Below are 72,089 nucleotides of genomic sequence, written 5' to 3'. Positions count from 1 at the left end.
TTCCCATGTAATCTACGGTGGGGTGATGGGTGATGAGATTGAGGACAGGACAGGTCAGGATCCGTGTATCTGTTCCCATGTAATCTACGGTGGGGTGGTGGGTGATGAGATTGAGGACAGGACAGGTCAGGATCCGTGTATCTGTTCCCATGTAATCTACGGTGGGGTGGTGGGTGATGAGATTGAGGACAGGACAGGTCAGGATCCGTGTATCTGTTCCCATGTAATCTACGGTGGGGTGGTGGGTGATGAGATTGAGGACAGGACAGGTCAGGATCCGTGTATCTGTTCCCATGTAATCTACGGTGGGGTGGTGGGTGATGAGATTGAGGACAGGTCAGGATCCGTGTATCTGTTCCCATGTAATCTACGGTGGGGTGGTGGGTGATGAGAATGAGGACAGGACAGGTCAGGATCCGTGTATCTGTTCCCATGTAATCTACGGTGGGGTGGTGGGTGATGAGATTGAGGACAGGTCAGGATCCGTGTATCTGTTCCCATGTAATCTACGGTGGGGTGGTGGGTGATGAGATTGAGGACAGGACAGGTCAGGATCTGTGTATCTGTTCCCATGTAATCTACGGTGGGGTGGTGGGTGATGAGATTGAGGACAGGTCAGGATCCGTGTATCTGTTCCCATGTAATCTACGGTGGGGTGGTGGGTGATGAGATCGAGGACAGGTCAGGATCCGTGTATCTGTTCCCATGTAATCTACGGTGGGGTGGTGGGTGATGAGATTGAGGACAAGACAGGTCAGGATCCGTGTATCTGTTCCCATGTAATCTACGGTGGGGTGGTGGGTGATGAGATTGAGGACAGGACAGGTCAGGATCCGTGTATCTGTTCCCATGTAATCTACGGTGGGGTGGTGGGTGATGAGATTGAGGACAGGACAGGTCAGGATCCGTGTATCTGTTCCCATGTAATCTACGGTGGGGTGGTGGGTGATGAGATTGAGGACAGGACAGGTCAGGATCCGTGTATCTGTTCCCATGTAATCTACGGTGGGGTGGTGGGTGATGAGATTGAGGACAGGACAGGACAGGATCCGTGTATCTGTTCCCATGTAATCTACGGTGGGGTGGTGGGTGATGAGATTGAGGACAGGTCAGGATCCGTGTATCTGTTCCCATGTAATCTACGGTGGGGTGGTGGGTGATGAGATTGAGGACAGGACAGGTCAGGATCCGTGTATCTGTTCCCATGTAATCTACGATGGGGTGGTGGGTGATGAGATTGAGGACAGGTCAGGATCCGTGTATCTGTTCCCATGTAATCTACGGTGGGGTGGTGGGTGATGAGATTGAGGACAGGACAGGTCAGGATCCGTGTATCTGTTCCCATGTAATCTACGGTGGGGTGGTGGGTGATGAGATTGAGGACAGGACAGGTCAGGATCCGTGTATCTGTTCCCATGTAATCTACGGTGGGGTGGTGGGTGATGAGATTGAGGACAGGACAGGTCAGGATCCGTGTATCTGTTCCCATGTAATCTACGGTGGGGTGGTGGGTGATGAGATTGAGGACAGGACAGGTCAGGATCCGTGTATCTGTTCCCATGTAATCTACGGTGGGGTGGTGGGTGATGAGATTGAGGACAGGACAGGTCAGGATCCGTGTATCTGTTCCCATGTAATCTACGGTGGGGTGGTGGGTGATGAGATTGAGGACAGGTCAGGATCCGTGTATCTGTTCCCATGTAATCTACGGTGGGGTGGTGGGTGATGAGATTGAGGACAGGACAGGTCAGGATCCGTGTATCTGTTCCCATGTAATCTACGGTGGGGTGGTGGGTGATGAGATTGAGGACAGGTCAGGATCCGTGTATCTGTTCCCATGTAATCTACGGTGGGGTGGTGGGTGATGAGATTGAGGACAGGTCAGGATCCGTGTATCTGTTCCCATGTAATCTACGGTGGGGTGGTGGGTGATGAGATTGAGGACAGGACAGGTCAGAATCCGTGTATCTGTTCCCATGTAATCTACGGTGGGGTGGTGGGTGATGAGATTGAGGACAGGTCAGGATCCGTGTATCTGTTCCCATGTAATCTACGGTGGGGTGGTGGGTGATGAGATTGAGGACAGGACAGGTCAGGATCCGTGTATCTGTTCCCATGTAATCTACGGTGGGGTGGTGGGTGATGAGATTGAGGACAGGACAGGTCAGAATCCATGTATCTGTTCCCATGTAATCTACGGTGGGGTGGTGTGTGATGAAATTGAGGACAGGTCAGGATCCGTGTATCTGTTCCCATGTAATCTACGGTGGGGTGGTGGGTGATGAGATTGAGGACAGGTCAGGATCCGTGTATCTGTTCCCATGTAATCTACGGTGGGGTGGTGGGTGATGAGATTGAGGACAGGACAGGTCAGGATCTGTGTATCTGTTCCCATGTAATCTACGATGGGGTGGTGGGTGATGAGATTGAGGACAGGACAGGTCAGAATCCGTGTATCTGTTCCCATGTAATCTACGGTGGGGTGGTGGGTGATGAGATTGAGGACAGGACAGGTCAGAATCCGTGTATCTGTTCCCATGTAATCTACGGTGGGGTGGTGGGTGATGAGATTGAGGACAGGTCAGGATCCGTGTATCTGTTCCAATGTAATCTACGGTGGGGTGGTGGGTGATGAGATTGAGGACAGGACAGGTCAGGATCCGTGTATCTGTTCCCATGTAATCTACGGTGGGGTGGTGGGTGATGAGATTGAGGACAGGTCAGGATCCGTGTATCTGTTCCCATGTAATCTACGGTGGGGTGGTGGGTGATGAGATTGAGGACAGGTCAGGATCCGTGTATCTGTTCCCATGTAATCTACGGTGGGGTGGTGGGTGATGAGATTGAGGACAGGACAGGTCAGGATCTGTGTATCTGTTCCCATGTAATCTACGATGGGGTGGTGGGTGATGAGATTGAGGACAGGACAGGTCAGAATCCGTGTATCTGTTCCCATGTAATCTACGGTGGGGTGGTGGGTGATGAGATTGAGGACAGGGCAGGCCAGCGGATGCTTTAGCTCAATGCAGCTGCCATGCAAAACCAGCTGGAATATTTTGGAGCACAGTTGGGACAACTCAGCAGTTGCACATTCAGATATTTAATTACAAATTGATTACAATTAACTGTGAATTCAAATTCCCCAAGCTGCTGTGGTGGGATTCCAACTCCAGGCCTCTAAATTCGTGACATCAGCCTGAATTTTCCACTGGTGTCCATTACTGTTGGCCTTTTCTTTGACCAGCTCCTTCTGGAGTTTGCTCTCAAACAATTCTCATCATAGAGTTTAAACTAGAATTGCTGGGAGGGGTGGTGATGTGAACTCCACCTTGAATCTCCTTGGAGCGACGGAGGATGAGAGGTGACCTGATAGAAGTGTATCAGATGATGAGAGGCATTGATCGTGTGGATAGTCAGAGGCTTTTCCCCAGGGCTGAAATGGCTAGCATGAGAGGGCACAGTTTGAATGTGCTTGGAAGTAGGTACAGAGGAGATGTCAGGGGTAAGTTTTTCACACAGAGAGTGGTGAGTGCATGGAATGGGCTGTCGGCGACGGTGGTGGAGGTGGATACGATAGGGTCTTTTATGAGACTCCTGGACAGGTACATGGAGCTCAGAAAAATAGAGGGCTATGGGTAACCCTTTGTAATTTCTAAATTACGTACATGTTCAGCACAGCATTGTGGGCTGAAGGGCCTGTATTATGCTGTAGGTTTTCTATGTTTCTATATAGCTTTTAAGGCAGCTACTGTACTAATTTACTTCAGTAATTACTGTGAAGCATTTGTTGTATTTTACCACCACAAGCAGATGACATTCATGGGTGGAGGGGCAGGCAGTTTTGAGGAAGTAGAGAGGCTACAGAAGGATTTAGACAGACGAGGAGAATAGGCAAAGAAATGGCGGATGGAATACAGTGTTGGGAAGTGTTTGGTCATCCGCTTTGGTAGAAGAAATAAAAACAAAGACCATTTTCTAAATAGAGAGAAAATTCAAAAATCTGAGGTGCAAAGGGACATGGGAGCCCTTGTGCAGGATTCCCTAAATATAATTTCCAGGTTGAGTCTGTGGTGAGGAAGGCAAATGTGATGTTAGCATTCATTTCAAGAGGACGAGAATATGAAAACAAAGATGTTATAAAGCACTGGTGAGGCCTCACCTGGAGTACTGTGAGCAGTTTTGGGTTCTTATCTAGGAAAGATGGTGGGAAAGATGCTAGAGTCCATTATTAAGGATGAAATAGTGGCATATCTAGATAGCAGTGATAGGATTGGGCCGAGCCAGCATGGATTTACCAAGGGTAAATCATGCTTGACTAATCTGTTGGAATTTTTCAAGGATGTAACCAGGAAGTTAGACGGGGGAGATCCAGTGGATGTAGTGTACCTCGATTTTCAGAAGGCATTTGATAAGGTCCCACATAGGAGATTGGTGGGTAAAATTAGAGCTCATGACATTGGGGGGAAGGCATTGACATGGATAGAAAACAGGTTGGCAGATAGAAAGCAAAGGGTAGCGGTGAATGGGTGTTTCTCGGAATGGCAGGTGGTGACTAGTGGGGTGCCACAGGGCGCGGTATTGGGACCACAGCTGTTTACTATTTACGTTAACGATTTGGATGAAGGCAGAGAAAATAACATCAGCAAATTTGCTGATGATACTAAGCTGGGTGGCAGTGTGACATGTGATGAGGATGTTAGGAGAATTCAGGGTGACTTGGATAGGCTAGCTGAGTGGGCAGATACTTGGCAGATGGCGTTTAATGTGAGTAAGTGTGAGGTTATCCACTTTGGGAGTAAGAACAGGAAGGCAAATTATTATCTGAATGGTGTAGAGTTGGGTAAGGGAGAAATACAAAGAGATCTCGGAGTCTTTGTTCATCAGTCACTGAAGGTGAATGAGCAAGTGCAGCAGGCAGTGAAGAAGGCTAATGGAATGTTGGCCTTTATTACAAAGGGAATTGAGTACAAGAGCAAGGAAATCCTCTTGCATTTGTACAGAGCCCTGGTGAGACCACACCTGGAGTATTGTGTACAGTTTTGGTCTCCAGGGTTAAGGAAGGACATCCTGGCTGTAGAGGAAGTGCAGCGTAGATTCACGTGGTTAATTCCTGGGATGTCTGGACTGTCTTACGCAGAGAGGTTAGAGAGACTGGGCTTGTACACGCTGGAATTAAGGAGATTGAGAGGGGATCTGATTGAAACATATAAGATTATTAAGGGATTGGACAAGATAGAGGCAGGAAATATGTTCCAGATGCTGGGAGAGTCCAGTACCAGAGGGCATGGTTTGAGAGTAAGGGGTAGGTCATTTAGGACAGAGTTAAGGAAAAACTTCTTCTCCCAGAGAGTTGTAGGGGTCTGGAATGCACTGCCTCGGAAGGTAGTGGAGGCCAATTCTCTGGATGATTTCAAGAAGGAGCTAGATAGGTATCTTATGGATAGGGGAATCAAGGGATATGGGAACAAGGCAGGAACCGGGTATTGATAGTAGATGATCAGCCATGATCTCAAAATGGCAGTGCAGGCTCGAAGGGCCGAATGGTCTACTTCTGCACCTATTGTCTATTGTCTATTGAAAGGATGTGCTGACATTGGAGGTTCAAAGGAGGCTCACAAAAGTGATTTCAGAATTGAAAGGCTCGTCATATGAAGAACGTTTAAAGGCTCTGGGCCAGAATTCAGGAGAATGAGGGGATCTCATTCAAACCCATCAAATGTTGAAAGTCCTTGATAGAGTGGATGTGGAGAGGATGTTTCCTATAGTGGGGGAGTCTAGGACCAGAGGACACAGACAGAGTGGATGTGGAGAGGATGTTTCCTATAGTGGGGGAGTCTAGGACCAGAGGACACAGATAGAGTGGATGTGGAGAGGATGTTTCCTATAGTGGGAGAGTCTAGGACCAGAGGGCACAGATAGAGTGGATGTGGAGAGGATGTTTCCTATAGTGGGGGAGTCTAGGACCAGAGGACACAGATAGAGTGGATGTGGAGAGGATGTTTCCTATAGTGGGAGAGTCTAGGACCAGAGGGCACAGATAGAGTGGATGTGGAGAGGATGTTTCCTATAGTGGGGGAGTCTAGGACCAGAGGACACAGATAGAATGGATGTGGAGAGGATGTTTCCTATAGTGGGAGAGTCTAGGACCAGAGGGCACAGATAGAGTGGATGTGGAGAGGATGTTTCCTATAGTGAGGGAGTCTAGGACCAGAGGACACAGATAGAGTGGATGTGGAGAGGATGTTTCCTAGTGGAGGAGTCTAGGACCAGAGGGCACAGATAGAGTGGATGTGGAGAGGATGTTTCCTATAGTGAGGGAGTCTAGGACCAGAGGGCACAGATAGAGTGGATGTGGAGAAGATGTTTCCTATAGTGGGGGAGTCTAGGACCAGAGGACACAGATAGAATGGATGTGGAGAGGATGTTTCCTATAGTGGGGGAGTCTAGGACCAGAGGACACAGATAGAGTGGATGTGGAGAGGATGTTTCCTATAGTGGGGGAGTCTAGGACCAGAGGACACAGATAGAGTGAGTGTGGAGAGGATGTTTCCTATAGTGGGGGAGTCTAGGACCAGAGGACACTGATAGAGTGGATGTGGAGAGGATGTTTCCTATAGTGGGGGAGTCTAGGACCAGAGGACACAGATAGAGTGGATGTGGAGAGGATGTTTCCTATAGTGGGGGAGTCTAGGACCAGAGGACACAGATAGAGTGGATGTGGAGAGGATGTTTCCTATAGTGGGGGAGTCTAGGACCAGAGGGCACAGATAGAGTGAGTGTGGAGAGGATGTTTCCTATAGTGGGGGAGTCTAGGACCAGAGGACACAGATAGAGTGGATGTGGAGAGGATGTTTCCTATAGTGGGGGAGTCTAGGACCAGAGGGCACAGCCTCAGAATAGAGGGACGTCCATTTAGAACAGAGATGGAGAGGGATTTCTTTAGTCAGAGAGTGGTGAATCTGTGGAACTGGGTATATTTAAGGCAGAAATTGATAGATTCTTGATTGTTCAGGGAGAAGGCAGGTGATAGGGGCTGAGAGGGAAATGGATCAGCCATGATGAAATGGCAGAGCAGACTTGATCGGCCAAATGGACTAATTCTGCTCCTATATCTTACGGTCTTATGGTCAAACTATGGAGAGCACAGCCCCAGCTCAATGTACCTGACCTCCATACGCACCAAATAGCCAAAGGCCCTGGATGGTGACTGAGCTCATTTCAACCCCCCACCCCCCACCCCAGCCCAGTAACATAAAGACAGCCATAGACCATAAACTATCATAATAACTAAAACAGATTTACCAGACTGAAACTTGAGAGGTTTCAGAACAAAAGCTAAACTCCAAGAGAGTAACAATTCCAATCTTTTCGAGGTAGTAAGGGAAATGCAGAGAAACTATTTCAATTGGTTGGGGAGTCTAGAATCAGGGAGCAGGGTCGAAACATTACAGCTATACTTTTGGTTAGTGAAATCTGATAACACATTTGCACAAACACAGAGGTGTAGAACGTGTCAGGGGTTCCCAATCTGGGGTCCACAGACCCCTCGGCTAATGGTAGGCATCCAAGGCATAAAAAAAGTCAGGAACCCCTGTTCGAGGAATTCAGCAGATCAGGCTGCATCTATTTGGAATAAGCAGTTGATGTTTCAGGTCAAGACATTTAATCAGGACTGGAAAGTAAGGGGGCAGAAATCAGAATATGAAGGTGGAGGGGCAGGGGTGGAAATCAAGCTGGCAAGTGATAGGTGAGACCAGGTGAGGGGGGGAAGGTGAGTGGGTGGGGGAGAGGTAAAGGTCTGAAGAAGGAATCTGATAGGAGAGAAGAGTGGACCATGGGAGAAAGGGGAGGAGGAGGGGCACCAGGGGCAGTTGAGAAGAAAAAGAGGGCAAGAGGGGAATGGGGAATGGAAAAAGAGAGAAGGGGAAGAGGAGAGAAATTGTTGTAAGCTGGAGAAATCGATGTAAGGCTGCCCGGACAGAATATGAGGTGTTGCTCCTCCAACCGGAGGGTGGTCTCATCATGGTAGTAGAGGAGGCCATGGTCCAACATGTCAGAAAGGGAATGGGGAGTGGAATTAAAATCATTGGAATACTCATCCACAAAAGGCAATTAATGCTGGATCAGTTGTTAAAACTTAATCCAGATTATTAGATGTTGGTTAACCAAAAATATTAACATGTATGGAGTAATGGTAGATAGTAAACGCTCTATGCTCTGTGCTGGTTCCTGTGCATACCTGTCCTCTCTGACTCTGTTTGTCCTTCCTTTCAGGAGATGAAACGTACAACGATATTTTCCGGGATTTCTCACAAATGGCCTCCAACAACCCAGAGAAGTTAAAACGCAAGAGCCATGAGCTGAGAACCTCAACACTTTAGAGTTGCTGTGTGCTGGACACTGCTGAGAATGGCTGTAAAATAGCTCCTTCTCCTAAGCTCAATCCTTCAGCTCGGTAGAGTGACAGAAGGGCCACAGCGGGTTGATGTCCCAAAGGGAAACCCAATTCCTTTCCCAACAATGAGGGAGCATTTTCCTGCCCTGCCCTTAATTCCCCCAAGCCTCTGGACCACGGAACTTCTCATCCCCAGATAAAAACCCAACCCCGCTCCCACTACTTTCCAGACATCACAATCTGCAGATGCAAATAGACTCTGATTCAGAATTAAGATGCGTTCCTTTTCACGCTGAGCCTCTCTGTCCTTCCCTCCCGTTCTCCAACTCAAAGCAGGATCCAGTAGCCTCAGGAATACAGGTCTAGATTGAGAAGAAGCATCTTAATTCTGAGACATTGTTATATAGTTGATTTATAATTTTAAAAGAAATCTTTTTATTACATTAGTCTGTAATATATTTATATTAAGATAGAGCTTGGCTTGAGAGTTTGAAAATAAATAAATCTCTTTTTAATATATAACACTGGTTTCCATGTTTGTTTCAGTTGAAATGTTTTGTGGTTACCTAGTTAATGAGTCAGGATAGAAAGCTTTTACATATACTTATTAATGCCCAGTATGTTTAGTGCAGTGAGCGTAGAAGGTTGAGGGGGGACTTGATAGAGGTATTTAAAATTATGAGGGAGGTAGACAGTTGACGTGGATAGGCTTTTTCCATTGAGAGTAGGGGAGATTCAAACAAGAGGCCATGAGTTAAGAGTTAAGGGGCAGAAGTTTAGGGGTAACACGAGGGGGAACTTCTTTACTCAGAGAGTGGTAGCTGTGTGGAACGAGCTTCCAGTAGAAGTGGTAGAGGCAGGTTCGGTATTGTCATTTAAAGTAAAGTTGGATAGGTATATGGACAGGAAAGGAATGGAGGGTTCTGGGCTGAGTGTGGGTCAGTGGGACTAGGTGAGAATAAGCGTTCAGCATGGACTAGAAGGGCCGAGATGGCCTGTTTCCGTGCTGTAATTGTTATATGGTGATATGAAGCTCCTCCATCTCCGGCAAGGTTCAGGCTTCCTTCATTGTGTCAGTAGCTTCCTCGCAGTTTTCCCTCCTTCATCCTTGAGTGGCCCTAGCTATTCTCCTGCTCTTGAACCATTTGCTGTACCTGCATATGTATTGAATGCTCTTTGATCCCACTAGCTTTTCATGGTGCTCCGTTTCCAGTTCTTTTCTGGTTTCTTCATAATCTTCTAGGGCTCTGTTTGATTTTAGCTTCCTAAACCTTAGATACACTTCCTTTATCTTCTCGACTGAATTCACCATCTCTCTCACCATCCATAGTTTCTCACTTTGCCCTCCTTGTCCTTCCTTTGCACTGGAGCGGACAGTACCCGTCGTGTAGTCTGAGTTAGTCTTTAAACACACTCCACATGTCAGACATGCGCAAAAGGGGCCATTCCCAACTGAAGACACAAGAGATTCTGCAGATGCTGGACATCTTGAGCAACTCACACAGAATGGTGTCATTCTGGAGAAACAGAATGAGTCAGGCAGCATCTATGAAGGGGAAGAAACAACCAGTGTGTTGGGCTGAGGTCCGTCTCCAGGACTGTAAAGGCAGAGGTCAGAATGAATAGGTAGGGGAGAGGAAGGAGTACAAGCTGGCAGATAAAAGACCGTGGGGCAACATAATAGTGTAGTGGTTAGCACAACGCTTTACAGCACCAGCGACCAGGGTTCAACGTGCACCGCGGTCTGTAAATTCTCGCCGTGACCACGTGGGTTTCCTCCCACAGTCCAGTTGGTAGGTTAATTCACCATTGTATATTGATTAGGCTGGGATTACATTGGGGGATTGCTGGACGGTGCAGCTCAAAGGGCTGGAAGGGTTTGTTCTGCGCTCGGTAGATTCATAGAAAGAAAGAAAGGCTGGTGGGGAGGAGTGGATGACGTCAGAAACTGGGAGGTGACGGTTGGAGAGATAAAGGGCTGACAGAAGGAATCTGATAGGCAAGGACAAAGGACTATTGAACAAAGGGAAGGAGGTGGGTAGGATATGAGGGCAGGGAAGGGAAGACAGGGCCTCAAGAATGAGGGAAAACAAAAAGGGAGGGGGGGTTGAAAACAGAGAGGAGAGGCTACCAAAAGCTAAAGAAATCAATGTTCATGTCATCATGTTGGACAGCCCAGATGGAATATTGGACTGCCAAAGGACTCCTCCTTTGACGTACGGTGTGTTTCTAGTATTAAACCCAGTCAGAAAGCTGAGGAACACAACACAGAATGGGGTTTAGAGTGATCTGCTGTCATGTCAGGGGCGGGGTGGACCAGGCTGCTCAACTGCCAAGGGATATTTGAAGCTCCCGGTGCATCCGTTGGGCCGTCTATTGCATCCGGCGTTCCCAATGCGGCCTCCTCTATGCTGGTGAAACCTGACGTAAATGGGAGACCCCTCGTCGAGCACCTCCGTACCATTCACCACAATCCATACGTCCCAGTGGCCAAACATTTTAATTCTGATTCCCATTCGGAAGGGGCCACCTTCGGGGTGGAGGAGCAACAGCTTATATTCCATCTGGGTAGCCTCCGACCTGACAGCAAGAACTTCGATTTCTCCTTCTGGTAAACAAATTTCACCCCTCCCACCCCCATTCCTCACTCTGACCTTCTATCTCTTCTCTCCTGCGGATTACTTCCCCCGGGTCCCCTCTTCCTTTGGTCCACTCTCCTCTCCTATCAGTTTCCTTCTTCTCCAGCCTTTGACCTCTCCCCCCCCCCCCCCCCCCCCCCCCAGACCAGGCTTCATCTATCACCTTCCGGCTAGCAGCCTTCCCCTCCCCCCACTTTTTAAAATTCTGGTGGCATCTTCCCCCTTCCTTTCCAGGCCTGAGGAAGAGTCTCGGCCCAAAACATCGACTGATTATTCATTTCCATAGATGCTGCCCGACCTGCTGAGCTCCTCCAGCAATTCGTGTGTGTTGCCCTGGATTTCCAGCATCTGCAGACTTGCTCAAGTTTATGATATTTAGAGGTATTTGCCAATCGGAGGATTATATCCAGAGTTGTGAGGGACAGGGCTGTGCTTTGTGGCGTAGTCAGGAGCGGACATGAGAAACACCGGCTGCTGATCCAGCTCATGGAGGAGAGGAGGTTGTAGGAATGGGCCTCCAGGGGTCAGGGGATGAGACCAGCGTGCCGGGAAGCTGATACCTTGAAGGACTCAAACAGGCGGTAACTATGGACCCTACGTAAGTGGTGTCCCAATCCGGGTGCCCAGGTGTAAGCATGGTTGACTGGAAACTCAGCAAAAACAATCATTCTTGAACAATTTCCTCAATGGGCTCCTAAAGTCAGTTAGCCCTTTTAAACAATTATTGAGATGGCCTCACAGACTTTATGAAGCTCCACCCTCTTTTTATCTACCTTGTGTAAGACTGCTGAATGTTAATCCAACAATTAATTCTACAAGTTACCCTTTTTCAGTTGTTTGGACAGGGTGCCTGACAAGAAGAAACCATAAGATTTCTCCATTCTATTTGTACAATGCGTCTTCTTCTCTCTTGTTTCTCTGTCGTTCTCTTTTAATGGCTCTGTATTGCATTTGAGCTAAAATATTGAACCAAATTAAGTCAAATTAGAAGTTGTCGGCTTGGTTTGGATCAGAGTTCTGTGTGGGCAGGAGGAACGAGGACCCCTAGATACGTGTATTGAGGAGACCAGTATTCACGGCCTAGTGCTGGGTGATTAGCGAGTTCTGGGGTTGACACTACAGATCAAAGCCCAAAGGTGAATCAGCAGCCCAGCGGTTGAGGCTCGATGGCCGGAGCCCTGAATCTGCGAATCTCCACGGGTCCGCTGGAGAGATAGAAGGTCTGCTGGAGACCGTCTTGAATTGGGAAGACTGTGGGTGGGAGGAGCGGGGTTTGTTTTGCTGTCATTGCTGTGTCCTCCGTTGTTCTACCGAGCATTGTGGGCACGACGTGACGGTGGCGGAATGTGTGGCGACTCCTGCGGGCTGACCCCAGGAAGCAGATTGTACTGGGGGCAGCCCACAGGAGTTTCCACACTTCTAACTCACCCACAACTCTCTAGTCATAACCGCGTGCCTTTGGGTTGAAAGAAAGCTGGAGCACCACGTCTGCATTCTCAGGAAGAACGTACAAGCTCCTTGCAGACAGCAGCAAGAGTTAAAACCCAGTCTTACGACTGGCGCTGTGACAATGACAACCTGGCAAAGACAACCAGGTCCAGGCCTCTGGCACTAAGTCTCACCCGCTGGCTCAGAACGGAAGGGGGAGAGCAGTGTTGATAGGGGATTCAATAGTTAGGGAAGCAGACAAGAGATTCTGTGAATGTAAAAGAGACACCTGAATGATCCTGAGGAAGGTCTCCATCCGAAATGTCGACTGTTTACTCTAATTTCCAGAGATGCTGCCTGGCCTGCCGAGTTCCACCAGAATCCTGTGTGTGTTGCTCTGGATCTCCAGCACCTGCAGATTTCCTTGTGTTTGTCACCTGGATGGTAAGTTGCCTCCCAGGTGCCAGAGTCAGGGACGTCTCAGATCAGGTCCACGGCATTCTAAGGAGAGGGCGAGCAGCTGGAAGTCACGGTACTGTACACATTGCTACCAACAGCACAGAGAATTTACAGAGCTAAGTGGGAAGCTGAAAAGCAGGACCTCCGGGGTAGTGACCTCTAGATCGCTGCCTGAGCCATGTGCCAGTGAGGGTAAGAATAGGATGACTTGGCAGATGAACGTGCAGCTGAGGAAATGATGCAGGGAGCAGGGCTTCAGATTTGTGAGTCATTAGGATCTCTTCTGTGGAAGCTATGACCTGTACAAAATGGGCGGGTTACACTGGAACTTGAGGGGGGCCAATATCCTTGCAGGGATATTGTTTCACCACTCAGGGCCATTCGCCCTGAGCTGAGCCCCCAGACCTGGAGGAGCTTGAAATTCCAAAGGGACAGGGAGGGAAGAGAAAGAAATGGTGACGTGACATTGCCTGGAGCTGCTTGAAATTCCAAAGGGACAGGGAGGGAAGAGAAAGAGGCAGGGACGTGACATTGCCTGGAGCTGCTTGAAATTCCAAAGGGACAGGGAGGGAAGAGAAAGAAGTGGTGACGTGACATTGGCTGGAGCTGCTTGAAATTCCAAAGGGACAGGGAGGGAAGGGAAAGAGGCGGGGACGTGACATTGCTGATCAGGGGTAGTGTTACTGCTGCAGTGAACATTGTGGAGGATTGCCTGCAGAATCTGTTTGGACGCAAGTCAGAAACAGCAAGAGAACAGTCACTCAGCTGCATAGCAACAGAGACGCTGAGGAGCAGATCGGGAGACAGATTGTGCAAAGATGCAAAATAACAGGGTGTTGTCATGAGTGACTTCAACTTCCTTAACATTGACTGGCAAAAGGTCTGGATGGGGTGGAACTTGTTATGTGTGTCCAGACAGGATTCCTGACACAATATGTAAACAGGCCGACAAGAGGAGAGACCGTACTGGATCTAGTTCTGGGGAATGAACTGGGTCAGGTGTTAGATCTCTCAGTGGGTGAGCATTTCACAGACAGTGACCACAACTCCCTGACTTTTACCATGGCCTTGGAGAGTGATAGGAATAGACTGTATGGGGAAAGTATTTAATTGGGAAAGGTAAATTATGATGCTATTAGGCAGGAACTTGGAGCATAAAATGGGAATGGATATACTGAGGGAAATGTACAACAGAAATGTGGAGGTTGTTTAGGAAACACACACGGGATTCTGGATGGGTTTGACCCACTGAAGCAGGGAAAGGATGGTAGAGTGAATTAGAGATGTGGAACATCTCATCAAGAGGAGGAAAGAAGCATATTTAAGGTTTAGGAACCAAGTATCAGACAGGGTTCTTGAGAGTTACAGGAAGAAACTTAAGAATTAATTTAAGAGAGCTAGAAGAGGACATGAGAAATCCTTGGTGAATGGGATTAAGGAAAACCCCAACGTGTTCTAGACATACGTGAAGAATAGGGAGATTACTAGAGTAAGGGTAGGATTGACCAGGGTTAAACGAGGAAATGTGTCTGGAAAGGAAGGAACAAAAGGTCGAGTATGGTGGGTCTAATGTTCTGAGCTGCATATATTTCACTGCCAGGAGTATTATAGGAAAGGCTGGTGAACTGAGGGCATGGGTGAATATGGAATTATGACATTGTAGCATTGGTGAGACTTGAAAGCAGGAGATGCAGGAATGTCACCCCAATATTCCACATTTCTATTATTTTAAACATGATAGAACTGGGGAGGGAGGGTAACTAAAAGAGGAGGGGTGGCATTACTCGTCTTGGCAGAGCTTATCTAGTGAGGTTATAAGGGTAGAACTGAGGAATAAGAAAGGTATGACCTTGTTAATGGGTTTATATCACAGACCACGAGATTTAGAGGAGCAAATGTGTAGAGAGATTGCAGATTGTTGCAAAAAACATAAGGATGTTATAATGTTATTTTAACTTTCCACATATTGACTGGGACTCCCATATTGTAAAAGGGCTGGATGGGAAAGAGTTTGTCAAATGTGTTCAGGAAAATGTCCTTAATCAATACATTGATGTCCCAACTAGAGAAAGTGTGATAACATCTAGTGATAAATAATGCCATTAGTTCCAAAGTAACTATGGAAAAGGTTAGGTTTGTTGACCATTCATCTAAAGCTTTCTCCTTTTCTCTCGGTAATCGTTCACTCTGAGCCCAAAACTGACTCATGTGGATCAAGTTCGCCCGACCCTGCTCTCTCAGAATTTCACTTCCTTTTCTCTCTCTCCCTCTCCCTCTAACTCTGATCTACACTTGCACAATTCCTCTGCCTGTTTCCGTGTGCAACCCTCTCACCAGGGGTTTCTATACAAACTCGGCTTGGAATACTTTGCTTCAGTATTCACTACGGAAAAGGATCTTGGCGATTGTACAGATGACTTGTGATGGACTGAAAAGCTTGAGAATGTAGATATTAAGAAAGAGGATGTGCTGGAGCTTTTGGAAAGCATCAAGTTGGATAAGTCACCGGGACCAGATGGGATGTACCCCAGGCTACTGTGGGAAGCGAGGGAGGAGATTGCTGAGCCTCTGGCAATGATCTTTGCATCATCAATGGGGACAGGGAGGTTCTGGAGGATTGGAGGGTGGCGGCTGTTGTTCCTTTATTCAAGAAAGGGTGTAGAGATAGCCCAGGAAATTATAGACCAGTGAGTCTTACTTCAGTGGTTGGTAAGTTGATGGAATAGATCCTGAGAGGCAGGATTTATGAACATTTGGAGAGGCATAATATGATTAGGAATAGTCAGCATGGCTTTGTCAAAGGCAGGTCGTGCCTTACAAGCCTGATTGATTTTTTTGAGGATGTGACTAAACACATTGATGAATGTAGAGCCGTAGATGTAGTGTATATGGATTTCAGCAAGGCATTTGTTAAGGTACCCCATGCAAGGCTTATTGAGAAAGTAAGGAGGCATGGGATCCAAGGGGACATTGCTTTGTGGATCCAGAACTGGCTTGCCCACAGAAGGCAAAGAGTGGTTGTAGACGGGTCATATTCTGCATGGAGGTCGGTGACCAGTGGTGTGCCTCAGGGATCTGTTCTGGGACCCCTACTCTTAGTAATTTTTATAAATGACCTGGATAAGGAAGTGGAGGGTTGGGTTGGTAAATTTGCTGATGACACAAAGGTTGGGTGTGTTGTGGATAGTGTGGAGGGCTGTCAGAGGTTACAACGGGACATTGATAGGATGCAAAACTGGGCTGAGAAATGGCAGATAAATGTGAGGTGGTTCATTTTGGTAGGTCAAATATGATGGCAGAATATAGTATTAATGGTAAGACTCTTGGCAGTGTGGAGGATCAGAGGGATCTTGAGGTCTGAGTCCATAGGACACTCAAAGCTGCTACGCAGGTTGACTGTGGTTAAGAAGGCATGCGGTGCATTGGCCTTCATCAACCATGGGATTGAGTTTAGGAGCCGAGAGGTAATGCTGCAGCTATATAGTACCCTGGTCAGACCCCATTTGGAGTACTGTGCTCATATCTGGTCGCCTCACTAGAAGAAGGACGTGGAAACCATAGAAAGGGTGCAGAGGAGATTTACAAGGATGTTGCCTGGATTCCTGGATTGCCTTATGAGAATAGGTTGAGTGAACTCGGCCTTTTCTCCCTGGAGTGATGGAGGATGAGAGGTGACCTGATAGAGGTGTACAAGATAATGAGAGGCATTGATCGTGTGGATAATTAGAGGCTTTTCCCCAGGTCTGAAATGGCTAACATGAGAGGACATAGTTTTAAGGTGCTTGGAAAGAGGTACAGAGGAGATGTCGGGGTAAGTTTTTCACACAGAGAGTGGTGAGTGCGTGGAATGGGCTGCTGGCGACGGTGGTGGAGGCGGATATGATAGGGTCTTTTAAGAGACTCCAGGATGGCTACATGGAGCTTAGAAAAACAGAGGGCTATGGGTAAAGCCGAGGTAGTTCTAAGGTAGGGACATGTTCGGCACAGCTTTGTGGGCTGAAGGGCCTGTATTGTGCTGTAGGCTTTCTATGTTTCTATGATTCAGAATTGGCTAGCCCATAGAAGGCAGAGGGTGCAGCAGATGAAGTTTATACTACCTGGAAGTCAGTGACCAGTGCTGTTCCACAGGGATCTGTTCTGGGACCCCTGCTCTTTGTGAATTTTATAAATGTCTTGGATGAAGAAGTGGAAGGGAGGGTTAGTAAATTTGCAGATGACATGTGGAGGGTTGTCAAACAATAGGTTACAACGGGACACTGATAGACTGCAGAGTGGCAGATGGAGTTCAATCCAGAAAAGTGTGCAGTGATTCACTTTGAGAAGTCAAACTTACAGGATTAATAGAAGGATTCTTAACAGTGTGGAGGAAGAGAGGGATGGATCTTGGAGGCCACATCCATGGATCCCTCAAAGTTGCAAGACAAGTAGATAGGGATGTGGTGTGTTGCCCTTTATTAGTCAGGGATTGTGCTAAAGAGCTGTGAGTTAATTTTATAGATCTACAAAACTCCAGTTAGACCACACATGGAGTATTCTGTCCAGTTCTGGTCTCCTCATTATAGCTTTAGAGAGGGTGCAGAGGAGATTCACCAGGATGCTGCTTGGATTAGAGAGCGTGCAGAGGAGATTCACCAGGATGCTGCCTGGATTAGAGAGCGTGCAGAGGAGATTCACCAGGATGCTGCTTGGATTAGAGAGCGTGCAGAGGAGATTCACCAGGATGCTGCCTGGATTAGAGAGCGTGCAGAGGAGATTCACCAGGATGCTGCCTGGATTAGAGAGCGTGCAGAGGAGATTCACCAGGATGCTGCCTGGATTAGAGAGCGTGCAGAGGAGATTCACCAGGATGCTGCCTGGATTAGAGAGCGTGCAGAGGAGATTCACCAGGATGCTGCCTGGATTAGAGAGCGTGCAGAGGAGATTCACCAGGATGCTGCCTGGATTAGAGAGCGTGCAGAGGAGATTCACCAGGATGCTGCCTGGATTAGAGAGCGTGCAGAGGAGATTCACCAGGATGCTGCTTGGATTAGAGAGCGTGCAGAGGAGATTCACCAGGATGCTGCCTGGATTAGAGAGCGTGCAGAGGAGATTCACCAGGATGCTGCCTGGATTAGAGAGCGTGCAGAGGAGATTCACCAGGATGCTGCCTGGATTAGAGAGCGTGCAGAGGAGATTCACCAGGATGCTGCCTGGATTAGAGAGCGTGCAGAGGAGATTCACCAGGATGCTGCCTGGATTAGAGAGCGTGCAGAGGAGATTCACCAGGATGCTGCTTGGATTAGAGAGCGTGCAGAGGAGATTCACCAGGATGCTGCCTGGATTAGAGAGCGTGCAGAGGAGATTCACCAGGATGCTGCCTGGATTAGAGAGCGTGCAGAGGAGATTCACCAGGATGCTGCCTGGATTAGAGAGCGTGCAGAGGAGATTCACCAGGATGCTGCCTGGATTAGAGAGCGTGCAGAGGAGATTCACCAGGATGCTGCCTGGATTAGAGAGCGTGCAGAGGAGATTCACCAGGATGCTGCTTGGATTAGAGAGCGTGCAGAGGAGATTCACCAGGATGCTGCCTGGATTAGAGAGCGTGCAGAGGAGATTCACCAGGATGCTGCCTGGATTAGAGACCGTGCAGAGGAGATTCACCAGGATGCTGCCTGGATTAGAGAGTGTGCAGAGGAGATTCACCAGGATGCTGCTTGGATTAGAGAGCGTGCAGAGGAGATTGACCAGGATGCTGCCTGGATTAGAGAGCGTGCAGAGGAGATTCACCAGGATGCTGCTTGGATTAGAGAGCGTGCAGAGGAGATTCACCAGGATGCTGCCTGGATTAGAGAGCGTGCAGAGGAGATTCACCAGGATGCTGCTTGGATTAGAGAGCGTGCAGAGGAGATTCACCAGGATGCTGCCTGGATTAGAGAGCGTGCAGAGGAGATTCACCAGGATGCTGCCTGGATTAGAGAGCGTGCAGAGGAGATTCACCAGGATGCTGCTTGGATTAGAGAGCGTGCAGAGGAGATTTACCAGGATGCTGCCTGGATTAGAGAGCGTGCAGAGGAGATTCACCTGGATGCTGCCTGGATTAGAGAGCGTGCAGAGGAGATTCACCAGGATGCTGCCTGGATTAGAGAACGTGCAGAGGAGATTCACCAGGATGCTGCCTGGATTAGAAAGCGTGCAGAGGAGATTCACCAGGATGCTGCCTGGATTAGAAAGCGTGCAGAGGAGATTTACCAGGATGCTGCCTGGATTAGAGAGCGTGCAGAGGAGATTCACCAGGATGCTGCCTGGATTAGAAAGCATGCAGAGGAGATTCACCAGGATGCTGCCTGGATTAGAGACTGTGCAGAGGAGATTCACCTGGATGCTGCCTGGATTAGAGAGTGTGCAGAGGAGATTGACCAGGATGCTGCTTGGATTAGAGAGCGTGCAGAGGAGATTCACCAGGATGCTGCTTGGATTAGAGAGCATGTCTTATGAGGCTAGGCTGAGTGAGCTAGGACTTCTCTCTTTGGAGAAAAGGACAACAGGCGACTGGATAGAGGGGTACAAAATGATACGAGGCACAGATTGAGTGAATAGCCAGAGTTGTTCTTCCAGGGTGGAAGTGGCTAATACAAGGGGGCATAATCTAAAAGTGGTAGGAGGAAAGCATAGAGGGGATATCAGAGGCAAGTTCTTTACACAGAGAGTAGTGAGTGCATGGAATGCATTGGCAGGGGTGGCGGTAGAGACAGATACATTAGGGACATTCAAAAGACTTTTAGACAGGCATGTGGCTGAAGGGCCTGTTTCTGTGCTGTACTTCGTTATGACTCTTTGACATATGATGAAAGAAAAATGGAGGGCAATGTGGGAGGGAAGGGTTAGACTGAGTTTAGAGTAGGTTAAAGGGTTGGCCTGTACTGAGCTTTATTGCTCTGTGTTCTATATAAAATAGTGGATTGCACAATTTACTTCTGTCGTTTACACAATTTGCATCCTAAGGTCACCGAGAGATTGGAAACCCTTTCGGTCTATATACAAGATAAAGTCAACGTGCATCGACCACAGTACAACAGGGCAAATATTCACTTGCCCTGAAAAGACTTGCTTCCAGCACCTTGACGGGGCTCATCAGGTCATAGGGATTGCCCCTGTGCTGGCCTCCATGATGGATTGCTATTCTTGCGATTTCTTCGTTTCCTGGTTTACTAGTCTCATTCTCCAGAGGTCCCACCCACACCTCAGCAGCCTTCTTCCTATTGATACATCCACAGAAACTCTTCCTGCTTCAGTGCAAGTTCTGGGATCCAGGACACCTTCAAGGAGCGATGCCTCAAAAAGGCGACGTCTATCATGGAGGACCCCTATCACCCAGGACATGCCCTCTTCTCACTGTTACCATCAGGGAGGAGGTACAGGAGCCTGAAGGTACACGCTCAGCGATTCAGGAACAGCTTCTTCCCCTCTGCTAACTGATTCCTGAATGGACATTGAACCCTTGGACACTATTTATTTGTACTACCTATTTAATTTAACCCTTATATGTATCTGTGCATATCAAAGTATATATATATATATATATACTGTCCACAGTTTTTTTCCTCTATTATATATTGCACTGTACTGCTGCCGTAAAGATGACGAATTTCACGACCTGTGCCGGTGACATTAAACCTGATTCTGATTCTGAAGTTTCTCTCAGACTCAATATTCTCATCTTTCTTGCCTTCCGCTGTTGAACTCTAATGCGCTAACACGAGAGACTGACAAACTCGGCTTGCTTTCTCTGAGCAGCGGAGGCTGAGCGGAGATCTGACAGAGGTTTATAAGATTAGGAGAGGCATAGACAGAGCAGACAGGGAGGATCTGTTTCCCGGGGTTGAAATGTCTAACACTGGAGGGCATGCATTGAAGGTGAGGGGGGCGGCAAGTTTTTTACTCAGTGGTGGATGCCTGGAATGCGCTGCCTGGTGTGGTAGTGGAGGCAAATACATTGGAGGCTACATAGGATCCACAAAGATGGGAGGGAGTGTAATGAGTGCGGAGGACATTGAAACCCTGCAGGGGGACATAGATAGGCTGAGTAATTGGGCAGACATTTGGCAGATGAAGTATAATACTGACAAGTGTGAGGTCTTGCACTTTGGCAGGAAGAATAATAGAGCAAGTTATTATCTAAATGGAGAGAAACTGGAAAGTGCTTCTGTGCAAAGGGATCTGGGGGTCCTGGTGCAGGAAACACAAAAAGTTAGTATGCAAGTGCAGCAGGTGGTCAAGAAGGCCAATGGAATGCTGGCTTTTATTGCTAGGGGGATGGAGTATAAGAACAGGGAGGTCTTACTGCAGTTGTACCGGGTATTGGTGAGACCACACCTGGAGTACTGCGTGCAGTTCTGGTGTCCATATTTAAGAAAGGACATACTGGCTCTCGAGGCAGTGCAGAGAAGGTTCACTAGGTTAATTCTGGGGATGGGTGGGTTGATGTATGATGAGAGGTTGAGTAGATTGGGACTCTACTCATTGGAGTTCCGAAGAATGAGAGGCGATCTTATTGAAACATATAAGATTGTGAAGGGGCTTGATCGGGTGGATGCGGGGAGAATGTTCCCAATGATGGGTGAAACTAGGACTAGGGGACATAATCTTAAAATAAGGGGATGCCATTCCAGGACTGAGATACGGAGAAATTTCTTCACTCAGAGGGTAGTGGGGCTGTGGAATTTACTGCCCCAGAGAGCTGTGGAAGCTACTACACTCAATAAATTCAAAACGGAGATAGACATTTTCCTGGATAAAAATGGCATTAGGGGATACGGTGAGCGAGCAGGTAAGTGGACATGAGGCTAGGTTTAAATCAGCCATGTGATCTCCTGGACCAGTTTTCGATAGCCTGGATGGGTCGGAGAGGAATTTTCCAGATTTTTTCTCCTCAATTGGCAACTCGGTTTTTTTTCTCCGGGTGATCACATGGGTTTGGGCGGGATGAATAATAAAATAAAATGGGCGGCATGGTGCCCTGTTGGTTGGCACTGTTGCCTTGTGGGATTCGGTGAAAACTAGTGTTAAGATTGGATCAGCCATGATCTTGTTGAATGGCGGAGCAGGCTTGAGGGGCCGATTGGCCTACTCCTGCTCCTATCTCTTATGTTCTTATGTTTATGTTTAAGAGACGTTTGATAGGCACACAAATATAAGGAAGATGGAGGGATATGGACATTGTGTAGCTAGGAGGGATTAGTGTTTTTGACTGTTTTTCAGCCATTTCAGCACAATGTTGTGGGCCAAAGGGCCTGTTCTTGAGCTGTACTGTTGTATGATCTATGACCTAATTCCCCTTAACCGTGTGTACTTAGACAGCTAGGGTGTTGTCCCTGACCGATGGAGGCCTCACTCATCCCTTGCTACTTTCTCAGTTTTCCATTACCCTTGACCTCCACTGTGCGTGATTTTCATGGCATCCCTCTTCCTCATTTCGATAGTTTCTTGTTCAGTGCTGTGGATCAGCCACCATTCCTCTACGGACCAGCTTATTTTCCCAGTCCACCTTGAACAAATTTGTCGTGGCACGGTAGCGTAACGCTATCACGGCGCCAGGGGCCCGGGTTCGAATCCCGCTGCTGTCTGTAAGGAGTTTGTACTCGTTCCCATGACTGTGTGTGTTTCCTCCCCCATTCCACACATACGTAGGTTAATGGGTGACCGGGGTGTAATTGGGTGGCAGGGGCTCGATGGGCCAGTAGGACCTGTTATCGTGCTAGATCTTTAATATAAAACCTTCATACAATTATAATTTCCCTTATTTAAGTTGAAAACGGTGGTTTCGGTTCTGTGGTATTTACCCTCTAACTACATCATGAATTCTGTCAGATTGTGGTCACTGGCTCCTTGTAAATCTTTAACCACAAGGCTTCTTATTAACCCTTGCTCATTACTCATAGGCAAAATCAGGGATATCCTCTTCCAGAGTAAGCTGCATTACTCACTGTTCTAAGAAGCAGTCAATGACACAAATTCTTCCTCTGCGCGTCCTCCTGTCAGTTTGGCTCATTCAATTAATGAAATCTTCAATAGTAATTGCAATTCTCGTTAAACAAGGGTGGGGTGGGGGGGAGGAGAGCTGGCCAGAGGTAGCTGAATCCAGTTGGGGATCGGGGGGGAGGGGGGGATAGGGAAGTGGTGGAGGGGGGAGTGTAATTGATCCGAGAGCCTGGGAGATGACAAGTGGAAGAATCAAAGCAACGCACACAGAAACTGGAGGAGCTGAGCAGGCCAGGCAGCATCTAGGGAAATGAATAAACAGTCAACGTATTGGGCCGAGACCCTTCTTCAGGACTGGAAAGGAAGGAGGAAGATGCCAGAGTAAAAAGGTGGGGGGAGGTGAAAGATAGCTGGAAGGTGAGTGGGAAAGGTACAGGGCTGGAGAGGAAGGAATCTGACAGGTGAGGAGAGTGGACCATAGGAGAAAGGGAAGGAGGTGGTGACCCAGGGGGAGGTGATAGGCAGGTGAGAAGAGGTAAAAAGGTCTGCATGGGGAATAGAAGAAGAGGGAAGGGGGAGGGAAATATTTTTTTTACTGGAATGTGAAATAGATATGCAGGGCATCTGGTTGGAGGCTAGCCAAACATGATAGGGATATCAAGAGTTGCTCCTCCACCCTGACGATGGCCTCGTCTTGGCACAAGAGGAAGCCATGGACGGGAACGGGGATGGGAATCAGAATTAAAATGTTTGGCCATTAAGAAATTCTGCTTTTGGCGGTTGGAGTGGCGGTGCCGAACGAAGCGACGGGTCCCACCAATGTAGAGGCGGCCGCATGGGAGTACCGGGTACAATAGACAACCGACCCCAGCCGATCCACAGGTGAAGTGTTGCCTCACCCGGATGGACTGTTTGAGGCCCTGAGTGGAGGTGAGTGAGGAGGTAAATGAACGGGTGTAGCATTTAGGCCACTTGTGGGGATAAATGATGGGAGAGAGATGGGTGGGGAGGGATAAATGGACAAGGGATCCCTGTGGAAAGCGGAGAGTCGCGGGAGGAGATAAAGATATGTTTGGTGGTAGGATCCCTCTGGAGATGGAGGAAGTTGCGCAGTGTGATACATTAGATGCGGAGGCTCATAGGGTGGATGAGAGAAACTTTAGCACTGTTAGGGCGGTGGGAAGATGGGGTGACGAAGGACACAGATTCCATGACAAAAATGGAATCCGATAGGAGAGGGCAGTGGACCGTGAAGTGAGCAGGGGAACCGAGGAAGGAACGTGTGGGTGATAAGCGGATTGAAAGGGCAGGGAAGGGGAAAGGAGATGAATCCAGAGTAAAAAGGAAAAACTAAAGGGAGGACAGAAGGGAGAAGTGACCGGAGATTGGAGAAATCAATGTTTATACCAACGTGCTGGAGATTGCCAGGAGGGGGTTATGTAGTGCTGTCCCTCTAAACCAGGGCTCCCCTTGGTTAATGGTAGGGGTCCATGGCGTAAAAAAAGGTCAAACCCCCTGATCTGGCCTCACCATGGCAGTGGAGGAGGCCGTGGACAGATATGTGAGTGTAAGAATGGGGACTGGGACTGGCCACTGCGAGATCCTGGCTTTTATGGCAGACAGAGTGAAGGTACTCAATAAAGTGATCCCCCCAATCTGCCTTGGGTCTTACCAATGTACAGGAGCAGCACTGGGAGCACCAGATGCAATAAGTGACCTCATTGGAACCTATCGAATGTTGAAAGGCCTCGATAGAGTGGATGCGGAGAGGGTATTTCTTGTGGTGGGGATCTAAAACCAGAGGACACCGCCTCAGAATAGAGGGGCATCCTTCTAGAACAGAGATGAGGAGGAATTCCCTTAGCCAGAGGGTGGTGAATCTGTGGAATTTGTTGCCACAGGCAGCAGTGCAGACCAAGTCATTGGGTACATTTAAGCCAGAGGTAAATAAATTCTTGATTAGTCGGGGCTAGAATGAATACAGGGAGAAGGCAGGAGATTGGGGCCAGGAGGGAAAATGGATCAGCCATGATGAAATGGCGAACAGACTTGATGGGCCAAATGGCCTAATTCTGATCCAATATCTTCTGGTCTTATGACACCGATGGTTTCACAAGTGAAGGACTGACTCAACTGGAAAGACTTAGCGAAGGTGCGATGGATATTCATTTTCCAAGGCCCATGGGGATTATTGCTAAATGCTGCTTTCAGGCACAGCAGCGTGGTCCTTCCAAGCAAAAGAGCTGTTTTTAACGAAGTTTCTAAGCGACGTTACTTGCTCTCAGCATCTTATCGTAAACAAGGGAAGAGTGAGGTTTTCGTTGGCCCATGGTTCAATCAAGAGTAAAACAATGGGGTGTCCATGCTGGCCAAATTAAACATTGCTTTCACCTGGCATGACAATTAGGACTGGAAAACATTACCTGCAAATGACGTCAACTAGTAGAATATCAGAAAACAGGAGTGTTAGGAAAGACAGACAGAAGATCTAGAATAAATCCTCCGTTTCTGTGCCAGACAACTCCATCCTCTGCAACTTGTCAGTATGAATTTCAAGGCTGTAAGAATTGTACCTGTGTTTGGATATCCTTCATAGTTTAGAAATCTTTTGTAATTGGCACATCTTTTTATTACTCATTTAGAGGTAGAGTGTGGAACTGGATCTTCCAGCCCAACCCACCTATTTAACCACAGCCCAATCACAGGACAATTTACAATGTCTTTGGGTTGTGGGAGGGAACTGGAATACCTGGAAGAATTCCACATGGTCATGGGGAGAATGTGCCAACTTTCTTCTAGAGGACACAGGAAATGAACTCGGAACTCCGACTGTAATAACACTATGCTGCTGTGGTGCCCCATTATTAATTAAAAATCATCCGTGCATTTTAAATTTATATCAAGAATCATTCATTTAAATTAAATATACATCATTAAAAATAAATATTGTTCAGACTACTTTGTTTGCTGGAGGTACCTCCTGCTTGATAGTGAGGGGGGACCCAGCACTCAAATACTGATTATTGACAGCAAGATCTCACTGTGAAGATTAAACAGTGAAGTGAACTAGTCCTCAAACAGTAGGTTAATTCTGTATAATCTCCTTAAAGTGAGGACAGAAATAGGTACTTACAATTTGTCAATAGCGGACTTATTATGATCACAAGGGAGGAGCCGTAACTCTTAGGCCTGGGTGCAGGGATAAGAGATCACCAGGCAACTTGTTTTCAGAAATATATTTGAGGTAAAGGTATTGAGTTCTAATCACTGCAACAATGCTGTATCAGGGATAAGAGTGCGGCCAACATATCATAACTGATAATAAAAGATAGGCGACTGTTTCAGGAGTCCTTCAAGTCCTTTGTGAAGCCGGTTGGCTGGTTAAACATCAACTGGGGCAATAATTTACACACCATTCGGAATAAAACGGTGAGCAGACAATTCCACAGAGGGCACCGAGCCTCTGAGGCTTCACTCCGACATCAGGACAGACAAAAATGACATTTTTCACGGCAAGCTGAGCTCAGTTGGAGGACATTGCCATCTAGTGGGCAGATCATATAATTGCTGAGCGGTGCATTCGACATCTAGAACTTAGCACAGGAAGAGGCTCTTTGGCTCATAGTGTCAATGGCAAACACGACACCAATTTAAACTAAATCTCTTCTGCCTGCACATGGTCCACGTCCCTCAATTGCCCTGTATATTCACGTATCTATCTAAAACCCTCTTAAATGGCACTATCCTACAAAAGATAGTGGATTCGAACCAGTCCATCCCGGGTAAAGCCCTCCCAATCATTGAGCACGACATGAAACACTGTCGTAGAAAAGCAGCACTCGTCATCAGCTCTTTTCTCATTGCTGCCATCAGGTAGGAGGTATGAGGGCCTCAGGACTCGAACCACCAGGTTCAGGAATGGTGATTATCTCTCAACCATCAGGCTCTTGAACTAAAGTGGATAACTTCATTCACTTGCCCATCCATTGAGATGTTCCCACAAACAGTGATCTCCGTTTAAAAACTCTTTATCTTGTTATCTTGTGTTCTCATTATTTATTGCTATTTATTTATATTTGCATTTCCTAATCAGAATGAATATCACTAGCCTCTGTCAGGAAATTTGTTAACTCTGTAGTACAATGATAAATTTAGAAAATAAACTGAATTATAGCAAGTATATATAAAATAGTTACCGTAAGTTAAAATTAATAATGTAAAAACAGAAATAATTTTTTTTTAAAGTGGTGAGGTGGTGTTCATGGGTTCAGTGTCCATTCAGAAATGGGATGGCAGAGGGGGAGGAAGCTGTTTCTGAGTCGCTGAGTGTGTGCCTTCGGGCTTCTGTACCTCCTCCCTGACAGTGACAGTGAGAAAAGGGCATGCCTCGGAGCTGCAGGTCCTTAATAATGGATGCCGTCTTTCTGAGGCTTTGCTCCTTGAAGATGTCCTGAATGCGACAGTGTCCAGTACCATGATGGAACTGACCGAGTTTACAACTCTCTGCAGCTTATTTCGACCCTGTGCAGTAGCCCCCACCCCCACCCCTTACCACACAGCGATACAGCCGGTCAGAATGCTCTCCATGGTACATCTGTAGAAATTTGCCAGTGTTTTTGGTTTCAAACCAAGTCTCCTCAAACTCTCGTTGCTACAGTGAAGAGGCCCCATGGGCCATAATATCTGTGCCAAAAACTAAATCTTTTCTGCCTGCACAAATTCCCTCAACTGCCCTGCACATTCATGTATCTATCTAAAAGCTTCTTAAATGGCACTATCCTTTCTAATTCCATCATCACTCACGGCAGCCCAACTTAGGTACCCAACACCCGCGGTGGAAAAAAACTGGCCCCGCACATCCTCCCCCTCTGAAAATGGTTCGGTACGGACCAGGGCCTGGTTCTGTGCTATACTTTCCTATGACTCTATGAGGTTATTTCCCCCAGTATTTGACATTTCTATCCTGGGTGAAAGATTCTGACTGGCTACCGTCCCTAGTGATTTTATTAACTTCTATCAGCTATCCTTTCAGGCCTTCGATGCTCTAGAGAAAACAATCCAACTCTGTCAAATCTCTCCATGTAGCTCATACCCTCTAATCCAGGCTGCATCCTGGTAAATCTCCTCTGTACCCTTTCCAAAGCACTGGCATTCTTCCTGTAATGGAGTGATGAGAACTGTACACAAAACTGTTAGTGTGTGCTCACCCAAGTTTTATGGAGTTGCATGGACTTGGACACCTTGTACATCAATGCCCGCCATTAACGCTATACTTCCCCTCCCTAATGCGACAATTAACCGAATTAAACTCCATCTGACATGACTCCGTCCATATCTGTACCTATATTCTGAAACTTTGACAAACTTCGATCAATGTGCGGTTGAGAGTATATTGACTGGCTGTATCACAGCATGGTACGGTAACACTACTGCCCTTAAACAGAAAACCCTACAAAAAGTAGTGGATATGGCCCAGTTCATCGTGGGTAAGGCCCTCCCCACCATTGAGCACATCTACACAAAGTGGAAAGTAGCATCCATCTTCAGAGACCCCCACCATCCACCGTCTTCTCACTGCTGCCATCAGGTAGAAGGTACAGGAGCCTCAGGACTCACACCACCAGGTTCAGAAACAGTTATTAACCCTCGAACATCAGGCTCCTCACCCCAAAGGAATAACTTCACTCATCTTCATTTGCCCCATCACTGAAATGTTCCCACCACCTATGGACTCACTTTCAAGGACTCTTCAACTCATGTTCTCGATATTTATCATTTATTTATTTACTATAATTATTTCTTTCTTTTTGTATTTGCACAGCTTGTTGTCTTCTGCACTCCGGCTGCACGTCCTAGTCGGGCAGTCTTTCATTGACTCTGTTATGGTTATTATTCTATAGATTTATGGAGTATGCTCACAAGGAAATTGATCTCAGGATTGTAAATGATACTTTACAGTTGATGAATTTACTGTGAACTTTGTATTCTACCTCATTACATATATTTACAACATAGTTCAATTTTTTGCTTTGCAGAGGTTATATAACCATATAACAATTACAGCACAGAAACAGGCCATCTCAGCCCTTCTAGTCCGTGCCGAACGCTAACTCTCACCTAGTCCCACCTACCCGCACTCAGTCCATAACCCTCCATTCCTTTCCTGTCCATACACCTATCCAATTTTTTTTGTATGGAGAAAAGGAGCTGAGTCCTTGGCCAGATCAGCCATTAGTGAACGACAGAGAAGGCTCGTCAGGCCAGATGGCCAACACCTACTCATTGTTCATACTTCCTTTTGTATTCATTCTCAACTTCTTCATTGTCCACAATTCCACCAATGTTTGTGCTGTCCACACCTATCTACAGTACCGTGCAGAACCTTCAGGCACATAGTGTATTTAGCCAGGGTGCCTAAGACCTTTGCAGAGTAGTATTATGTATTGCATTGTGCTGCTGCTGCTGCTGAAAAATTATTGATGGCACCTGTGAGTGATGATAAACCCGATTCTGATCTGGGTCTCTGTTGTGGACTGAGAGTGGGAAGGGGGCAGGGAGAGGGGAATCATGGTTGGGAAAAGGGGAAGGGAGAGGGGAGCGAGCAGGAAGCACCAGAGAGACATTCTGTAATGATCAATAAACCACTTGTTTGGAATCGAATGACCTTGCCTGGTGTCTCAGGGCTGGGTGTGTCTGCACCTGTCCCCAACTCTCCTCTGCCACCTGCCCTAGACCCTCCCATGGCAGTCCACCCTCGCCATTCCCAACACTCTTTGCTCCCTCCGGATCCACAAACTGGCTCTCCGCTCCACGTTGACAGAACAGTACTGTGCAACAGTCTTACGAATCCTGGCTCTATATATGTGCCTAAGGCTCTTGCACAGTACATTTTCATCCAGTTCATTTGTACCAATCATAAAAAGAGGCTGTAGCACTGATCCCCACAGAATACACCGACCATGGACCTCCAGCTCGAATAACAACCCTCCACCAGTAACTACCCTCTGTCTGCTATGGACAAGCATTTCTGAATCAAAACTCCCAGGTCACTGTGCATCTTAATCTCCTGGATCAGTCGACCATGAGGGATGTTGTCAAAAGGCTTACTAAAGACCATGCACCTACTGTCCTACACTCATCAACCACCTTCATCACAACCGCAAAAAAACCGTGCTCAGAACCAATTTACATTAAAAATTGAGTTCTGTTCAACAACACTTAGTATGCAAAGAAACCTACAGACAACAAAGCACTTACTAAAGTGAAATCCTCCTTGTAATATGAATATGCTGATTTTTGCACAGACACAAGGTGATAGCTTACCAGCGGTGATGGCTGGAAGTAAAGCACATGGGATAAGCACCAGGACCTCTGCAAGGGGTGTGAGGGTCCCTGCAAAAGTTAATGTCTTCTACCCATCCCCAAGGACAGACAGGAGTTACACAAGTCTGGCTCAGTAACAACGAATAAGCAGCAATTTATTTCCAAATCGGGGTGGTTTGCAGTTTGGAGAGGGAACCGGAACCGGATGGTTTCGCCTGGAACCTGGTGCGCCCATCCTTTTGGTCAAAAATTCAGTAACTATTCCCTTAATTTACTTTTGATCCATACACTGAGAAGGGTGGTGACCTTTAATGGCCATCTACAACAGTACATCTCCATGAGGACCATAACCTTATCGTAGGGTTTGGAGGCTTGCCTGTCGCAGTGACCTGGAGAGCTGTGTTGGCTGGAGTCAGGGCTTTGTGCTTTGGCTCTCGGTAGGGTCACCCAGGCCAAACAGGTCAAAGGGCAGAAGCCAGACTAAGTGTGACCCACCGGTCCTCCAGGTTCGGGGGTTCAGCTCAGGGCCGACAACCCTGACTGGTCAAACAGAATTGTTACGGAAACAGCAATGAAGAATGAGTGAGAATGAACAGCGATGAGTGAGACGGTATTCCTGAGTCTCCACTCAGGACTTGTGTGACTGTCAGCAATGAAAGCCAAGCGGAAGCTACTGAACACCACCAGGGATGGAAAACCTTCATTGCCGTCCTAAGTGCCAGTGGGATAACTAGACAATAAGTACAACAGTACGAGTGTAGCAAGGCTTCAGAAAATGCACTCTCCAGAGCAGGCGAAAGGTGGCTGTTGAAGATCTCACAGCTCTGAAAGAAAAAGAAGAGTGAGGTGTTTTCCATGTTTTTTCAGTATATGTGGACTGTCAATATTTCATGACCAGACCCTTCATCAGTCCAAATGGTCTCAATCGAAAATGGCGACTGTCCGTTTCCCTCCACAGATGCTGCCTGGCCCACTGGGTTTTTCCAACATTATTTTTTACTCCAGATTCCATCGTCAGCCTGTAGTATAGCGGTTAGCATAACGCTATAGTGGTGTCAGCAACCTGGGTTCAATTCCCACCATACTCTGTACGGAGTTTCTACGTTCTCCCCGTGCTCCAGTTCCCTTCCACAGTCCAAACACGTATGGGTTAGTAAGTTGATTGGTCACATTGGGCATCGTGGGTTCATTGGGCAGGAAGGGCCTGTTACTGTGTCATATTGCTAAATAAATAAATCATCTAATCTGCAGTCTCATGCTTCTCCAAAAGTGAACGATTCATCATCACCATTATGTGCCGTGTCATATGACGTAGGTGATTATGGTCCCATGAGCATGATTGTTCTTGGCAAATTTTACTACAGAAGTGATTTTCCATTGCCTTCTTCTGGGCAGTGTCTTTACAAGATGGGGGACCCCAGCCATTATCAACACCCTTCAGAGATTGTCTGCCTGGTGTCAGTGGTCGCATAACCAGGACTTGTGATGTGCACCAGATGCTCGTACGGCCATCCACCACCTGTTCCCGTGGATTCAGGCGACCCTGGTCGGAGGCTAAGCAGGTGCTACACTTTGCCCAAGGGTGTCCAGCAGGCTAGTAGAGGGAAGGAGCACACAGCATCTCCTTTGGTAGTGATGTATCTCACCCCGCCACCCAAAACCTGCCTGAAGGACTACCTGAACTTAAAAGTGCAGGGCCACCTGGTGTTAAACTGAGAGGCAGCAATCTCCTCTGTGACATCAAACTTTCTAAAGGTATCCAGGCATTTGATTCCATTCATATTACCTGATTGACAAAGTCATCACATTCCCTTTATTTGTAAATTAACAACAATAACAAACTTCCTAGGCTTAAACCCGTTGGACATCAGATCGCAAGCACCATTATATAGAGTTACTGATGTACCCTTCATATCTCCAGCTGTCAAAAACCTTCATATGTTCAAATAAAGATCACTCCTTCTGTCCTTGCGTCTGTTTTTTTTAATTTCACACAACAAAGGACATCATGGGCTTTGCCAAAAATGGTGCTGTTAGACTGACTGTATAAACTAGGTTTTCCAATAGCAAGTACAATAGCAGATTATAAAAGATTGGGTGTGTATGGCCCGTGGATCCGGTCTCTGGGCGTGAACAAACCACGATCTGCTGGGAAAGCTCCCGGGATTCGAGGTCCGGGTATGGGACGCTCCCGGGATTCAGTCTCCGGTTGTGGGATGGCCCCGGGATTTGGTCTCTGGGTGCGGGTCGGAGCGAGGAGACATTGTGATTGGAGGATAGAAAACGCTGTGACGTCCCGGTGCTCTGTGATTGGAAGAGGGCAGATGGGCGGGCAGCGCGGGCGGAGTTCCCGGTAAGTAATTGGCGGGCCCTCTTGAAATTCAAACCTCAACAGTCGAGCGCATGAGAAGGAGGGAGTGGAAGATTACTGACCAGCTACCGGCTCTCACACCTTCTGTATCGGTCATTTCCCAGCCCGGTCACTGCCCTCCTGGCCGTTCGCTTCTCCTCAACCTCGCAACTACAGATAAGTCATTGAACCACATCCAGCACGTCATTCCTTCCCCTGAATGGGTTTGGAGTCGTGACTTGCGCTTGACTTGGATTAAAGTGAGGGAGATTTGAGCAAATCGCCAGCCTCACTCTCTGGTCTCCTCTGCGTAGTCTGCCGAATTCAGTCTGAGGGGTGTATGGGGTGTCAGGGAGAGGTAGTACCTCTGACGGGGAACACGTTGTACTCTTCGGAGTAGTTTGGCCACATTGCTCCTCACCTGACACTCAGCTCTCACCAGTGGTTCCTTGTCGCTGTTTGCATGCAACAGCGGCCACACCCCGGGCAACGGCTTCGACTGGCCGGCAAAACCTGGTGAGGGTAGCCGATGGGCCTCAAACCCTCGGTGAGTTAGGGCTTGTCTACCTACACATGCGAAGACTGAATTCGGCGGACTAGGCGGAGGAGACCACCACTTGGCGGTCCAACGAGTAGAAAGGCGGACCCAGCAAAGCGTTGTGGAGCGCAATCAGGGCACAGTGAGACACGTAGGACACTGCTGGCCATCCACTGCATCCCAACTTATCTCTAGCCATCTCGACTCCGTCTTGCAACTGGATACAGATAGGTCGGGACGAGAGAGTGAGGCTGATGATTTGCGCAACTCTCCCTCACTTTAATCCAAGTCAAGCGCAAGTCACGACTCCAAACCCATTCCGCTAAAAAACTTCAAGTCCTGTGGCGATGGGCGAGTGGTGAAGCAGCAGATGTGGATACACTGGAAGCTGTAGTCACAAACCTGCACACAGGCGGCCAAGGGCATTGGGTCGTTCTCCGCGGGAATGAAGCAGCAGTGGAGCTCGGCAGCCCCCTGGGTGTCTGAGCAGTCCTCTTTAGGAATCGCTCTGCTCACCTCCATGGAGGAAGGGGCTAGAAAAGGTGCCTCAAACATAGCCTGCTTCATCTTACCCTGGCCAGCACACCGTGGCTGGTGGGGATCCCACTCAGCGGTCGAACTACAAAGAAGATGAAAGTGAAGGTGCTCAACCTTAGCATGTGGAACGTGCGAACTCTGCTTGACATCACCAAGGCTGTCAGACCAGAAAGAAGAACAGCACTGGTCGCCAAAGAATTAGCCCGCTATAATGTGGACGTTGCAGCACTCAGCGGAACACACCTAGCAGACAAGGCCCAGCTTACAGAACATGGTGGTGGGTACACCTTCTTCTGGAGCGGTCGCAGCAGCACTGAAGGACGAGAGGCTGGCGTTGGATTTGCCATCCGATCCCACCTCGCTCATAAACTTGCCAAGCTTCCAGAGGGCATCAACGATCGCCTGATGACGCTTCGGCTCCCACTTGGCAATAAGAGGAGTGCAACGCTGATCAGTGCATATGCCCCAACAATGACCAACCCAGATGACATCAAAGATAAGTTCTATGAAGTACTTGACGCCCTCATAGCAGAAGTCCCATGGTCAGACAAGCTCATTGTCCTCGGGGACTTTAACGCCAGAGTGGGGACAGATTACCAGACCTGGGAAGGGATTCTTGGAAGACATGGTATTGGCAAGTGTAACAGCAATGGCCTGCTGCTCCTTAAGACATGCGCTACGCATGACCTTGTCATCACCAACACCCTATTCCAACTCCCTACCCGTAACAAGACATCTTGGATGCATCCACGCTCCAGGCACTGGCATTTGATCAACTATGTCATCACCAGAAAGAGGGACTGGCAAGACGTGAGAGTGACAAAGGCCATGTGTGGTGCCGACTGCTGGACGGATCATCGACTCATAGTGTCCAAGTTTAAACTTCGCATCCTGCCTGTGAGAAGACCCCAAGGTCAGAAGACTGCAAAGAGGCTCAATGTCTCCAAGCTGAAGAGCAGCATAGTTGCAGAAGAATTTCGTGAAGACCTAGATAGCAGGCTGCTTGACACATCCCAGGATGACCACACCAGCATTGAAGAGCAGTGGACGGCTTTCAGAGATGCAGTCTACTCTACCACTCTCGAACACCTCGGACCAGCAATCCGAAGACATCAAGACTGGTTCGATGAGAATGACGAGGAGATACAGGCACTGTTGTCAGAGAAACGCCAACTGTTCAGAGCGCACCAGAACGATCCCACATCACAAGCAAAGATAGATGCTTTCGCCAGTGTAAGACGGAAAGTGCAGAAGAAACTCCGTGAGATGCAGGATGTCTGGTTCAGCAATAAGGCCGATGAGATCCAGGGCTACGCAGACAGTCACAACACCAAACGTTTCTATGACGCTTTGAAGGCTATGTATGGACCTCAGTCCTCTGGCTCCTCCCCCCTCCTCAGTGCAGATGGGACTCGGCTGCTGACAGAGAAAAAGCAGATTCTGGAGAGATGGGCTGAACACTTCAACCAGGTCCTCAACCGCCCTGTCAAAATCAATGATGAGGCCATTGCTCGCCTACCTCAGGTGGAGATCAACCTGGACCTTGACAACCTCCCCACAGAAGAAGAAGTCAGAAAAGCCATCGGGCAGCTTTCTTGTAGCAAAGCACCAGGATCAGATGCAATCCCTGCTGAAGTCTACAAAGCAGGAGGCCCATTCATGATGCAGAAGCTGACTGAACTCTTCCAGTCTATGTGGAACGAAGGAAAGGTCCCGCAACAGCTGAAAGATGCCAGCATAGTCCACATCTACAAGAGGAAAGGCAATCGCCAGTCTTGTGACAATCACCGAGGCAGCTCCCTCCTGTCCATAGCTGGGAAGATCTTGGCTTGCGTCCTGCTTAATCGCCTTCTCCAACACCTTGAGCAAGGTCTCCTCCCAGAAAGCCAGTGTGGCTTCCGTGCAGAGCGTGGAACTGTCAACATGATATTTACTGCACGCCAACTCCAGGAAAATGTCAAGAGCAGCACAGTGACCTCTTTATGACCTTTGTCGATCTGACCAAGGCATTTGATACGGTCAGCAGAGATGGCTTATGGAAGATAATGGAGAAGTTTGGCTGCCCTAGCAGGTTCATCACGATTGTTCGGCAGTTCCACGATGGCATGATGGTGAAAGTTTTGGATGATGGTGACGAGTCAGAAGCCTTCTCAGTGACGAACGGTGTGAAGCAAGGATGCGTTCTCGCCGCTACACTCTTTAGCATGGTCTTCTCTGCTATGCTGAATGACGCCTTCTGCAATTGTCAGGATGGTATACACGTCAGATACAGGAATGGCGGTGGGCTATTCAACCTCCGGCGTCTACAGGCTGTTACAAAGTTAAAGGAGACCGTCGTCAGAGACCTCTTATTCGCTGATGATTGCGCCCTCAATGCCAGCACAGAGCAGAAGATGCAACAAGAAATGGACTGCTTCTCACGAGCCTGTGACAACTTTGGACTTACAATCAGCGCCAAAAAGACCGAAGTTATGTACCAGCCCGCACCCGGAAAGCCCTATCAGGAACCACACATCACAGTAAAGGGGCAGAAGCTACTGGCAGTCAACAGCTTTACTTATCTGGGCAGTACTCTATCACGAGCGGTGAACATAGATGCAGAGGTCAGCAACAGAATTGCCAAAGCCAGTGCCGCCTTTGGGAGACTCCGTGAGAATGTATGGGAGCGGAGAGGACTCAGCCTTACCACCAAGCTGAAGGTCTACCGAGCAGTGGTTCTCACCACCCTCCTCTATGCCAGCGAGACCTGGACTGTCTACAGCAGACACGCTAAACAGCTCAACCACTTCCATTTGAGCTGCCTCCGGGGACTTCTCCACGTACGATGGCAGGACAAAGTCCCAGACACAGAGGTCCTGGAGCGGGCTAGCACCCACAGCGTCTACACCCTCCTACAGAAAGCCCAAGCCAGATGGGCTGGCCACCGCAGAGGCTCAGAGGAAACGCGCTGCGCGCAAGGCTCGAACTACCTCCACTTCCACTGCAGCACCTACCCTCATGTGTCCCACATGTGGGCGAGCTTTCAGGGCCCGGAGTGGCCTCACCAGTCACCTCCGGACCCACTGTCACCAACCCTCCGTCTGACAGAAGTCGTGGTCATCTTCGACTCCAAAGGACGAACAACAACAACCTTCCCCTGAAGAAGTCCCTCCCATTGACCTACCCCACTCTCTTGGGCATTGCCCTTGGCCACTGACACAATTTGGCCATTGCCACCCCACCACAATCTCTACGTTTTGCCTGAGGTATATAAGAAAAAGGGCAGGTTACATGCAAGCCCTTGTCAGCACCCCCTACAGTGGTCTCTTGGTGGTGCACACCAGCTGACTGGAAAATACACTACTGGTCTTTACCTGCTGCTGAGTCTAAACACTGACAATGGTTCATGACTGTCCTGTGACTGTTAGAAGAGGAAGGCAGTCCTGTTAACAGATTGATAGTGGAGCGGCAGGTTCACATCACACCAGGATTTTCAGTGTTGTTTGTTCAAGTCAGAGGCTATCCTGAGAGATTATGAAGTAGAAACATAGAAAACATACAGTACAATACAGGCCCTTCAGCCCACAATGCTGTGCTGAACACGTACTTACTTTCGAAATTACCCAGGGTTACCCAGATCCCTCTATTTTTCTGAGCTCCATATACCTGTCCAGAAGTCTCTTAAAAGACCCTATCGTATCTGCCTCCACCACTGCCGCCGGCAGCCCATTCCACGCACTCACCACTCTCTGCATAAAAAACTTACCCCTGACATCTCCTCTGTACCTACTTCTAAGCACCTTAAAACAGTGCCCTCTCGTGCTAGCTATTTCAGCTCTGGGAAAAAGCCCCTGACTATTCACACGACTAATGCCTCTCATTATGTTGTACACTTCTATCAGGTCACCTCTCATTCTCCGTCGCTCAAAGAAGAAAAGGGCGAGTTCACTCAACCTATTCTCATAAGGCATGCTCCCTAATCCAGGCAACATCCTTGTAAATCACCTCTGCACCCTTTCTATGGCTTCCACATCCTTCCTGTATGACCAGAACTGAGCACAGTACTCCAAGCGGGGTCTGACCAGGGTCCTATATAGCTGTAACATTACCTCTCAACTCCTAAACTCAATCCCATGGTTGTTGAAGGCCAATGAACCATACGCCTTCTAAACCACAGTCAACCTGCGCAGCAGCTTTGAGCATCCTATGGACTCAGACCCCAAGATCCCTCTGATCCTCCATGCTGCCAAGAGTCTTACCATTAATACTATATTCTGCCATCATATTTGACCTACCAAAATGAATCAATCTGGGTTGAACTTCATCTGCCACTTCTCAGCCCAGTTTTGCATCCTATCAGTAACCTCTGACAGCCCTCCACACTATCCACAACACCTCCAACCTTTGTGTCATCAGCAAACTCACTAACCCATCCCTTCACTTCCTTATCCAGGTCATTTATAAAAATTACTAAGAGTAGGGGTCCCAGAACAAATCCCTGAGGCACACCACTGGTCACCGAGCTCCATGCAGAATATAACCCATCTACAACCACTCTTTGCCTTCTCATTTCATTTTAAAATCTTTTTATTAATTATTATTGAAGATCAACAGAAAAAGATACATTAAGTCAATATGTCATTATATACAACAAGGAATTAAATTAGCAAATATCTGATTAACAAAGCTGAGCAATATATAAATAATAATAAGAGAAATAAAGTGTTAAGAATATTTTTTGAAAGAAAAAGGGAAAAAAAGAACCCCACTAACTAAAAAAAACAAACAAAAAATACCCATTGGAGCACAACCTCGGAGCTATACATCATACAAGCTTCCATAAAAATACATCAATCCGCCGACTCAAATGCACTTAAAGAAAAATCAGAAGGAGACCATATTAATTAACTCAAATCAAATGATAGTAGCGGGCGAACGAACCCCACCTTTACTCAAAATCAAATCGAGGATCGAAAGTTCCTCTTCTGATTTTCTCCAAACTAAGACATAACATCACCTTAGAAAATCTTTGCCTTCTGTGGGAAAGCCAGTTCTGGATCCACAAAGCAATGTCCCCTTGGATCCCATGCCTCCTTACTTTCTCAATAAGCCTCACATGGGGTACCTTATCAAGTGCCTTGCTGAAATCCATACACACTACATCTGCTGCTCTACCTTCATCAATGCGTTTAGTCACATCCTCAAAATATTCAAACAGGCTCGTGAGGCACGACCTGCCTTTGACAAAGCCATACTGACTACTCCTAATCATATTATACCTCACCAAATGTTCATAAATCCTGCCTCCCAGAATCTTCTCCATCAACTTACCAACCACTGATGTAAGACTCACTATTCTATAATTTCCTGGGCTATCTCTACTCCCTTTCTTGAATAAGGGAACAACATCCGCAACCCTCCAATCCTCCGGAACCTCTCCCGTCCCCATTGATGATGCAAAGATCATCACCAGAGGCTCAGCAATCTCCTCCCTCGCCTCCCACAGTAGCCCGGGGTACATCTCATCCGGTCCTGGTGATTTATTCAACTTGATGCTTTCTAAAAGCTCCAGCACATCCTCTTTCTTAATGTCTATATGCTCAAGGTTTTCAGTCCACTGTAAGTCATCCCTACAATTGTCAAGGTCCTTTTCCATAGTGAATACTGAAGCAAAGTATTCATTAAGTACCTCCGTTACCTCCTCCAGTTCCATACATACATTTCTACAGTCACACTTGATTGGTCCTATGTCTTATCTTCTTGCTCTTCACATACTTATAGAATGCCTTAGGGTTTTCCTTAATCCTGCTCACCAAAGCCCTCTCATGGCCCCTTCTGGCTCTCCTAATTTCCTTCTTAAACTCCTTCCTGCTAGCCTTATAATCTTCTAGATCTCTATCATTACCTAGTTTGTTTGAACCTTTTGTAAGCTTTTCTTTTCTTCTTGACTAGATTTTCTACAGCCTTTGTACACTTCTCAACATGACTGTAACCTCCTCGTGGCAGGACAGGAGTAAACATGTAGGAAGGGGAGTGGGTAGTCGAATTGAACTGGATGGCCAACTTGAAATGTTGTGGCGGACAGAGCAAAGTTGTTTGTCAAAGACGCTCCCCAATCTGCAGGGCTCACCGATGTACAAGAGGCCACACAGGATGCAGTAAATGACCCCAACAAACTCACAGGTGAAGTGTCACCTCACCTGGAAGGACTGTTAAGGCCTCTGAAAGATGGTGACTCACTCAGGTGTAAGCCATAATTCAGTGAGACAGCACTCAGCTGTCCCTCAGATCTCTTTGGTATTCTCTTCACAGGTGTTGATTACACTGGACTTTGGGGAAGTCCATAAGACCATTACTTGTAGAGGCAAAATTAGGCCATCTGGCATCAACATCATTCTGATATCCTATACTTTTCCTCTCAAACATATTCTCCCTCAAACCTTTAATGCCATGACTAATCAAGAGCTATCAACCTCCACTTTAAATATACCAAAGGACTTGGCCTCCGGGGCTTCCTGTCACAATGAAGTCCACAGATTCACCACTCGCTGGCTAAAGAAATTCCTCCTCATCTCTGTTCTAAATGGATGTCCTTCTATTCTGAGGTGTAGACTCCCCCACTATAGAAAACATCCTCTCCACACCTTTTCAACATTTGATGAGTTTCATGGAGATCCCCTTTATTCTTCTAAACTCCAACAAGTACAGGCCCAGAGCCATCCAGCGATGTGGTACTTTCTGACTCCTGTTCAGGTCCAGATTTATTTATCACATGCATATCAAAACATGCAGCAAAAATATGTTGTTTGCAAGATGCATGTGAGGTGTTGTTTAAGAAGATCAGCCTTTTTGTGGTCCCCGAGATTTGCATCAAGGCCAGGAGTTCCCTGCCTGGGGTCCACACACTCCTTACTTCATAGTAGTGGTTCTTGACAGTAAAAACATTGGAAACCCCTGATCAAGGCTTCTGTTGATGCTGATGCCAGATTCGGCGTGGCAGCTAAAACTTTGACAAACTTCTATAGTTGCATCATGGAGAATATCCGGACTGGTTGCAACACAGCCTGCTATGGAAACACCAATGCCCAAGAACGGAAAAGCCGATGAAAAGAAGTAGATATGGCCCAGTGCATCACAGGAAAACACTGATCACATTTACACGGAGCACTGCACAAAGAAGGAGCATCTATTATCAAAGACCCCACCCATCCAGTCAACGCTCTCTCCTCACTACTTGGAGGTACAGGAGCCTCGGGTCCCCCATGAACAAGTTCAGGAACCCTTCAACCATCAGGCTCCTGAACCAGCGTGGATAACTTCACTCAGCAAAACTCATTCCACAACACTTACAAGGACTCTGCAGTTCATGTTCTCAGTATTGCCTATTTAGTTATTTGTTTGTTTTTATTATTATTTTTATTTTTTTCTCAGCTCAAGCTTGTAGTGACTTGGAATGTACTCTTTGGACAATGTATCCCCTGTTCATATTCTATAGTCTTTCAATTTCCTCTTTTAATTCAGCATATTTCTGGCATTTTTCATTTATTGATTTCTGTGTGTTGTGTGTGTTTGGAATATGTATATATCTATTACGTAAGTTGTTCTTGCGTAAGTGTTTACCCTGTATTATTATATCCGGACAGTTATTATGGATTGTCACATCTGTAATAACAATTCGGCCATTACATAGTCTGTGAGACTGTGACTTGTAGTTTTAGTAAGCATGGTGAGTTTGTACTTTAAAGCAAGTTTTCTGTGAATGATGTTTGCCACTTGATTGTGCCTCCTGAGCAGGTAATCAGATTGAGTTAAACTTTGTTATTATTATTACTACTATTAATATTTGCTTCTTTTACACACTGGTTGTTTGTCAGTCATTGTTTGTGTATTCTATTGTACTCTTTGTTTACTGTGAGTGCCTGCAAGAAAATGAATCTCGGAGTGGTATATGGTGTCATACACTTAGTGGCCACATTATTAGGTATGCCTATAGACTTGCTCATTAATGCAAATATCTAATCAGACAATCATGTGGCAACAACTCAGTACAAAAAAGCATACAGACATGGTCAAGAGGTTCGGTTGTTGTTCAGACTGAACATCAGAATGGGGAAGAAATGTGATTTAAGTGACTTTGACTATGAAATTATTGTTGGTGCCAGACAGGGTGATTTGAGTATCTCAGAAACTGCTGATCTCCCTGGGTTTTCACACACAACAGTTTCTAGGGTTTACAGAGAATAGTGCATCAGTGAGCAGCAATTGTGTGGGCAAAAATGGCTTGTTAATGAGAGAGGTCAGAGGAAAGTGACCAGATTAATTCGACCTGACAGGAAGCTGACAGTAACTCAAATTCGTTATAACAGTAGTGTGCAGAAGAGCATCTCTGAATGCACCTCTTGTCAAACCTTGAAGTGGAGTACAGCAGCAGAAGAGCACGAATATACACTCTGGCCACTTACAGAGGGCACCTAATAAAATGGCCATGGTGAGTGGACATTCGTTTCCACATCTCAAAATACACTGGACAACAAATGTTTTAGAAAGTGTTGCTTCCTGAGAATTTTTTTTGATTATGATAGACCCCTTGAGGCTGAACACACATATAATTTCAGACTACTTGTATCACTTAGGAATTTGGAGAAACGAGAAATTAACTATTATTGAATACAGCGCATTTAAATGCATGACAGTGCTGATGTTTAGCAGTAATTCAATTAAGCTAAAAATGTTTTGTTGATGATTTTCATGAGTACTCTGTGTCTGAGGCTTCTCGCTTAAGTGCCCAACAATAGTCAGCCAGCATTGATGGATTCCAGTTGCCCTGATTCCGTTTCTCCATGACCACAATGCCCTGGTGAAACCTTTCACCGTGCTTGTCACGGATAGCGCCAAGACTTGCAGGGAGGAAGAAAGTCTAACTGGGAATGCAGAAAATGAATCTTTCGTGACATGTTGCACCTCATGGTTTTCTATGCTTGAAGCATGTTGTCAACCAGCTGCACGTGGTTTGGTGATCTGTAGCTGCCAAGAAAATTTTCATCAACATTCTTGAATGTTTTCCATGTAATTTTCTCCAGTCCCACTAGAGGTCATTGATGACCTGTTTGATTTGTGGACCAACAAAAATGCCTTCCTTAATCTTGGCCACAGTTATTCTGACTTGAATTATAGACAAGTAAGTGCAGGAGTAGGCCATTTGGCCCTTCTAGCCAGCACCGCCATTCACTGTGATCATGGCTGATCATACACAATCAGTACCCTGTTCCTGCCCTTTCCCCATATCCCTTGACCCTGCTATCTATAAGAGCTCTATCTAACTCTCTCTTGAATGCGTCCAGAGACTTGGCCTCCACTGCCTTCTGGGGCAGAGCATTCCACATATCCACCACTCTCTGGGTGAAAAAGTTTTTCTGCATCTCTGTTCTAAACGGCCTACCCCTTATTCTTAAACTGTGGCCTCTAGTTCTGGACTCACCCATCAGCGGGAACATGCTTCCTGCCTCCAGCGTGTCCAATCCCTTAATAATCTTATATGTTTCAATCAGATCCCCTCTCATCCTTCTAAATTCCAGTGTATACAAGCCCAGTCGCTCCAATCTTTCAACATATGACAGTCCCGCCATTCTGGGAATTAATCTTGTGAACCTACGCTGCACTCCCTCAATAGCAAGAATGTCCTTCCTCAAATTTGGAGACAAAAACTGCACACAATACTCCAGGTGGAGTCTCACTAGGGCCCTGTACAGCTGCAGAAGGACCTCTTTACTCCTATACTCAATTCCTCCTATACTCAAAGCCAGCATGCCATTAGCTTTCTTCACTGCCTGCTGTACCTGCATGCTTGCTTTCATTGACTGATGTACAAGAACACCTAGATCTCGTTGTACTTCCTCTTTTCCTAACTTGACTCCATTTAGATAGTAATCTGCCTTCCTGTTCTTGCCACCAAAGTGGATAACCTCACATTTATCCACATTAAACTGCATCTGCCATACATTTGCCCACTCACCCAACCTGTCCAAGTCACCCTGCATTCTCATAACATTCTCCTGACATTTCACACTGCCACCCAGCTTTGTTTCATTGGCAAATTTGCTAATGTTACTTTTAATCCCTTCATCTAAATCATTAATGTATATTGTAAACTGCTGCGGTCCCAGCACCGAACCTTGCGGTACCCCACTGGTCACAGCCTGCCATTCCGAAAGGGACCCGTTAATCGCTACTCTTTGTTTCCTGTCAGCCAGCCAATTTTCAATCCATGTCAGTACTCTGCCCCCAATACCATGTGCCCTAATTTTGCCCACTAATCTCCTATGTGGGACTTTATCAAAAGCTTTCTGGAAGTCCAGGTACACTACATCCACTGGCTCTCCCTTGTCCATTTTCATAGTTACATCCTCAAAAAACTCCAGAAGATTAGACAAGCATGATTTTCCCTTCATAAATCCATGCTGACTCGAACTGATCTTTCTACTGCTATCCAAATGTGTTGAAATTTCCTCTTTTATAATTGACTCCAGCATCTTTCCCACCACTGATGTCAGGCTAACTGGTCTATAATTCCCTGTTTTCTCTCTCCCTCCTTTCTTGAAAAGTGGGACAACATTAGCCACCCTCCAATCAGCAGGAACTGTTCCTGAATCTATATGAATTGAAATAACAAACACAGGCGATTTAATGCCTGGTACAGAAATTTTCATGGTGATTTTCATGATCAGTAGCCTAAAATCCTTATGATACACCCAAAAGTAATCAGGAAACCAAATATTTGTTGTTCATTGTTATTAGTGGAAGTGATTTAAACATAATCCCTAACTCCAAGCTTTATCATAGTTATACCTTAACCAGTTTGTCCTGCCCAATATTATGCATTTTTGTAAATCATTAGTATGGAATAGTTTCAAACAGTCTGTTGACCAAAGCACTAGTGTTCCCCACTCCCGCCTGAGCCCCCTTGTCACATTGACTACATTGGGTAAGTTTTTAAATAACTTAATCAGAATGAACATTTGCTTGTTTCTATTAACAGATCAGACAATGCTTTGGAAGCTTTCCCAGATAAAGAGAATTTAGTCACGGCTCCATGTTTTGTACTCACTTGAGTGAATGGTCTTTGGGACTGATCTACATGTCAAGATCTGAACACCTTGTTCAACCCAAAGTTCAGACCTTTAAACCATTGAAGGTTCCATAGCTAGAACGTGCTGCGGTTCTTGAAGAATTGTTAAGGGCGGGAAGAGAGAAAGTGGACAGAAAACCTTCCCACGTGTGTGAACACATTGTAATGATTGGGTTTGGAAATTTTGATGAGTCCCTACCCTGGGTTGATCTCTTGGTGCATCGCCAGAAAATTAGAACAAATTATGTGGTTAATCTCTTACTGTGGAACTTGAAATTGCTTGGTTTCAAAACTTCAGGCACACCCACAGCCCTTTTGCAAAATTGGCATATGCCTCCTCTACTCCACCTCATTCCCTTAACACACCCCAGGTTCACAGACCCTAAACCTTTATACCCCAAGCTCATGGAACGTCACCTCCATTGGTCACAGGCTCGGACCCTCTCCCTTCAGAACAGAAGATCAGGCTCAAAGACAGCTTCTATCCCACTTATCAGACTGTTGTACAATAAGACTTGGTCTTGGCCTCACCACCTACCTCATTATGATCTTGCACTTTATCATTTACCTGCATTTTTTCAGTAGCTGTTACACTTTATTCTGCATTGTTAATGTTTACCTTGTTCTACCTCAATGCACCTTGTAATGATTTGATCTGTATGAAGAGGATACAAGACAGGTATCCATAAGACCATATGACAAACAGCAGGAGCAGAATTAGGCCATTTGGCCCATCAGGTCTGTTCCGCCATTCCATCATGGCTGATTCATTTTCTCTCTCAACCCCAATCTCTTGCCTTCACTCCATAACCTTTGACGCCCTTACTAATCAGGAACCTATCAAGCTTTGCATCAATGATTTGGCCTCCACAGCTGTCAGAGGCAAGGAATTCCAAAGATTCACCACCCTCTGGTTAAAGAAAGCCCTCCTCAACTCTGTTCTAAAGGGACATCCTTGTATTTTGAGGCTGTGCCCTCTGGTCCTAAACTCTCCCACTGTAGGAAACGTTCTCTCCACATCCATGTGGCAATCATACAGTGAAAACCGAAAATCGAGTTATATGCAGACCAATAAAACAGTAACGTTTGGGCAACTGAGGAGGTGACTGTTTGCTCTGGACAAGTGTGATCTCACCCATGTCTTGTGCCTACAGTTCCCTCCATGAACTAGGATGACGAAGCGTGTCTACAGCGAGCTCCCGGACGGAGGCTGGGGTTGGATGATCGTTCTGGCTGGCATTCTGAATAACTGCCTTTTGACTGGCATCGTCCGCTCCTTCAGCGTGTTCTTTCTGCACTTCACACAACACTTCCAGGAGACTTCCAGCCGGGTGTCCTGGATCACTTCAATGGCCATGGCGACTCAGCAGTTTGCAAGTTAGTCCCCTTTTCACTTGTGTGGCTTACCAGGTAACTGTTTGAACAGGCTTCTGTAACAACACACAAAACGCTGATGGAACTCAGCAGGGTAGGAAATGAATAAACAGTCGACGTTTCGGGCCACGATCCTTCTTCAGGACTGGGAAGGAAGAGGGAAGGCACCAGGATAAAAAGGTGGGGGGGGGTGGGGGGGGGGGAGGCTGGCTGGACAGTGACGGGTGAAACCAGGTGGGTGGGAAAGGTACAGGGCTGAAGAAAAAGGAATCTCATAGGAGAGGAGAGTGGACCATAGGAGAAAGGGAAGGAGGAGGGGACCCTACACAGAAGAAGGAGTTTCTTCAATGCTGATAACATCCATGTTTTCAGGAGGTTTAAATAACTTGTAGTTCTCACTCTGACTCAGTTGACGAGAGCCCCTCACCTCTCGAGTCACATTATGGATTGAGGTCCTTCCCCCGGGCTGACACCTCTGAGCTGAGGGAGACTAGGAGACATAGAGGCACAGTTAGGCCATTCAGCCCATCAAGTCTGCTTCACCATTCCATCATGGCTGATTTATTTTCTCTCTCAACCCCATTTTCCTTCCTTCTCTCCGTAACCTTTGATGCCCTGACTATTTCGGCCTTCCACTCATTGGCTAAAGAAATTCCTCCTCATCTTTGTTCTAAATGGATGTCCTTCTATTCTGATGCTGTGCCCTCTGGACCTAGACTCTCCGACTATTGGAAATGTCCTCTCCGTGTCCACTCTATCTAGGCCAGAGCTTCCCAACCTTTTCTGGGCCATGAACCCCTACCATTAACTAAGGGGTCCATGGACCCCAGGTTGGGAACCCCTGATCTAGGCCTTTCAATAATCAGTATATTTCAATGAAATTTCACCCCCATTCTTCTAAACTCCAAATATTAAGCATGTTTCAATGAGATTACCCCCCACCACCACCCCTAATCTTCTAAACTCCAGCGAGTACAGGGCCAGAGCCTCATACATTGACCGTTCCATTGTCATGAACTTCCCCTGGACTCCAGTAGGTGTCACACTGTCAGAGGGTCAGACACACTGCCCCATTTGCACTGAGAAGGAACACAGCAATACTGGAGGCGCAGTGGGGGTGGGAGGACCAGCTCTGAAGAGGTGCTGAATCACAAAGGGGGCAAATCTACAGGAATGCACTTTGTCAGAGCGGCGGTGCTGAATGGGCACTGTACCCTAGAGTGGAGGGGAAGGGGCTGCAGGGAGGGAGTGCTCACTGTGTTGTCAAAGGGAGAATTCTGAGGTGTTCAGAGCTGTCGTGCTGCACCGGAGGGGGCTCCAGTACAGAGGGAGGAGAGGACTGTCAGAGTACTTGTACTAATACGGCTCTGTGTGAGAAATTAGACTGCACGCCCACCCGTCTGATTTGTCAGCTCAATGCATGAGACTTCCTGGAGCAGTTAAGGTTATTCCAAAGTCCAATGTTTATTTATATTTCAGTTAACCTCACTCGAAGCATCATCTTATCACTTCATGTCATAATGTTCTGTGCATAGATTGGCTACTGCAGTGCATACCCTCACTTCAACAGATCTTTATTGGTTGATATAATATGCATTCACTCACCCCAACTCTGAACTGATTCCACAACCCCCCCCCCCCCCCACCCAACTTCCCTTTATTCCATGGTCTTCTGTCCTCTCCTAACAGAGTCACCCTTCCCTAACTCTGTCTTTTTCCCAGCTCGTCATTGATCTGTTTACTGGTATACAGTGTGGAGTGGGACCTTCTGCCCTTTCAGCTCCGCCCGGCGACCCATCTGTTTAATCCCAGCCTAATCACGGGGCAATTTACAATGACCAATTAACCTACCAACCTTTACACTGTGGTCACAGGGAGAATGTACAAACTCCATTCAGGTAGCAGTGGGAATTGAACCGGGGTCACTGGAATTGTGAAGCGTTGTGCTAACCACTACACTACTGTGGCACCCCTTTACTTCACCCCCTCCCCCCCCCCCACTTTTTTACTCTGATGTCTCCTCTTCCTTTCCAGTCCCGATAAAGAGCCTTGGCCTGACACGTCTATTCACTTCCATACACACTGCCTGGCCTGCTGAGTTCCTCCAGCAGTTTGTGTGTGTTGCCCTGGATTTCCAGCATCTGCAGAGTCTCTTGTCTTTGTGGTACCACAACCTACAGACTCACTTTCAAGGACTCCATAACTCAGTATTATTTATTTATTTTTGCCACATTTATCTTATTTTGAACATTAGTTGTTTGTCACTCTTTAAGTGCAGTTCTTCACAAATTATATTGCATTTCTTTATTTTCCTTTCAATGCCTACAAGAAAGCGGACCTCAAAATAGAACACAAATGGAATTCTATAAAATAATAGAATGGGCCTCAAAATGATATACAGACTCAGGTAATAAATTTACTTTGACTTTGTAAACACCCACTGCTGCCTGTAAGGAATGTGTACGTTCTCTCCGTGACCACGTGGGTTTCTTCCAGGTGCTCCGGTTTCCTTCCGTAGTCCAAAGACAAACCAGTTGGTAGGCCGATTGGTCATTGTAAATTGTCCTGTGATTAGGCTGGGGTTAATTGGGGGGTCGCTGGGCAGTGTGGCTCGAGAGCCACGGGAGCAGGTGGTGGACGGTCACATGAGCAGCCGGTGCAGATCACAAGTTCTGGTTATACGACCACTGATGCCAGGCAGACAATTTCCGAAGAGTATTGATGATGGCTGGCATCATCCATTTTGTAAATTCACTGCCCAGAAGGCAGCAATGGCAAACCAGTTCTGCAGAAAAATTTGCCAAAAGCAATCATGCTCGTCGAAAAAGACCATGATCACCCACATCATACGACACAGCACATAACGAATGAATGAGTTCTAGTCTCACCCAGCCTCAATGGGAAGAACCTGCTTGGATTTACCCTGTCTATTTATAGCTTTGTATACCTCTATCAAATCTCCCATCACTCTCCTCGGAGGGAGTTTAGGTATATTTACATAAAAGCCAGACCACAACAGCAAAGCAAACTTCCTTCTCTAAAGAGCTTCAGTGAACCAGGTGCAAGTTTATGACTACAATTACCATTATAAAATTTCAAGTCCAAACTTATTTAATTACAGGAGTTTAATCCCCTCTCAGCTGACATTCTGAGATTCAAACTCATGGCCCTTATCGAAGGAAGGATGTGCTGACTTGGAGAGGGTTCAGAGGAGGGCCACAAAAATTATATTGCGATTGAAAGTCTTATCATATGAGGAGTGTTTGATGGGTCAGGACCTGTACTCACTGGAATTCAGAATAATGAGAGGGGATCTCATTGCAACCTATCAAACGTTGAAAGGCCTCAATAGAGTCATTTTGGAGAGAATGTTTGCTGTGGTGGGGGAGTCTAAGAAACTTACTCAGAATAAAGAGAAGTCCACTTAGAATGGAGATTAGGAAGAATTTCTTCAGCCAGAGGGTGGTAAATCTATGGAATTCTTGATGGATGTGGAGGGCAAGTCTTTGAGTATACTTAAGGCAGAGGTTGATAGGTCCTTGATCAGTCAGGGTGTGAAAAGATATGGAGAGAAGGCAGGAGACTGGGGCTGAGAGGGAAATGGATCAGACATGATGAAATGGTGGAGCAGACTAGACTAATTCTGCTCCAATATCTTACGTTCTCAGGATCAATGGTCAGACCTCAGGCTGCAAGACCCCCGATAACCACATGCTACTACACCCCCGGTCACGTATAGACGGAAGGCCATAGAGCCGGAAAGCTGGACGGCGGTGAGGAAACAACGCACTCTCATAGTCATTCACGTGCGTTACCTCCGACTGATTTCCTGTTGACTCCCGCCACTGTTTCTGACACTGCAACTCGGCTGTTACAGCTCTCAAGTCATTTTAATGACTTCAACACTGCCACACCTCAGGGATGTGTGTTTAGTCACTGTTCTACTCCCTCTCTACCTCTGACTGTGTGGCTAGGCATAGCTCGAATGCTATCGATAAATTTGCTGACAGTACAACCATTGTTTCAGATTGTAACAAGAGGGCGTACAGGAGTTGAGTGGTGTCATAGCAACAACCTTGCACTCAATGTCAGTAAGACCACAGAACGGATTGTGGACTACAGAAAGGATAAGACAGGAAAGACACACCAGTCCTCATACAGGGATCAGAAGTGGAAAGAGTGAGCAATTTCAAGCACCTGGGGGTCAACATCTCTGAGGATCTATCCAGGGCCAACAGCACACAGGACAGCAGCTATATTTCATCAGGTGTTTGAGGAGGTTTGGTATGTCAGCAGAAAACATTTGGAATTTTCTACAGATGTACCATGGAGAGCATTCTAACTGTCTGCATCACCGTCTGGTATGGGGGGGTGTGGGGGGTTACTCCTCAGACTGAAGTAAGCTGCAGAGTTGTGAAATCAGTCAGCTCCATCATGGGCACTAGACTCCATCTTCAAGGAGCGATGCCTCAAAATGCCAGGATCCATGATAAAGGAACCCCATCCCCTCTTCTTCTGTAGGAGGTACAGGAGCCTGTGGCTCCTCCCACAGACCCCCGCTGACTGCTCCTGTGGCTCCTCCCACAGACCCCCCGCTGACTGCTCCTGTGGCTCCGCCCACAGACCCCCCGCTGACTGCTCCTGTGGCTCCTCCCACAGACCCCTGCTGACTGCTCCTGTGGCTCCTCCCACAGACCCCTGCTGACTGCTCCTGTGGCTCCGCCCACAGACCCCTGCTGACTGCTCCTGGGGCTCCTCCCACAGACCCCTGCTGAATGATCCTGTGGCTCCTCCCACAGACCCCCTGCTGACTGCTCCTGTGGCTCCTCCCACAGACCCCCCGCTGACTGCTCCTGTGGCTCCTCCCACAGACCCCCCGCTGACTGCTCCTGTGGCTCCTCCCACAGACCCCTGCTGACTGCTCCTGTGGCTCCGCCCACAGACCCCTGCTGACTGCTCCTGTGGCTCCGCCCACAGACCCTGCTGACTGCTCCTGTGGCTCCTCCCACAGACCCTGCTGACTCCTCCCACAGACCCCTGCTGACTGCTCCTGTGGCTCCGCCCACAGACCCCTGCTGACTGCTCCTGTGGCTCCTCCCACAGACCCCTGCTGACTGCTCCTGTGGCTCCTCCCACAGACCCCCCGCTGACTGCTCCTGGGGCTCCTCCCACAGACCCCCCGCTGACTGCTCCTGTGGCTCCTCCCACAGACCCCTGCTGACTGCTCCTGTGGCTCCGCCCACAGACCCCTGCTGACTGCTCCTGTGGCTCCGCCCACAGACCCCTGCTGACTGCTCCTGTGGCTCCTCCCACAGACCCCCTGCTGACTCCTCCCACAGACCCCCCGCTGACTGCTCCTGTGGCTCTGCCCACAGACCCCTGCTGACTGCTCCTGTGGCTCCGCCCACAGACCCCTGCTGACTGCTCCTGTGGCTCCTCCCACAGACCCCTGCTGACTGCTCCTGTGGCTCCTCCCACAGACCCCTGCTGACTGCTCCTGTGGCTCCTCCCACAGACCCCTGCTGACTGCTCCTGTGGCTCCTCCCACAGACCCCCCGCTGACTGCTCCTGTGGCTCCTCCCACAGACCCCCACTGACTGCTCCTGTGGCTCCTCCCACAGACCCCTGCTGACTCCTCCTGTGGCTCCTCCCACAGACCCCCTGCTGACTGCTCCTGTGGCTCCTCCCACAGACCCCCCGCTGACTGCTCCTGGGGCTCCTCCCACAGACCCCTGCTGACTGCTCCTGTGGCTCCTCCCACAGACCCCCGCTGACTGCTCCTGTGGCTCCTCCCACAGACCCCTGCTGACTGCTCCTGTGGCTCCGCCCACAGACCCCCTGCTGACTGCTCCTGTGGCTCCTCCCACAGACCCCCGCTGACTGCTCCTGTGGCTCCTCCCACAGACCCCGGTATAAAGGCGATTGAGGCCTGAGCCCTGTCCTCAGTCTCCAGGACGTAGCATGGTGGTCAATTGCTGCTTGTTCTTTCTTCCAGTCAATAAAAGCCGATATCTTGCCTCATGTCTCAGAGAGTTATTGATGGTGCATCAATGTGACAAAATGCGCGCACTGAATTTTATATATTTAGGTATTAATTTTAACGGCTGGCAAAACACTGTCAATAGGAACTTTGATCTCCTTTGGGTTTGATCGTTTTCGCTCTCACTCATCTGCACTCTCACAAAGCATACGCAGCAGGCTTGGAGAGGATAATGAAGGATTTTCTTGCCCGAGCTTTTGCACACCGTCTATATGTGATCTGTTTGCTGAATGATGCTTTAAAAAGTCAAGTTTCCAAATATCACGCCACTTCTTCCCACTTGCAAATTCTCCAGCAACTTTTCCATCACAACACCACATCACTACATCACAGGTAACACCAGTTTCTGTATTGTACATAAATATTTCTCATAGCTGCACGTTCCTGATCCCGTGAGCTTTTGCTGCAGCAGTTTCTACTGTTTCTTTGAGCCATTCCACTTTAAATGAACTCACAGTTCTTTTGTGATTCACACCCTTTGCTTCTTTAGAATTCGACATGATAAATCAATAACAGTACAAATAAGCCAGTTCTAAAATCTGCCAACAAATCATCGCAAACTCCACAGAAACATGAAAAGGAAATGTGATTGTGTACGATTGCGATATATACTTAACACCTTATGGCAACAATCATCCCCAGCATCAGAGACTGGTGTATGGCTGTAGAGAAACAAATAATAGATTGCGAACAGCCAAAGGTGGCGAGACCAGCTTCCAAGGGGAAGGATCTTTTATAGGCCTTGGAGTACCAGTCAAATATTTTGGACCAAAATCCAGTCAGTAATGGGCAAAACCAAAAGGTGTGTGACAATGTGGCCTCTGTCCCTTGGCATCTATCACTCATTGGCGAGACAGAAGGGTAAATCCTGCGCAATCTAAGTTTAGAGTAGTGGGGACAGTGAACAACTTTAAACTGGATCTGTTGGTGTCTGCTATTGACAAAGCAAGCCTGTAGACAAACTCTTGTCCCAGGCAGCTTCAGATAATTCAATGCCCAACTCCTCTCTCCAGGCATCTCTAATCTTCACAGTAGATGCGACAGTGCAATCATCAAACAAGCGATTGAAATTAGAAGAGCCAGAAGGGGCCATGAGAAGGCCTTATCTTGAGGGAATGGAAATCGCCCTCTCCCCCTTCCTTTCGGAGATGGATGACTGATACGATCTCAGTCATACAGATGGAGAAACTTAGGTTCCTGAGAACCCATTCAATTAAAAGATTTTCGGCTCTCTGGGATCCATTTCTTGCCCACCTGGACGGTGCCAGGAGCGGACGAACAATTTCCCCCCCGCTGATTTCTCACGGCCCTCATTTGTGATTTAATGTTTAGTATTTTTGAGTACTTTGTACAATAGGCATCCCTTTAATGTTATGTTGTTATGTTCTTCTTTGCTTATTTCATTTTTACACGTGTCTGAGCTGGTATGTTCTTGTTGATTTCATTGATTTTTTTGAAAATTTTGAAAATAAAGTATTTAAAAACATGCACTCCTTAGTGGGAACATTGTAGGACTATTTTTTGCACTACTTACTTAATTTAACTAAAGAATACAGTATATATATATATACAGTATACTGTAATTCACAGTTTTTCCCCTCTATTACTGCTGCCACAAAGACAACAAATTTCACAACATATGCTGGAAGTAGTAAACACGGTTCTAATTCTGCATTGTACCCTGTCCAGGACCAAAATCCCTTTCCTCATGTCTTCATAAATCAAACTATTGAGTACAGAAGTCGGGATGTTCTGTTGAAGTTGCGTAAGACGTGGGAGTATTGTGTGCAGTTCTGGTCACCTACCTATAGGAAAGATATCAATAAGATTGAAAGAGTGCAGGGAATATTTGCAGAAATTTTGCCGGAACTTGAGGACCTGAGTTATTAGGAAAGATTGAATAGATTAGAACCTAATTCCCTGGAGCACAGGAGAATGAGGGGAGATTTGACAGAAGTATACAAAATTATAAGGGGTATAGATAGGGTTCATGCAAGCAGGCTTTTTCCACTGAGTTTGTGTGAAACTACCTAGATCTAGAGGTGAAATATTTAAGGGGAACCTGATGAGGATCTTCTTCACTCAGAAGGTGGTGCTGGTGTGGAACGAGCTACCAAAGGAAGTGGTAGATGCAGGTTCCGTTTAACGAAGTTTAGAGAAGCACATGGATGGGAGGGTGTGGATGGCTATGGATATGGTGCAGGCCGATAGGACTGGGCAGAGAAACAGTTCCGCACGGACCAGATGGGCTGCTATTGTGCTTATGCAGTTTAAGCAGAACTTGTCCAACTGTGACATACTTTGCTTCCTTATTTCAATGTATTTATGATGACAGCCAACACTTGATTAGCATAGACTATTTTGTAGCTGCTGGCTAATGAATTTCCACATTGCCTATATCCGTAGGTCCAATTGGGAGTGCTTTTGGAAAGCATTATGAAGCCCGTTCAGTTGTCATGGTCGGTGGGATTTTAGCCTCACTGGGGATGTTCGTTGGCTCATTTGGACAGAGTCTTCTACACATGTACCTCTCCATCGGACTTCTGACAGGTTTGTCCCACAGTTCATTGGTGGTCTCTCTGGCTGCTCTCAAGACTACTTGCAAACTTCCGTCATAATCAACATGCAGCAGTGCACAATGCAGACCAGTTAACGTTTCTGTTGTAAAATGCGTTGGTCTCTCTGCTCTATGGCCACTTTGCAGAGAATGTCTGGTGTTTCCTCCCACAGCTATTTCAAAGGTTCAAAGATTCATCAAACTATGTATCCAGTATACATCTCTGAGAGTTTTCTTCTCCAGATAGGTTCAAAAAATGAGGTAATGATAGAGATCTAGAAGATTATAAGGCTAGCAGGAAGGAGCTTAAGAATGAAATTAGGAGAGCCAGAAGGAGCTATGAGAAGGCCTTGGCAAGAAAACCCCAAGGCATTCTACAGATGTGTGAAAAGCAAGAGGATAGACATGAGAGAATAGGACCAATCAAGTGTGACAGTGGAAAAGTGGAACCGGAGGAGATAGCAGAGGTACTTAATGAATACTTTGCTTCAGTATTCACTACAGAAAAGGATCTTAGCGATTGTAGAGATGACTTACAGCAGATTGAAAAGCTTGAGCGTATAGACAGTAAGAAAGAGGATGTGTTGGAGCTTTTGGAAAGCCTTTAGTTGGATAAGTCTCCGGGACTGGACAAGATGTACCCCAGGCTACTGTGGGAGGCGAGGGAGGAGATTGCTGAGCCTCTGGCAATGATCTTTGCATTATCAATGGGGACGGGAGAGGTTCTGGAGGATTGGAGGGTTGCAGATGTTGTTCCCTTATTCAAGAAAGGGAGTAGATATAGCCCAGGAGATTATAGACCAGTGAGTCTCACTTCAGTGGTTGGTAAATTGATGGAGAGATACTGAGAGGCAGCGTTTATGAACATTTGGAGAGGTATAATATGATTAGGAATAGTCAGCATGATTTTAAGAGACTCCTGGATGGCTACATGGAGCTTAGAAAAATAGGGGGCTATGGGTAACCCTAGGTAGTTTCTAAGGTAGGGACATGTTCGGCACAGCTTTGTGGGCCGAAGAACCTGTATTGTGCTGTAGGTTTTATATGTTTCTATATTGGACCCTGGTCAGACCCCAGTTGGAGAACTGTGCTCTTTTTTGGTCACCTCAGTACAGGAAAGTTCTGTAAACTATAGGAAGAGTGCAGAGGAGATTTACAAGGATTTTACCTGGATTGGGGGAGCATGCCTTATGAGAATAGGTTGAATGAACTTGGCCTTTTCTCCTTGGAATGACAGAGGATGAGAGGTGACCTGATAGAGGTGTATAAGATGATGAGAGGCATTGATCATGTGGATAGTCAGAGGCTTTTTCCCAGGGCTGAAATGGCTAACGTGACAGGACACAGTTTTAAGGTGCTTGGAAGCAGGTACAGAGGAGATGTCAGGGGTAAGTTTTTTACTCAGAGAGTGGTAAGTGCGTGGAATGTGCTGCTGGCGACTGTGGTGGAGGCGGATACGATAGGGTCTTTTAAGAGACTTCTGGACAGGTACATGGAGCTCAGAAAAATAGAGGGCTATGGGTAACCCTAGGTAATTTCTAAAGTACGTACATGTTCGGCACAGTATTGTGGGCCGAAGGGCCTGGATTATGCTGTAGGTTTTCTATGTTTCTATGATAGCCTCGAAACTAAGAAAAAAGAAAAGCAACACGATCATCAACCCCCAAACACGCCTCCCCTGCATGAAACACAACAAGGACATCAGTCCCCAAATACCCCTCTCCCCACACAAAAAAAATGAACAAAAACACAACAAGGACATCAGTCCCCAAATACCCCTCTCCCCACACAAAAAAATGAACAAAAACACAACAAGGACATCAGTCCCCAAATACCCCTCTCCCCACACAAAAAAATGAACAAAAACACAACAAGGACATCAGTCCCCAAATACCCCTCTCCCCACACAAAAAAATGAACAAAAACACAACAAGAACATCAGCCTCCAGATCCCCTCCCCCGAACAAAACGTCAAAAGAACCTTGACCCCTAAACCCCCTCCCCTGAATGAAACACCAAATTCCTCTCCTCCCCACAAAGAAAAAAAACAAGAAAAAATAGACGAAAAATACAGAATATAAGACTGAAAAATAAGTAAAATCTATAGTCCAAATCTGTATCCATATATGCAGAATAACCTAGGTAACATCGTCCAGGCACAGCGGCAGGCCACACCGTCTCCCCCTCGAGCATCAGACCGATCCCATCAGCAATCAGAAGGCAGGCAGTCGATGCTCACCCTTCACACTCACCTTGATATTTCAATCTCAATTGTATAGTCACAGAGTCAGAAACAAGCCTTTTGGTCCATCTAGGCCCTGCTGAACAGTTACAGTGCCTATAACAATTATTCATTTCCCCCCCCCCCCGGAAGTTTTCATGTTTTATTGTTTTACAACATTGAATCACAATGGATTTAATTTGGCTTTTTTTTTACCCTGATCAACAGACAAAGACTCTTTTGTGTCAAATTGAAAACAGATCTCTACAAAGTGCTCTAAACTAATTACAAAAATAAGACACAAAATAATTGCTTGCATAAGTATTCACCCTCTTTAATAAGACACACCAAATCATCACTGGTGCAGACAACTGGTTCTAGAAGTCGCATAATTAGTCTAATGGAGATCACCTCCTCATCTCCAAATGGAGAGCCAAGGTGTTTCAATTGGATTGGAGTAAAAATCTATATCTGGAAAGTCCAACTGTTGGTGTGTCAGTATCCCAGCAAAAACTACATCACGAGACAAAAGAACACGCCAAGCAACTCCGCGAAAAGGTTATTGAAAAGAACAAGTCAGGAGATGGATACAGGAAAATTTCCAAGTCACTGAATATCCCTTGGAGTACAGTTAGGTCAATCATCAAGAAATGGAAAGAATATGGTACAGCTGTAAATCCGCCTAGAGCAGGCCATCCTCAAAAACTGAGTGACTGTCAAGAAGGGACTAGTGAGGGAGGCCACCAAGAGACCTATGACAATTCTGGAGGAGTTACAAGCCTCAGTGGCTGAGTTGGAGAGACTGCACATACAACAACTATTGCCCGGGTGCTTCACCAGTCACAGCTTCATGGGAGAGTGGCAAAGAGAAAGCCACTGTTGGAAAAAAGTCACATGAAATCTCTGCTAGAGTTTGTTAGAACACATGAGGGAGACTCTGAAGTCAGCTTGAAAATGGTTCTATAGTCTGATGAAACCAAAATTGAGCTTTTTGGCCATCGGACTAAGTATGATGTTAGGCATAAGCCAAACACCACACATCATCAAAAACACACCATCCCTACTGTGAAACACGGTGGTGGCTGCATCACGCTGTGGGGATGCTTCACTGTAGCAGGCCCTGGAAGGCTTGTGAAGGTAGAGGGTAAATGAATGCAGGACAATACAGGGAAATCCTGGAGAAAACCCTGATACAGTCTGCAAGAGAACTGCGACTTGGGGGAAGATTCGTTTTCCAGCAAGACAATGACCCCAAGCATAAAGCCAAAGCTACACAGGAAAGGCTTAAAAACAACAAAGTTAATGCCTTGGAGTGGCCAAGTCAGAGTCCAGACCTCAATCCAATTGAGAATTTGTGGCTGGACTTGAAAAGGACTGTTCATTCACAACCCCCATGCCACCTGACAGAGTTTGAGCAGTTTTGTAAAGAAGAATGGGGAAAAATTGCAGTGTCCAGATGTGCAAAGCTGATAGAGACCTAACCACACAGACTTGAGTCTGTAGTTGCAGCCAAAGTTGCAGCTACTAAATACTGACTTGAACTTGAAGGGGGTGAATACTTATGCAAACAATTATTTTGTGGTTGATATTTGTAGGACACAGAACACAGAAATCTACAGCACATTACAGGCCCTTCAGCCCACAATATTGTGCTAACCTACTCTAGAAACTGTCCTAGAATTACCCTACCGCATTACCCTCTGCCTTTCTACGCCCTGTGTACCTATCTAAGAGTCTCTTAAAAGATCCTATTGTATCCGCCTCCACCACCGTGGCCGGCAGTGCATTCCACCCACCCACCACTCTCTGTGTGAAAAGCTTACCTCTGACATCCCCTCAGTACCTACTTCTAAGCACCTTAAAACCATGCCCCCTCATGTTAGCCATTGCAGCCCTGGGAAAAAGCCTCTGGCTATCCACACAATTAATGCCTCTCATCATCTTACACACCTCTTATCTGACGTTGCTCCAAGGAGAAAAGGCCAAGTTCACTAAACCTATTCTCATAAGGTACGCAACATCCTTGTAAATATCCTGTGCACCCTCTCTATAGTATCCACATCCTTTCCATAGTGAGGTGACAGAACTGAACACAGTATTCCAAACGGGGTCTAACTAAGGTCTTCTATAGCTCACGGCTCTTGAACTCAGTCCCGTGTTTGATGAAGGCCAACTCACCATATGCCTTCCTAACAACACTGTCAACCTCCACAGCAGCTTTGAGTGGACACAGACCCCAGAATCTCTCAGATCCTCCACACTGCCAAAAGACTTAGCTTTAATACTACATTCTGCCTTCAAATTTGACCCACTGAAATGAACCACTTCACACTTATCTGGGTTGAACTTCATCTGCCGCTTTTTAGCCCAGTTCTACATGCTATCGACGTCCCGGTGAAACTCTGGCAACCCTCCAAACTATCCACAACACTCTCAACCTTTGTATCGTCAGCAAACATACTAACCCATCCAGGACATTTATAAAATTCATAAGAGGAGAGGTCCCAGAACTGATCCCTGTAGAACGCCACTAGTCACCAATCTCCATGCTAAATACGAACCATCTACAGCCACCCTTTTCCTCTGTGAGCAAGCCAATTCTGGATTCACAAAGCAATGTCCCCTTGGATCCCATGCCTCCTTACTTTCTGAGTGAGCCTCGTATGGGGAACCTTATCAAATGCCTTATTGAAATTAATTAAAGTAGATCACTTTGTACAGTTCTGTTTTCACTTTGACACAAAAGTGTCATTTCTGCTGATCAGTGTCAAAACAGAAAATTAAACCCACTGTGATTCAATGGTATAAAACAATAAAACTGAAATCTTTGAAGGGGGTGAATACTTTTTATAGGCACTATACTCTGCCTGGTCCCGTCAATATACCCCTTCCCTACCTCTCCCATCCATGTATGTACTCAAACTTTTCTTACATGTTAAAACTGAATCCACATCCACCACTTGCACTGGCAGCGTGTTCCACACTCTCACTGTCCTCTGAGAGAAATTCCCCTCATAGAAACATAGAAAATAGGTGCAGGAGTAGGCCATTCGGCCCTTCGAACCTGCACCGCCATTCAGTATGATCATGGCTGATCATCCAACTCAGAACCCTGTACCTGCTTTCTCTCCATACCTGCTGATCCCTTTAGCCACAAGGGCCATATCTAACTTCCTCTTAAATATAGCCAATGAACCGGCCTCAACTGTTTCCTGTGGCAGAGAATTCCACAGATTCACCACTCTCTGTGCGAAGAAGTTTTTCCTCATCTCGTTCCTAAAAGGCTTCCCCTTTATCCTCAAACTGTGACCCCTTATTCTGGACTTCCCCAACATCGGAAACAATCTTCCTGCATCTAGCCTGCCCAATCCCTTTAGAATTTTATACGTTTCAATAAGATCCCCCCTCAATCTTCTAAATTCCAGTGAGTATAAGCCTAGTCAGTCCAGTCTTTCTTTATATGAAAGTCCTGCCATCCCAGGAATCAATCTGGTGAACCTTCTCTGTACTCTCTCTATGGCAAGAATGTCTTTCCTCAGATTAGGGGACCAAAACTGCACACAATATTCTAGGTGCGGTCTCACCAAGGCCTTGTACAACTGCAGTAGAACCTCCCTGCTCCTGTACTCAAATCCTTTTGCTATGAATGCCAACATACCATTTGCCTTTTTCACCGCCTGTTGTACCTGCATGCCCACCTTCAATGACTGGTGTACAATGTGTTACGTACCCCGTAACTGGGTCACTTACCAGCAAAGATAGAGAGGTCCATTGAAGTCTGATGGTACTATTTTTAACAGTATTTATTGATAGAAATACACAAAAATAATATCAATGCAAACACACAGATAATATACGTCATCAATACTAAATCTAAAAGCACGGGTATAATAATAATCAATAAGAAATAGCTCTATCGTTGTCTAGGGGATAATGTATTGTCCGATGGAAATATAAAAGTCACTTTAGTTCAGTCAAGCTGTAGGCTGCAGCCGTTGGTTGGAGAGAGAGACGGGTTAAAACTTGCCCATTCCTTTTATGATGTCAATCCTTCAAGAGTCGTTGGGAGTTGAGTTCCCCGTTGTTAGCTAAAAACTGTTTTTCCGTGGCAAAGGCCACCGATTCCGGGCAATAGGAAGCGGACGCACGTGGCCTTCCACCGGCTTTCGCTATTACGGGATCGCTAGCATTTCTTCTGGTGCGTCTGAGGGGCTGTTCCCACAGACGCTCTTTTTATCCTGACTCACAGGGTCTCAGTTGTCAATCAGGTTAGGATGATGCAATCCCTCCACCAACCTCCTCCTTGGTTCATTGCCCGGGGGCTTCGATGCATAGTACAGGATGCAATACACAAGTCCGTCTCCAAGAGACAATAGCCGGTATCAATGGGTCCGCCTTTCGGAGGCCAGGACACATTCCAAACTCTTTGTGGATTCTGCATGTCTTTCTCTCATTTCCTGGGTCTCCTGAACTGACTTAATAGTGATCTTGCGATTCTCACAAAGGAGGGGGCTACCCCGCACCCTTCGGCCCCTCAGAGCTGTGGCACATTCGTAACAAATGACACCCAGGTCTCGTTGCATCTCCCCTTTTCCTAATCGGCCACCGTTCAGATAATAATCTGTTTTCCTGTTCTTCCAACCAAAATAGATAACCTCACATTTATCCACATTAAATTGCATCTGCCATGAATTTGCCCACTCACCTAACTTATCCAAGTCACCCTGCATCCTCTTAGCATCCTCCTCACAGCTAACCCTCAGGTTCCTTGTAAATATTTTACCTTTTAACTTAACCCATGACTTCTAGTTCTAGTCTCACCCAGCCTGCTTGCATTTACCCTGTCTATACCCCTCAGAATTTTATATACCTCTGTCAAATCTCCCCTCAGTCTCCTACACTCCAGGGAATAAAATCATAACCTATTCAACCTTTCCCTTTTTCCCAGGTCCTCAAGTCCCAGCAACGCCCTCGTAAATTTTCTCTGTATTCCTTCTATCTTATTAATATCTTTCCTGTAGGTAGGAGAGCAGAACTGCATACAAGTCTGACCTCACCAACGTCTTCTACAACTTCAACATAACATCCCAATTCCTGTATTCAGTACTCTGATTTATGAAGGCCAATGTGCCAAAGACATTCTTTACGATCCTATCTATTTGTGATGCCACTTTTAAGGTATTATTATTCTGTATTTGTCTGGCAGCATCCTAGTAAACCTCTTCTGCATTTTCTCCAAAGCCTCAACATCCTTCTTGTAGTGGGGCAACTAGAATTGTATGCAATACTCCAGATGCGGCCGAACCAGAGTTTTACAAAGTTTCAATATAACCTGCTGAGTTTTGAGCTCAATACCTCACTACTAAAAACAAACATCCCATAACCCTTGACCACCTTGTCAGCCCATGTAGGCACTTTCAAAAAGCTATGAACTTGGATCCCAAGATCTCTCTGCTCAGCAACACAGTTAAGGATCTTGCCCTTAACAGTGAACTGTCTCCCTGCATTTGCCCCACCCTACCGAGGTGCAACACCTCATACTTATCTGGGCTAAACTCCATCTGCCATTTCTCAGCCCATATCTGCAACTGATCTATATTGTGCTGAATGCTTTGCCAGTCTTCTACACCATCCACAATGCTGCCAGTCTTTGTACCTTCTGCAAATTTACTAACCCACCCATATACATTTTCATCCAGGTCATTTATATAAATCACAAATAGCAGAGGTCCCAGCACAGATCCCTGTGGAACTCCACTAATTACAGATCTCCAGCTTCAACCACTATCCTCTGTCTTCTATGCGCAAGCTAGTTCTGAATCCAAGCAGCCAATTCACTGCAGACCCTGTGCATTTTAATCTACTGGATTAGCCTCCCCTGAGACTTCCACTTCTGTTTTGGAAAGATAAGGAGAAAAGTTGATATAGATCATGAATCAAGCATTAATGAGGAAAAATTGAGCGTTAAATACCTGCAAAATGTTTAAGAAGACCAGAGTAAAGAGTTTAAGGTCCTGATGAGCTTGAGTAGGAAGTTATGAAATATTCACAAACTTTGACCAAGCCAACTTTTCTATTTCTTTATTTGATCTGCAGGTTTTGGCTGGGCACTGGTCTTTACCCCCACAATGACTATGAAACGTAGAGCCTTGGCGACTGGCTTGGCATTTACCGGAGGCGGCATTGCATCTTTCCTCTTCCCTCCTCTCTTCCAGTTCCTGATCGATGAGTACTTCTGGCGTGGGGCCCTCCTGATTTTGTCTGCAATAATGCTGAACTTCTGCGTCTGTGCGGCCTTGCTGAGACCCATCCGTCTGCAAGAGGACCACGCTGATAGCCCAAGCGAGCATAGTGAAAATGGAGCAGGAAGCGCAGGGTTTTGGGATAAAGTGACTTCTGCCTTTGATTTGACCCTTATCCTACACCGTGGCTTTGTAGTGTACACTCTTGCAGTGACCCTGATAACCGTGGGGTTTTTTGTGCCCTACTTCCACCTAGTGGCCCATGGAAAGAACCTTGGACTTACAGATTATGAGGCAGCTTTCCTCTTATCCATCATTGCCATCACTAGTACAGCTGCTCGACTCTTTTCGGGTTGGGTAGCTGACCTCAACCTGCTCCGGTCAATCCACTGGTTTCTCCTCTGCAGCGTCCTAACTGGACTCAGCGTTCTCCTCCTGCCTGTGGGCCACTCCTACCCCACTCTAATGGGGCTTTGTATCTTCTATGGCTTCTGTGATGGAATCCTTTCCCCACTCATGTTCTCCACTCTCCCAGATATAGTGGGAATTGGCCGGACTCTCAACGCAACAGGTCTCTTTCTGATGTTCCTGAGTATTGGCGGGCTCCTTGGGCCTCCCCTGTCAGGTAACAAACATTCAGCATGATCTTCCTCCACCTCTTCGCTCATGTGCTTTCACCATGATTCTAGGAATGAAAGGGTTAATGTATGAGAAATACTTGATGGCTCTGGGCCTGTACTCGCTGGAGTTTAGGAGAATGAGGGGGTCTCACTGAAGCCTATTGACTATTGAAAGACCTAGATAGCGTGGATGTTGAGAGGATGTTTCCTATAGTGGAGGAGTCTAGAACTAGAGGGCATGGATAGAGTGGATGTGGAGAGGATGTTTCCTATAGTGGGGGAGTCTAGAACTAGAGGGCACGGATAGAGTGGATGTGGAGAGGATGTTTCCAATAGTGGGGGAGTCTAGAACTAGAGGGCACGGATAGAGTGGATGTGGAGAGGATGTTTCCAATAGTGGGGGAGTCTAGAACTAGAGGGCCCAGCCTCATAATAGTACATCCCTTTAAAACAGAGATGAGGAGGAATTTCTTTAGCCAGAGGGTGGTGAATCTGTGGAATTTATTACCATAGACGTCCTTGGAGGTAAGGTCATTGGGTGCATTTAAAGCCGAGGTTGACAAGCTCTTGATTAGTAAGGGCATCAAAGGTTACAGGGAGAAGGCAGGAGATTGGGACTGAGGGGAATAACAAATCAGCCATAATGGAATAGCAGAGCAGACTCGATGGGCTGAATAGCCTAATTCTGCTCCAACGTCTGATTGTCTTTTGGTACAAAAGGGCAATACAAGTTATCAATCAGGCAGGAATCCTGGCAGCTTTCCCAATCTATGGCATGTCAGGCTAAATCCAGCAGTTGCATTAACCAGTATTCTTGATTAGCATGGGTGAGCAATTGTGCTCCATGGACCCCAGATCAACCATAACCAGTGGTATTGCTCAGACATAACCTGGCCTCCTAGTGGTGAAACATAGATGAAAGCCAGGCCCACATTTAACATTCAAACACTATCATACAACCCAGGACTTTGAAAGGAACTTCTGGAATATAGAAAATGTAGCAGCCATGTGAAATTCCCACAGATAATGAATGATGCCCAGGTGAAGCAAAGCCAGAAGGAAATTCTGGTGGAGACCTACAGCCAATCTGACTTGCATCTGACTGGGGTAAGGGAAGGGAGAAGGCTAATCGAACCATCCAATAACCTGTTCATTTCAAAGTTTCCCTCAAGGTAGCTGGTACACAATCGGCTCTCTGACTCTTAACATTTGGAGAGATAATGGACAATCTGCACACCAAAACAATCTCATTGTTGCCTTCAGAGTGTTTTTTTCCTAGGCAACACACACAAACTGCTGGAGGAGCTCAGCAGGCCAGGCAGCACCTATGGAAAGGAATAAACGGTCAACATTTCTGGCTGAGACCCTTCATCAGGACTGTGTTTGAGTTTTTTTATCAGTGGAAGGACACTGCACTGATACGAGGAACTGAGATATGAAATATTAACATATTGAATATTGAAAGGCCTAGGCAGAATGGGCAGAGAGAAAACGTTTCTGGCATTGGGGTAGCCTAGGACCTGGGGGCACAGACTCAGAATTCAAGGATAAAACAGAGGTGAGGAGGAATTACTTTAGCCAGTGGGTGATGGAATTTGTTGCCACAGATGGCTGTGGAGGCCAATTCATTGGGTATATTTAAAGTGGAGCTTGATAGGTTCTTGATAAGTGAGTGTCAAAGGTTTGGGGAGGAAGGAAGGAGAATGGGGTTAAGTGGGATGACAAATCAGCCATGATGGGATGGCAGAGAAGATTCAATGGGCCAAATGGCCTAGTCTTATGGACAGGGTGGAATGGGGTAAGGATGGGCATAGCAACAAGCACAGTAGAGAATGTGATGGCTCATCGAAACTCATACTCTTATCTTCACTCTCAGGGCTGCTGGAAGACAAGACTGGAAGCTACAGCACCTCCTTCGTTGTGGCAGGTGTCTTCATGCTGACAGGATCACTTGTCCTCCTCCTCCTTCCGGGTTTCTTTGTCTGTACCACAATCCTGTCCAAACAGCGGACTGAAGACCCTGTCCAGCCTGGTGCAAGGCTCCCTGCTGTAGAAAACAACCAGAGCTGAGTCAGCAAACAGGACAGGGCTGGGCAGAAGCTTGTGGAACTAACAAGAAAGCAACTGTTTCCAGCCTAGGACTAGAAGTCCGAATTAGAATCAAGTATATCTCAGACACATAGAGCATACAGTACAGGCCCTTTGGCCTGTGATCTTGTGTCGAGCATTTAACCTACCCCAAGGTCAATCTAATCCTTCCCTCCCAAATAGCCCTCCATTTTTCCATCATCCTTGTGCTCACCTCAGAGTCTCTTAAATGTCCCTAATGTATTTGCCACTACCACCACCCCGGCAGCCCATTCTACACACCCGCCACTCTCTGTGGAAAAAATATATCTCTGACATCCCCTCCCTATACTCATCTCTAATCACCTTAAAACCATGCCCTCTTGTATTAGCCTTTCTGCCCTGGGAGTCCACTTTATCTTAGACTCATCATCGTAGATACCTCTACCAAGTCACCTCTCACCCTCCTTCGCTCCAAAGAGAAAATCCCTGGGTCGTTCTGCCCATCCTCATCAGACATGCTCTGTGATCCAGGTAGCATCCTGGTAAATCTCCACATCTGCATCTTCTCTAAAGTCTCCACATCTGCATCTTCTCTAAAGTCTCCACATCTGCATCTTCTCTAAAGTCTCCACATCTGCATCTTCTCTAAAGTCTCCACATCTGCATCTTCTCTAAAGTCTCCACATCTTTCCTAGAATAAGGGAACCAGAACTGAACTCAATACTCCAGATGTGATCTAACCAGAGTTTTATAGAAACTGTAAATTACCTCACAGCTCTTGAACTCAGTCCCCTGACTAGTGAAGGCTAACACACCATACGCCTTCTTAACACCCTATCAACTTGCATGGCAACTTTGAAGGATCTACAGACAAGAGCAATTTGCTCGTCCTAATAATCCTGCCATTAACTCTGTACTCTGCCTTCGAGTGCGACCTTCCAAAGTGAATCACCTCACATTTCCCCAGATCAAACTCTGTACGTCATGAAATGTATTGTTTTTATGGCAGTACAGTGCAAGACATAAAAATCACTATAAGTTACAAAAAAAAAATTGAACAGGGCAAAAGAAGAGTGAGGGGGTTCGTGGACCATTCAGAAACCTGATGGCGGACAGGAGGAAGCTGTTCCTGAACTGTTGAGTGTGGGTCCTGTACCTCCTCCCTGATGGTAGTAATGAGAAGAGGGCATGACACACAAAATGCTGGAGGAACTCGGCAGGCAAGGCAGCATCTATGGAAATGAGTAAACGTTCATTGTTTCCAGCCCAGACCCTTCATGATGGCTTCCGGAAGTGGGCATGTCCTGAATGGTGAGGATGCCACCTTCATGAGGCACCTCCTTTTGAAGATGTCCTCGTGATGAAGCAACCCCCCTCAGCTCTTCCCGGCCCTGCACGTTGGAAAGATGATGTGACCGGTCAGGTTGCTCTCACTACACACTGACCTCCCTGGGCTTTGCTTGCCCTCAATCAGAGGAGCAGCAAGTTCGACGTTGTTCTGGAAAGTAAGAGTGCTGCTCCCCGGAAAGTGGATGATGGAACTTAAGGTTCAAGACCTGTCCTTATGGTGAACTTGTGGCGGGGCTCATGCAAGAGAGCCACTCATCTGAACCGTCTCATTCAATGTGGCTATTAGAGTTAATTAAGTTATTGTAGACACAATAAAATCAAGAGAGTCTTCAAACTGTATACCATATCAAAGTACTATACAAGACTGTTAACCAGGATGGTGGTGAATATCGGCAGCTCGGGTTAAGGCATTTGACGTTGTGGTGTTTGCCGAGCTTGGCAATTAGCTGGCCGACATTTCATCACCAGTTGAATGAATGTCCATTTCATCACTGGACATTTCATCACCAGTTGAGGGGACAACCTAAGTGCAATATCGTTTGTGTTAACCTCAGCGTGCTCACATTTATATATTCAGTTGGCCTTTGAATTTTATCGGCTTGCATTTCTTTGGCCCTTACGGAGTTATCAGAAGAGAAGCACTCTACTAAAAGTTCCTATGACTGCTTCCTGCTTGCCTGCACCAGAGCCTCCATAGTGTCCCAGAATTCAAAGATCAGTGGAACGGGTAGCCAATCAGGACCAAGGCAAGCGAATGGGGGCTTCTATAGACACGAGCGTGTCACCTCGACTGGCGACAAAACGGCTGCACGCTAATTGCCAGGTTCAGTGAACACCGCAACGTCAAACAGTTAACGAGGTTAACAGTTGCTATCTGCACAGCAAGATCTAAACGGTATCAACCTGCATTTATCAATTAGGTCTTTAGAATGATTAAACTTACCGAGGTGCTCCAGAATACAGCACGTAGCACAGCGGCCAGCGTTGCACTTCACAGCATCAGCCGTCACTGATCGGGGTTAAATTCCCACCACCATCAGTAAGGGGAACATGAGGGGAAACTTCTTCACTCAGAGGGTCGTGAGAGTGTGGAACGAGCGGCAAGCATGGTGCAAGCAAGCTTGATTTCAATGTTTAAGTGTCAGAATCAGAATTAGGTTTAGTATCATATGTCGTGAAAATTGTTAACTTTGTGGCTGCAGGACTTTGCAATACATAAAAGAGAGAAAAATCTGAATTACAGTAAGTATATTATTTAATTTAACATATTCAGTATATAAGCAGTGCAAAATTGGAAAAAGTATATAGGCTATGGACCAGCTGTGGGCCAATGGGAGTAGACAGTTTAAATGGTTCAGAACAGACTATAGTGCTGAAGACCCTGTTTCTCTGCTGTATTTTTCCATGACTATGAGTTTATACATTCTCCCCGCGACTGTGTGGGTTTCCTCCAGGTGCTCGGTCCCTTCCCATATCCAAATATGTATGGATTAGGAGTTGTGGGCGTGCTATGTTGGCACCAGAAACATGATATCACTTGTGATATCTTCAGACACTTGGTCGTTGGCACAGACAACTCATTCCAATGAATGTTTAATTACCGTGACAAATAGAGCTAATCTTTACCTTTAAAGGGCACTGTCAAACAAATCACACAGTGAGCCGTATTGGACAAACTAGGTTGAGCCGGTTTGGTGCTGTGGTTCTACAATTGTCGCAGATGCAGTGCGAGCTACCAGGAGGCACTGATCACAAAATCTTCCACAGGTTGGGGTTTCTCTCTCTAAAGAAACTGGAGGCTATGGAAATCACTATAGGAGACAATATAAAAAGTTTTCAATATAAATAAGGGAAAATATTTCAGTGGGGGGAAGGACCAGCTTTATTAGCCCTCTAATCCAGGGGTTCCCAACTCTTTATGGACCAATACCATTAAGCAAGGGGTTCATGACCCCAAGTTGGAACCGCTGCTCTAACGAGATGTTGTATAAGACATTGGTGAGAGTTAATTTGGAGAATTGTTTAATATCTTACCTACAGGAACAGCAATAAGATTGAAAGAATATAAAAGAAATTTATAAGGATGTTGTTGGGACTTGAGTTATAGGAAAGGTTGAATAGGTTAGGTCTTTATTCCCTAGAATGTAGGAGAATGTTAGCGGAACAGAAAATCGGTTTTGTGGACGGGAATGAGATTCTCAGATGGTAGTTGCCAGGGTTCCATGGTCCAGAAGATAAAACCATAAAATATAGGAGCAGAATTAGCTCGTTTGACCTATGGAGTCTGCTCCACCATTTCACCATGGCCGATCCATTTTTCCTCTCAGCCCCGATCTCCTGCCTTCTTCCTGTATCCCTTCATGCCCTGACCAATCAAGAATCTGTCAACCCCTGCCTTAAATATGCATAAAGACTTGGCCTCCACAGCTGCCTGTGGCAACGAATTCCACAGATTCGCTAGTCTCTGGCTAAAGAAATTCCTCTTCATCTCAGTTCTAAAAGGATGCCCCTCTTTTCTGAGGCTGTGTCCTCTGGTCCTAGACTCTCCACCACAAGAAACATCCTCTCCACATCCACTCTATGGAGGCCTTTTAACATTCAATAGGCTTCAATTAGGTCATCTCTCATTCTTCCGAATTCCAGTGAATACAGGCCCAGAGCCATCAAACACTCTTCATATAACAAGCCATTCAATCCTGGAATCATTTCCGTGAACCTCATTTGAACCCTCTCCGGTGTCAGCACATCCTTTCTAAGATAAGGGGCCCAAAGCTGCTCACAATACTCCAAGTGAGGGCTCGCCAGTGCTTTAGAAAGTCTCAACGTTACATGCTTGCATATCTCAGATAGAGTCCTCAGTATTCTTAAGTGGGACAGGTGAATGGCCAGAGGTCATGGACCAAATCGGTAGCAATGACATAGATTTTTCAATGAAAGAGTGATGACATTCTGCAAAAGGAGTTCACGGAGTTAGGTGCTAAGTTACGGGGCAGGACCTCTCGGGTTGTGATCTCAGGATTGCTATCCATGCCACGTGCTAGTGAGGCCAGAATTAGGAAGATTATAGTTTAATATGTTGCTGAGGAATTGGTGTAGGAGGGAAAGCATAAGATTTTTAGATTATTGGGCTCTCTTTCAGGGAAGGTGGGACCTCTAGAAGAGACAGTTTGTTCCTGAACTGGAAGGGGACTAATACCCTAGTGGGAAGATTTGTTAGTACTGTAGGGGGGAGTTTAAACTAAGTTGCGGGGGGGGGGATCAAGAGTGCCAGAACAGTTAGTGGAGAGGTTGTGGAGACAGATGTTGGTAAGACCTCAAACAAAAGTCAGGAATCAGTGGTTGAGTGTGGTGCAACTAGTTTCCTGGGCTGCATTTGTTTCAATGTTTTCATTGATCAGCTCGGAGTATGGATCAACACATGGAATTATGATATTGCATCCATTAGTGAGACTTGGTTGCAGGAGGGGCAGGACTAGCAGCTTGATATTCCAAGGGTTCCATTACTTTAAACGAGACAGAGTGAGTGGGATTAAAGGAAAAGGGGTGCCATTACTAGTCAAGAGAAAATGTCCTGGCAGTGCTCAGTCAGGACAGATTGGAGAACGTCTAGTGAGGCATTATGGGTGGAACTGAGGAATAAGAATAATAGGTGGTTTTAACTTTCCACAAATTGACTGGGATTTCCATACTGTAAAAGGACTAGATGGGTAAGAGTTTGTCAAATAGTTTAGGAATGTTTCCCTAATCAGTACGTAGAAGTCCCAATGAGAGAGGCACGATACTTGATCTGCTATTAGGAAATGAGACAGGGCAGGTGACAGAAGTTTCTGTAGGGGAACAGTTTGCATCCAGTGACCACAATGCCCTTAGTTTCAAAGCAAATATGCTAAAAGATAGGTTTGGTCTGAGGGCTGAGATTCTAAATTGGAGAAGGGCAGAAAGGGTCGAGCAAGGGTGGATTACAGCAGTTTTCTGGTAAAGGTGGACTTGGTAAATGGGAGGCCTTCAAAAGTGAAATTTTGAGAGTAAAAAGGTTGTATGTGTCTATCGGAGTAAACGGTAAAGATAACAAGTGTTGGGAACCTTGGTTTTCAAAAGGTATTGAGGCCCTGGTTAAGAGAAAAAGGGATGTGTATTGCAGGTATTGGCAAGTGGGAACAAATGAGGTGCTTATGGGGTATAGGAAATACAAGAGGACACTTCAGAAAGAAATCAGGAGGGATAAAAGAAGGTATGAGGTTGTCTTAGCAGACAAGTTGAAGGAGAATCCTAAGGTAAAGGATCTAGTGCTTTCCCGGCGTATCAGACGAATAAACTCTTCTCAGGCTTCCAGCCAGATACTGGTGTTGATTTAACTGACTGTTCAATGACAAACTCCACTATCTTCCTCAGGGTTGATACCAAGGCACATCTAGTCTGGTGGTATATACCCACATTGTCTGTCCCTCCCGATTGGTTAGTCCTCATCCAATCAAGTTTCCACTGTCCCACCTTGTTTACAAACGAACCTGATTTGTTTTATATATAAAACACTAATTTTATAGTTTAATCTTTGTTATACTAACCCTTTTTTTTTGAATATGGGTGGTTTGTGTCTTTTTTTTTACTTTTTCGTTTGAGTTGCCGTCTTGAGACATGGGGGTAAAATTAGTATTAGTTTGCTTGCTGGCCTCTTTTTGAGGGTGGGGGGAGGGGGATTCTTTTTTTGCTTTTGCTTTTTGCTTAGTTTTATTTCATGGCTGCCTCGAAACTACCAAAATGGTTGGAGTGTCGTAACTTCTGGTTCCTCCTTGAACTTGCTTTCCTCTTCCGGATTCATGAGTTCATCTCTTTTTTTAACCTTATGTGTTAATTGTGATAAATATTGGCAATATGGATAAGATTA

General features: G+C 46.6%; 2 protein-coding genes across 2 annotated transcripts in view; both read left to right on the top strand.

Moving 5' to 3' along the window:
* Window positions 1-8,917, top strand: part of LOC140729345 (arf-GAP with coiled-coil, ANK repeat and PH domain-containing protein 2-like) — a 61,137-nt gene extending 52,220 nt beyond the window's left edge. Inside the window, exon 15 of the mRNA XM_073048991.1 lies at window positions 8,275-8,917. Coding sequence (XP_072905092.1) covers window positions 8,275-8,381 — 107 coding nt within the window. The 3' untranslated portion in view covers window positions 8,382-8,917. The remainder of the gene's footprint in view (window positions 1-8,274) is intronic.
* Window positions 8,918-44,516: 35,599 nt separating this feature from the next.
* LOC140729352 (monocarboxylate transporter 13-like) lies at window positions 44,517-67,851 on the top strand. The gene is made up of 5 exons (XM_073049001.1): window positions 44,517-44,586; window positions 45,885-46,107; window positions 54,551-54,694; window positions 63,019-63,789; window positions 65,661-67,851. Exons 2-5 carry the CDS (start codon window positions 45,903-45,905, stop codon window positions 65,852-65,854), a joined length of 1,314 nt encoding a protein of 437 aa, XP_072905102.1. The 5' UTR covers window positions 44,517-44,586; window positions 45,885-45,902; the 3' UTR covers window positions 65,855-67,851.
* The last annotated feature ends 4,238 nt before the right edge of the window (window positions 67,852-72,089 follow it).

This window comes from Hemitrygon akajei, chromosome 6 (assembly GCF_048418815.1).
Source record: "Hemitrygon akajei chromosome 6, sHemAka1.3, whole genome shotgun sequence".
NCBI lineage: Eukaryota > Metazoa > Chordata > Chondrichthyes > Myliobatiformes > Dasyatidae > Hemitrygon > Hemitrygon akajei.
The sequence above is the reverse complement of the archived record's forward strand: the minus strand, read 5'-3'. Positions and strand labels throughout refer to the sequence as shown.

What these genes read in the sequence shown, in the direction of transcription:
- LOC140729352 (XM_073049001.1), top strand. Translation starts at nt 45,903, where the DNA reads ATGACGAAGCGTGTCTACAGCGAGCTCCCGGACGGAGGCTGGGGTTGG. An exon ending in GGCGACTCAGCAGTTTGCAA is followed by an intron (nt 46,108 to 54,550) that starts GTTAGTCCCCTT and finishes CTATATCCGTAG; the next exon opens with GTCCAATTGGGAGTGCTTTT. An exon ending in CTCCATCGGACTTCTGACAG is followed by an intron (nt 54,695 to 63,018) that starts GTTTGTCCCACA and finishes TTTGATCTGCAG; the next exon opens with GTTTTGGCTGGGCACTGGTC.